Source organism: Zingiber officinale, chromosome 7B (assembly GCF_018446385.1).
Source record: "Zingiber officinale cultivar Zhangliang chromosome 7B, Zo_v1.1, whole genome shotgun sequence".
Classification (NCBI taxonomy): Eukaryota; Viridiplantae; Streptophyta; class Magnoliopsida; order Zingiberales; family Zingiberaceae; genus Zingiber; species Zingiber officinale.
In genome coordinates this window covers 105,749,274-105,820,850 of record NC_055999.1, presented here as the reverse complement: position 1 = coordinate 105,820,850, position 71,577 = coordinate 105,749,274, and the positions used below count along the sequence as shown (strand labels likewise).

General features: G+C 37.9%; 5 protein-coding genes and 1 pseudogene across 8 annotated transcripts; 1 reads left to right on the top strand and 5 right to left on the bottom strand.

Annotated features, from left to right (window-relative positions):
• Positions 1 to 2,641: 2,641 nt before the first annotated feature.
• On the bottom strand, positions 2,642 to 4,012 carry LOC122004023 (transcription factor MYB36-like). Its single transcript, XM_042558974.1, has 3 exons — positions 3,720 to 4,012; positions 3,497 to 3,626; positions 2,642 to 3,207 (listed from the first exon to the last, which is right to left on the bottom strand). The coding sequence occupies exons 1-3, from the start codon at positions 3,853 to 3,855 to the stop codon at positions 2,718 to 2,720; spliced, it is 756 nt and encodes a 251-aa protein (XP_042414908.1). The 5' UTR covers positions 3,856 to 4,012; the 3' UTR covers positions 2,642 to 2,717.
• A 12,850-nt stretch (positions 4,013 to 16,862) lies between these two features.
• LOC122006727 (nuclear matrix constituent protein 1b-like) lies at positions 16,863 to 23,990 on the bottom strand. Its single transcript, XM_042562326.1, has 8 exons — positions 23,662 to 23,990; positions 22,465 to 22,674; positions 21,288 to 21,541; positions 20,650 to 20,920; positions 20,490 to 20,573; positions 18,426 to 20,359; positions 18,036 to 18,303; positions 16,863 to 17,249 (listed from the first exon to the last, which is right to left on the bottom strand). The coding sequence occupies exons 1-8, from the start codon at positions 23,839 to 23,841 to the stop codon at positions 17,097 to 17,099; spliced, it is 3,354 nt and encodes a 1,117-aa protein (XP_042418260.1). The 5' UTR covers positions 23,842 to 23,990; the 3' UTR covers positions 16,863 to 17,096.
• A 1,176-nt stretch (positions 23,991 to 25,166) lies between these two features.
• On the bottom strand, positions 25,167 to 29,884 carry LOC122006726 (lysosomal Pro-X carboxypeptidase-like). Its single transcript, XM_042562325.1, has 10 exons — positions 29,427 to 29,884; positions 28,705 to 28,891; positions 28,490 to 28,623; positions 28,285 to 28,397; positions 28,048 to 28,171; positions 26,591 to 26,740; positions 26,347 to 26,502; positions 25,733 to 25,812; positions 25,595 to 25,644; positions 25,167 to 25,519 (listed from the first exon to the last, which is right to left on the bottom strand). Exons 1-10 carry the CDS (start codon positions 29,805 to 29,807, stop codon positions 25,380 to 25,382), a joined length of 1,515 nt encoding a protein of 504 aa, XP_042418259.1. The 5' UTR covers positions 29,808 to 29,884; the 3' UTR covers positions 25,167 to 25,379.
• Positions 29,885 to 54,397: 24,513 nt separating this feature from the next.
• On the top strand, positions 54,398 to 56,271 carry LOC122006723 (probable BOI-related E3 ubiquitin-protein ligase 3). 4 transcript variants are annotated; one of them, XM_042562322.1, is made up of 3 exons: positions 54,398 to 55,055; positions 55,123 to 55,399; positions 55,483 to 56,271. In XM_042562322.1, the coding sequence occupies exons 1-3, from the start codon at positions 54,913 to 54,915 to the stop codon at positions 55,975 to 55,977; spliced, it is 915 nt and encodes a 304-aa protein (XP_042418256.1). In that variant the 5' UTR covers positions 54,398 to 54,912; the 3' UTR covers positions 55,978 to 56,271. The 4 variants fall into 4 exon arrangements, with proteins under 4 accessions (XP_042418256.1, XP_042418255.1, XP_042418254.1 ...); XM_042562321.1 differs by having other exon boundaries at positions 55,480 to 56,271; XM_042562320.1 differs by having other exon boundaries at positions 54,399 to 55,058.
• A 963-nt stretch (positions 56,272 to 57,234) lies between these two features.
• On the bottom strand, positions 57,235 to 58,329 carry LOC122006725 (deoxyuridine 5'-triphosphate nucleotidohydrolase-like). Its single transcript, XM_042562323.1, has 3 exons — positions 57,999 to 58,329; positions 57,821 to 57,912; positions 57,235 to 57,726 (listed from the first exon to the last, which is right to left on the bottom strand). The coding sequence occupies exons 1-3, from the start codon at positions 58,250 to 58,252 to the stop codon at positions 57,482 to 57,484; spliced, it is 591 nt and encodes a 196-aa protein (XP_042418257.1). The 5' UTR covers positions 58,253 to 58,329; the 3' UTR covers positions 57,235 to 57,481.
• A 1,836-nt stretch (positions 58,330 to 60,165) lies between these two features.
• LOC122006722 lies at positions 60,166 to 63,598 on the bottom strand (annotated as a pseudogene).
• Positions 63,599 to 71,577: the final 7,979 nt, after the last annotated feature.

Here is a 71,577-nt window from a genome sequence, read left to right as displayed (position 1 = left end):
TTTGATTTGATTTTGTACCTTTGATTGATAATTAATTCGAGTGGATTATACCATAAATGCAATTTAGTTTGATCCATATACACAAGTTGATATATAATAAACAAGTAGGAAAATTGGATCAACTCATCCAATTTTCATTTTTGAAGAAAAAGAGCTTTTGCCAAGGAAATTTGCACTTATAAAAAGAAATTATTCGCAAATCTTTCTTATATGGCTTGATGAAAACAATCGGAAAACGTCATATAGGTAATAATACCAATGACTAAAAAATGAACATTTTCTTACAAAATTTATCAATCTTGTTGGACCGCAAGCAATATACAAATGGATGTCTTTTGAAAAAACATGACTTGCACTCGACCTTTCCTACCAACTTCATTGCCTCACATTGTTCAAATTGTCATGAAACCTAGTCAAGTATAGATAAATTGGTTACGTGCCAATATATCATAATTTTTTAACCCAATGTAAATTATCGTATATTTGTTAAGCTTTGATTATCGAGTACTATTGCCATCTCTATAAAGAAGAATCACAGTGTTCTATTATTGATGTGTTTTCCTTCTCCCTTAAGTAAAAAAAATGCAAATTAAACTTAGATAATTAATTATTATAAACATATCTAGAATTTAACCAAATGTCAAATCAATTAAGTTAAATGTTCTCTTAAGTCCACAAAGCTAGCTAGAATTAAGAAATATTAATAATTCTAGAATTTATAAAATGGATGAAAGTGGTAATCATGTAATTGGACCCAACACTTGATGATTCAACTCAATGCAATTATAACCATGAGAATTTCTAATATTATTAGTTCTTGCATGTGATTTGTAATATCAAGTCAATCAAACTAAGTAGATTAATCATTAATTTTACCTACTGACAATCTTATCTAGTTGGTTAGATAGTTTATAAGAGTAGTGTTGACAGCAATAATAGGAGTTTGTTTTGATATAGAGAAGATGTTGATTAAAAATTAGATAATTTTTTAAATCATATGTCCTGGTTTAAATCGCTGACGCGCGCGTAAGTCAAGAGCAACTTTGATGGGGTGACTTCTTAGTGAGTCGGTGCCGAATAAAGCTCCCGAGATCTCGACATGCTCAACAAAAGGTAGAATGGAGGTCGAGGTTGAGCTCGACATGACCATTCCGATACTAAGTTAGAAGAGGGTTGGTTGGAAGAAACATTTGACAGTAGTAGAGAGTTTTGTGACTTATGTGTGTGTACCTAAGACGGCCCAAGCGGCTTTTCTTTTATACCTTAATTCTCCCAAGGGGCATAAATTCCACATTCAAATCATGGGGCTACCATGTGGGTTCTCGTACTTTCATCTGTATCCTCAACTGCTTCACGTCTTCTGTTTATCTTGGTGCCCATCTACCTCACTATTGGGAGGGGGAGTACACGCCTGAATCCGAAGGTAGGGTAAAGAGCTGAGCTGCAGAGCTGAGGGAATCAGGTATGACTAAGCTAAGGGTGTTGAGCATGACCCAGCTAAGAGAGTCGAGTGGGACTGAGTTTGGGCGAGTTGAGTGTGAAGAGTCTCTTTCATTGATAGCTTAGCTTGACTTTTAACTGACCAATTTAACTTTCAACTTACCCAAGGCGCCTCGTGTGATCTACCTATTTCCCCACAACATCATCATCATCACACACACAGAGACACACACTAGTGATCGTGCGCAGACATTGCATAAGTTATGCCCCTTATACTAGATGGGGCAATGCAAGGAGAGATCCGAGAGAAGAGGAATTAACCTATAGAAAATAATTTTAATTTTTTAGTATTGCCCTACTTTTATTCATTTTTAGTGGGGTACTTACAAAAAATTGAGGTGGGGTGCCCTACCAAAGTTATACGTAACTCCGTCCCTAATTGCGTGTGTTAATATAATACATGAATGCATACGGGTAACAGACTCTCCTTCATGAAAAAATAATTTAATTATTTATATCAGATATTAATCTGATAAGAACAAATTAGGTAAGGGTGTGTCAGACGCATGTAATAGTGCAATGCTAAGGTGATGTCCGAGAATCCCAACAGCAAACTACTGTAACGGACTCCAAGCTTCAGAATCTCAACCGCAAGCTACTATAACAGACTTCCCTTATAAAAAATTAATTTAATATCATACTTGATCTTAGTCAAAAAAAAAAGTTAAGAAAAATATACTTTTTAATATCACTGACCCAAAATATTTATAGAAGTTTGGTGTTTCCAAGTCTAAGATATGTGAGACTAAAGAAAACTCTAGATTTCTAATTAATTAATGAGAAAAATTCTCAATGATACACTGCAGCTAGATTTCCAACTCTAGATATCTGATTGATTAATAAATTTTTTTTTTAATAATATGTCGTAGCTGAGTCTTAATCGAACTCTAGATCACTAATTGATTAATGAGAAAATTTTTTAATAATACACTGCTGCTGAATGTTAAACTCTAGATCCCTGATTGATGTCGTTTATAAAAATTATTAATAAATCTTAAAATTATTTTCGAAGTAAAAAAAATATTATTAACTTAATTTTATTTTAAGCTTTATCAAAATAGTAATGGGACATATTTTTAATAATATATATATATATATAAAGAAAAAAAAGAAATGTGAAATAAATATAAAATATCACAAATTACAAACCGGATAATATTTCTCATTGTCCGAGTTCCTCCGAGAAAATCAACAGCGGTCATTATTTACACACACAATTAAATGTAAAAACCTCCATTAATTACATTATCACACGGCCACGCACTTGCGCTGGTCCCGCCAGTGTCAACCGGACCACGCTCGCCGCAGCTCACCGGCGCCATCACCGCCGATGAACTCTCGCCCACGGCTGCCGCTGCCGCTCCGAAAAGCCAGTCCATCTCCTCCAACTTGATCGTGCTGAACTGGAAGAGCTCGTCCAGCTCCCCCGTGAGTCCGTATGTGGAAGAGGATCCTGATGAATAATTAGTACTGACAGTGGTGTCTTCGCCGGCAGCCGGAGCCATCACCGGAGCTCGGACTTCTTGGCTTTCTGACCGAGATTGGCAGCCGTCGAGTGTGGCACCGACAAGAGTGGAAAGTTTCTTCTTCTTCGGCTGATCAGAATTAATGTTCTTTCCGAAGAGCTTCTTCTTCAACTTCGTGTTCCAGTAGTTCTTGATCTCGTTGTCTGTTCTTCCCGGTAATTGCGTTGCAATAATTGACCATCTATTAAAAAATATATATCTTTTAAAAAATGAAATTCTAAACATTTTTCATGAAAAAAATTGTATTAGGAGGATTAATTAAGATGCATAGCATACTAACAAAATGTTAATCTAAATCGAATAAAAAAAACAAGGAGTTAATATATATGAACTTTTTAACTAGAAGTCATGTGTCTAACATATGTTAATTTTGTCATAATCCTTCGACTAATTACTAAGTTAATTGCCATAATTCGACTAATCCACTAAGTTAATTAATCTTAACTAAAGCTTAATTAATCATTGATCACCTGCTGCCGATGCTGATGAAGAGGGTGGAGATGATGTTGTCTTCCTCCTCGGAGAAGTGGCCGTGCTTCAAGTTCGGCCGGAGATAGTTCAGCCACCGGAGCCGGCAGCTCTTGCCGCACCTTTTCAGGCCTAATCACATCATTGTAGCAACAAATTGGTTAACCAACTATTTAAACACACCATTATGGATTGATTAACAACAGGAATTAACTAATCACTTACCAATCTTTTTGGGGAGGGCGATCCAGTTATCCCCAGTGCCGTGCTGGTCGATGTAGGACTTGAGCTTCTCATCCTCCTCCGGCGACCAAGGGCCTCTCTTCACGGTGGCCTTGTCGCAACACGGGGCGCGGCCCATCGTATGGTAAGCCAAGCCGTGTGAGTTCCAACAATTTAAGCTCGATGGATGCCGCTCGACTGGCCACCTAGTCGAAAAGTGTTGGTGATGGAGAAGGAGATTGAGATGGTTGATAAGGAGGAAGAGGTGAGGATGGTGGATGGAGTTGATGGGGGATGGAGAGGATGAAAGGGATGTTGCTTGTCTTATTTGGAGTCAGAATCTTAAGATAATAAATTTTTAATTAGTGTGATAATCTTGATTGATTACTTTGTCCATGATGCATGCATCACCAACGTGGTCCACCATATGCATGTGCAATTAAATTGCATTCAATATTTATTTTTCTATTTCGTTTTTTTTAATGGAGCATGCAAATAGCATGTAAAATTCCTTTTGCAGCGGTAGGAGCCTAGTTCGATATCAAATAATCTAGTATGGGAATACAAAGAAAATCAAAAATGATTTTACAATAATAAAATCTTTTGTAACTTCCTATCTTTTTACTTGAAAATGCTAATCGATTAGAATACAGCAACATTTCTTTTCAAACTTCCCAAAAATTGGCTCCGAAGAAACTCCATGAAATCCTCTTTTCTAGGATATCTTTCGAGTTGAAAAACATCTCCTAATCAATTGACCTCATCTCAATTAATTATCACGTTAGCTCAACCATTCAGAATTTACAGAACAACTTTTTTTTGTCATACCAATCAATTGGTGAATCATATCAATCGATTAGTTAGCCTCTAATTGATTGTCTCAATCGATTCTGAGGCTTTTTGTTCTCTCGTGAAAATACCTCCAATCGATCGGTGAAGCATTGTTTCAATTGATTCCAAGATTTTTTTTATTCTCTCGCAAAAAGCCTTCAATTGATTAGTCAATTGATTGGTGAAATCTGAATCGATTGTCTCAAACGATTTCAAGAGTTTCTATTCTCTCATGAAAAAGCTCTCAATCAGTTTAAGCTTGATTGCTTTAAGTCAATTAATGGATTCTTCTCACCAATCCGTGACCTGTTGGAACTTCTTATTGTCTAGCATCTGATCAATCTTGATATGCCAAGACTTATTTATCAAATGTTTGGTCAACATTTGACCTACTTGAACTTTCCATCTCGTGCCAAATATCAGGTCCTTTATGATCCACTTGGACTTTCACTTGTGTCAAGTATTCGGTCTTCCATGACCCACTTGGACTTACAGTCTCGTGCTAAGTGTTCGGTTCTCCATGACTTATTTGAATTTACGGTCTCATGCCAAGTGTCCAGTCCTCCGTGACCCACTGCCTAGTCCCACTAGGACTTTCATTGTCTAGTTCCCAACTAAGTTTTCCACTGTCTAGTCCTGCTAGGACTTTCATTGCCTAGTTCTCAACTAGGTCTTCCACTACTTAGCCCCATTAAAACTTCCATTACCTTACCTAATCTCTAATTAAAACTTTTCGTTGTCTTACCTCTAATCAGGGATTTTCTGTTGTCTAATATTCAGTTAGAACTTTTTCAATTAAGTATTCAGTTCTCCCTTGACCTACTTAACTTTTCTCTCACACATTATCAAACATCAATACTCAAGCTCAAACCAACCCAAACTTAGTCAAATTGATCAACTTTAACTCGAACATGATTACACTAATTCTAAGAACACTGGGTTGATGGATCGTCCGCTACAAGTGCTTCCCGATTTACCTTAGTGACCTGTGGAAAATTTTTATAGGGTAAGACCGGTTACCCCAGGATTAGTCGACGTAAGTTGGATATCTGGTGTCAACTTAAAAATAATAATAATTGATTTAGCCCACCGAGCTATGGTGTAGTAGCAGGGAATCCATGTAGTCTCTAGAACATCCACAATTTGATTTCCAGCGATGACACACTATAAGGTATTTTCCTCTAGTGAGATGAAAAACTTGGGATGTTGGTTGTTGGGTCGCTCGCTATAAACACTTTCGAATTTACCCTAATGGTCAATGGGAAACTTTATTGGGCCAGACAGGTCATCTCTAGAATTAGTCGGTCTGAAAGACCAGATACGTAGTGCTAGCTAAAAGAATAATAATATTTGATTGGTTGAGGTTGGAGATGGGCTGATTCATCTGAGTGTGGAAGCAGAGTACCTCCAGTATGTTAGATGTGAGTCAAGTCGGTTCCTATCAAGTCAATTTTTATCGAGTCAACCCTTATCAAATTGGCTTCTATCGAGTCGTTTGGAAGGTTGAGTAATGATAGGACTTGGGGACGTTCACTAAAAACACGTCTGACTCCGGTGAAGATCTCGGGTGAACACACTAGGAAAATTAAAAATACCTAAAAGAGCACTACAAAAACAACAACGAATAATGAATGAATTTTTTTGTCGCAATTCCATCGGTAATTGGGATTACCGATGGAATTTATGATATCAGAAGTAATTATGTCGAAAATGTAATTTACCGACGGAAATTATATTTAATCGATATTCACTGATGAAAATTTATATTCCATCGATTAAATTTAACGACAGAATAACTGTCCGTCGACGTAGAGCAAACGGTGGGTAATAGAATTTACTGTCTGAATCAAATTCAGCCGGTAAAATTACTGACAGAATCGTTAATTCAGTCGGTGAAATTACCGATGGAATCGTTAATTCAATCGGTAATTATCGATGGAATTAACGATTACGTCAGTAATTACCGACTGAATTAAAGATTCCGTTGGTAATTACTAACAGAATTAACTATTCCGTCGATAATTACCAACTGAATCGTTAATTCAGTCAGTATTATATCAAAAATTTACTGTGCAATTCGATATTTTACCGACGGAATGGTGATTTCCATCAGTAAAATTTAATAAAAAAAATTTAAATATCCTATATACAATTTTCGTATAAACAAAAATCACACAAACGATGACAAAACAAACACAATCCACACATAAATCACAATCCATACAACATACTCACAAATACAATATGCTCACAACATACAAACAATAAAACTATCCAAAATTCAATACCAAACACAATCATAACTGCCCAAATCTTCAAAAGTCAGTACAAAATACAAGCATAACTATCTAAATACAAAATATTCACAATAATAACTATCCAAAAGTGAATGACAATTAAAAGGTAAATATAAAATATCCAAAATATTTACCATGATACATCTCCTACATATATCTCCAAATATAATCCTGTAAAAGTCAAATACAAGAGATTATGATTTGAATGAATCGATGCAAATGTAATATATAACTCAAAAATTATAATATATAACTAATTTTATATGTAAAAAAAGTACCTGGATTATATTTTGGATATCCAATGATGGTGATAATGGTGAATATATCAATACAGATTCCTGAAAAAATGTAATATAATTTAAGATAAATATCTAATAATATCCAAATAGAATAAATATATTTTACTTAATTAATGTATGATAAATTAAAAAAAAATCAAATTGTAGTTGAACATATCTCAGAAAAATTTAATCATCAACAGGGTCTGATGGGTCTCGAATCTCCTGTGACTCAATACTATGTTGTGGCTGGGGTTGTTGTGACTGGTCCCATCTAGCAATGATTGCTCGCATCTGGGCTAATGTCTGCTCCTGAGCAGCCCACCTTTCCTCCCACCTCTGATCCATCGTAGTCATTTGAGTCTTCAATTCTTGATTTTCTTTTCTTAATGACTCTACCTCAAAAAAAGAAGAAGAAGAAGAACTAGCACGACCCCTAGGAGTCCTCAAGCGATCAAATACCACATTGGCCTGGGAGACAAGGCTATAGAGGGAGGAGTTCTTTGTCTTTCCACCCGTAACATCATAATAAATATCATTTATTTGCTGAGTAGATAGATCCTGTGACTCCCCTCCCTCTACTGGTGGCTGATATTCCTGAGCCACCCTACTTGTCATTTCCTCCTATGTAGAAAAAAATATATGAATTTATATCTTATACATAATTACTAAAGCTAATGAATCATTATTAACAATTAAATATAATAAAGTTAATAATTCAAGTCCCAATGTTCTTAGATCAAAGATCAACATATGTATCATCCTTTCTCTAGTGAGTTTTGAGAAAGATCTCTAGGTAAGTGGATTGTCTTTCTAAAGAATATTCCTGTATACATAAATAAGTTAGCCCAAAATTATACAAGTTTGTTAATAAATATAAATTTAATTTATATAACTTTAAATTAAGCTCACCATATCCATAGCGTGCTCAACAATGGATCGGGATCCTGATGTATGCCGAGTGGATCCGGTACTCGAGCCACCTAGCCCTGTATTCCTATTTTCTCGAATTTTTAGAGCCTTTGCATGTCATCTCTCTGCAGACCAAGTGGTCGTCCATGCACCCCAGATCTCGTCGGATACGTAAGTTGGCCTTGTGTCATTCCTTCTCATATAATATAAGGGGTCTTTGTACAATTTGGCACAATAAATATTCCAAGCCGCTGTAAATTCTGGCTCATGTCCATCCTCCCACGTATATTTTGTCTATAATTAAAAATTTAGTATATTAAAAGATAAATATATTATACATATTCAATTTACTTACCACAAATTTATTATAATAAAAATATTTGGTCTCTTGGTCTACATGTCTCCATATAGTACCAAAAATGCAGACTCTTTCTTTAAATTTCTTGCTAATATATGTCGCTACTCGATAACCATCAGGAGTAAACCTGCATATAAAAAATATTGAGACACTAGATGTATGTTATAAAAAAAAAACTTGAATTACTAATAATAAAAAATATTTATGACTCTCCAACAACCCTAAGCACTGTAGATCCACGGAGTGGTACTAGATGGTATGCCATAATATCTAATATCTACAAAACAATATTTTAGCACATCATAATAAATTTTACTAATATGATAATTAAGAAACAAAACATGATTGAAGCATAACTTACTTGATGAACAATAATACTAAAATTTAATCAATGCTAGACTCTGGAAGCATTTCTACTCAACATTAACAATTTCTAAGTTGTCGTTATTAGACTATGTTAGTTTAACAAGATCCTCACTACTAGATATCTCTCCATCATCTATCTCCTCATAAGTGACATTAACATCTACAAGTAATTGTGATGTAGAATGGAGTTGTGAATCAACTAAATGTCTCTCTACTTCGTCATTCTGAAATGCATCATGGTTTTGAGCAGTGATGGTATTCGCCATTTCTATGGTTGAATGAGGCTTCATTCAACAATAGACAACAATTCACTAGATCTTCTTCTCTTCATAGGATATTCAAGATAAAAAATATGACCCGTTTGTATCCCAAAAATGAAAGGTTTAAACTTATTGAACCTTCTGTTTGCATTAACCTCAACTAAATTATAATTTGAATATATTCTAATACATGTTCTTGGGGTCGGATTATACCATGAGCATTTGAACAACATACACCTTTTTATAGGTAATACAGGATATTCAACCTCTATGATTTCCTCAAGTCTACCATAGTAATTAAATTTAGTGTTATTATTGTCGATAGATCCTTTAACGTAAACATCAGAATTATAAGTTAATCTCCATGAATCTCATTGTGTCACGTGGAATTTGATACCATTAACATAGTAACCATAGTAGACCATTATTTGATGGAGGGGTTCTGATATAAGATTTAATATTCTATCATTTTGCACATTTGATATTCTACGGTCTTTCACCTATCAAAATAGTTATGATATAAATTAGGACCGAACTTAATTTAATGAAGAATTATGAAAAATTTTCTAACTTACATATATTGAAATCATAATACAAATTTGGTCACTAATTTTTTAGCTACTTCACTTGTACTCATTGACAGATTTTGTAGATATAATTGTTGTTCATACAAGTTGTGAAAGAAGGTAATTTTAAGATAATTAGGATATCAAGCAAATAAATACGACGAGATAAATATTTGATTAGAGAAGTTAACTTACTTTATATATGGTTTGACCTCATCATAGTTTAAGAGTATGTATGTTCTTGAAACATGATATTCTTGTTGAGTTAACCATCTAGAAACAGATGCACCCATTGGTTTACTAGAAAATTTAAAAATAGAAAGTGTCGATGGATTTATATTCTAAGTATCATCAAAATTTCTAGGACACTTGTGATGTCTGATTTTAATATTATCAGTAAAATAATAGAAGCAAAAGGAAGATGCTTCCTTAAATAGATAAGCATTACATATTGATCCCTCAACTCTTACTTTATTACAAACATTATTCTTTAATTTTTTTAAAAATTGTTCCAATAGATACATCCATTTGTACTGCAAAGGACCAGCTATTTGTACCTCATATGGTAAATGTACTGGTAGTTATTCTATTGAATCAAAAAAATAGGTGGAAATATGCACTCCAACTTACAAAGTATGAGAGGAATGTCTGTTTCTAGTCAAAGCATATCGACCGTCATAATACACCTCACCGTCAAACCTTTGAAAAATGGACTCAACTCCATAAATGTTTACCAAACATTATTAGGAAGTAAATTATGAAAAACTATTGGAATAAGTCTTTGTATGAACATGTGGCAGTCATGACTCTTCATTCCAAACATCTTTAACTTGTTCATATCAACGCATCGAGACATATTCGAAGCATATCCATATAGGAATTTGATTTCTTTCAACCAACTATATAAAGCTTGTTTACCATCTTTGACCAATATATAATAAGCTTTTAGAAACTTATGGGTTGTTTCATTCTGATGCAACTCTGGTCTGTTGACTAGGTCTTTTAATTTCTCACCTGATTTTGCAGTGTCATTAGTTCTTCCAGGTACATTCATCACAATGTTGAAGATATTATCAAAGAAATTTTTCTCAATATGTATCACATCTATATTATATCGAATGAGTAGATACTTCTAATAAGGCAGCTCCTAAAAAATGCTCCTTTTCTTTCAACCACACTTGCACATCCTAACAAGATATTTATTTATCTCATCAGAATTAGATTGAGATACTAGGAGAAATTCATAACTATCTATTTGTTTAATGATTTGTTCACCTAAAGCATAGACTATTGGGGGAGGTTTTCTGACTATAACATCTTTTAGAAAATTTTTCTTATTTCGCCTAAAAGGATGATCAACTGGTAAAAACTTACGATGATTATCAAACCAAGATAGCTTCCCACTGCAAGGTAATGAAAATGCATCGGACTCTGTCATGCAATGTAGGCATGCTAATTTACCAGTCGTGCTCCATTCTGACAATATTAAATATGCTAAAAAATCACTAATCATCCATAATAAGGCAACATGCAATGTAAAATTAGTTTTACTTGCAACATCATAAGTCACCGATCCTACATTTTATAATTCATTCAACTCGGCAATCAGAGGTTACAAGAAAATATCTATCTTATCTTTGGGATTGGTTGGACCAGGAATAAGCACGGTAAGGAACATAAATTCATCTTTCATGCACATCCATAGCAGTAAATTGTACGGTATTAATATGACTGGCCAAGATAAATATTGCTGTCTTGATTGACCAAATGGTTGAAATCCATCTGTAGAAAGTCTCAATCTCATATTACGTGGTTCCATTACAAAGGAGGGAAATACAGTATCAAGATGTTTCCATGCAGGAGAATCACAAGGATGATGTATTATAACTCCTTCATGCTCATGCTCATGATGTCACATCATGTTGCAAGTTGTAGCGACAAATGCATACAAGCGTTGAAGTCTAGCAGTTAACGGGAAATAATACATCACTTTCCAAGCAATATTTTTCTTCTTCTTCCTTGGTATGCAAGGACGATGCTTAAAACGAGGGTGAGTACAGATTTTGCATTCATTCAGATTGTTGTCTTCATTCCAAAATAGTATAGAGTTGTTTATACAATAATTAATATTCTCTACAGGCAAATCTAAACCTCTAATCAATTTCTTTATTTCATAGAAGCTATCAGTCATTATATTATTAGTAGGGAGCAACTCTGACATCAATTGACAGATATCATCATAACATCTTTCAGAAAAATGATATTCTGCTTTCATATTCAATAATATTGCAGTAGCTGATAGTTGAGAATAACCAGAAGGAATGTCTTCCCACACTTCTCTTTCACTAGCCTTTAACATTTAATATAGTTGTTGATATTTAAGTGTTGGTATTTCATCTATATTGGAATAATTAACTGCATTCATCACATCGTGAACCATTGATTACATTGCAATATCAATATTAGTTTATGTTTCAGGAGTTGATCCTGTCCGCGCACTGAGTCGAAGGAAACTGGGGACGTGGCACTCTCTGCTGCTCCCCGGTGATCTTTGCAGCGACGTAGGCCTCCGATGAACCTGCAACAAAGTCGGCCCGAGAAGGGGTTCCCGGCGACGACCCTCCGACGTTCAAGTCAGGCGCTGTCAAGAAGAGACAGAGGCAGAATAGACACTGTGGTTACAGTAGATAAGGAGAAAAATCATACCTCCGTCGAAGTCCGGGGGTCTTTATATACGACCCCGAAGAGGCGCGTACACGATTCCCAAGGCATGCACGTTCCTCAAAGCATACCTTGGAATGGTTGTGTCAGAAAAGCATGTCTGATGTCATACCGCAATTGTCAGAACATATCTCTGTCATGGCAGCGGAAACTTCCTCCATACGATCCTTGGTACGGTCCGGCCGCTGACCATGCTGCTTGTCGGCAACAGACGTCTCGAGAATGATATCACTAGCTGCCCCTTTTGTCATCTTCTAAGCCCCTTGTCTCTAATTGGGCCGGTCGATCGGGTTGATCGCTCGGCTTCCCGGGCGCCCGGGTATACACGCACCTCGGACCGGGCGAGACGGTCGCTCGGTCACATACTCGGATGGGGCATCGACTAGTTGTTCTATAGTTCGACCGAGCAGCTTAGCTACTCGGCATAGCGGTTTCTCTATAAAGGAGCTTGCGAGCGTCGGAAGCTCAACCCGAGGTTGAGCTGTCTTCGTGCCGGCCCGGGGTCTACTCAGGCAGGTCGGCCAGGAGACTCCCTCCCTGCTCGGCCGGACCAATGACTCTCCCGTGTCATTGACCCCTTCCTCTGTGGGCCCCCGATTCTTACCACCGGATCAGGAGCAATAACAGTTGTCCGAGATGATGAACCACCAGAAGGCCCAATTGGTTCATATAAATAAGATTCTCCATGACAGTATCAATTGTAGTAATTTAGCATAAAACAATTTCTACATATATACATTTTGACAGTATCATCATCACGGAAAGCTCTATTTTGATTATTTTTATGATTGCACGGACACCGTAACTTGACATCATTCATACATTTATGATGACTTTTAGCAAAGTTCACAAACTGTTCAATTTCAGCAATAAAATCATCTCTGATAAATTCATTTTCTAATCGATTGTACATTCAAGTTTTATTCATATACATTGTCAAGTTTTATTCATATACATTGTTACCTAATAAGAATATAACTTGAAACATTATTAAACTTGTATCATTTGAAATAAGCTTAAATAGCATTATGAGCTCAATTTCATCTCATGATCTTCGTATCATATTCTTGAAAATCCCCTCTACACTAAAGCAAATGAATGATAAACTTAGAATATAATGGTATTGCTTAAGGAATCATTATAAACTTAGAATTTCTAATAAACTCATGTTGTTGCTTAGAGTATCATTAAATGAAATAGCAATACATATAATGAAACTAACTCTAATAAACAAAAGATAATGCAAGTAAAACAAATATAATCTATAGAACAATAAACTTGCAAATTATTAAATCTACATGAACATCACATCTAAGTTTTATTTGTCTCAAATATTTGAGATCTCTACATGAGTTTAAAGAGGTTCAAACAAATAGATATTAGCCACAAATATGCAATGAAACAATTAAGGACCTCTACGGCTGAGCAAGCGCCTACGACCGGCTGCGAGCAGGCCCCTTTGGCAGTCGGTCGTGGTCGCGAGCTGGCTCGTGCGGTAGCTGGTAGAGGCCATGAGCAGGCCCTTGCGGCCGGCCACGAGCAGGCCCCTGCCGCGGCTGGCTGACCTCAAGCAGACACTACGATGGTCGGCCAGCCACGAGCAAACACTGCTATGACTGGCCAACCGCGAGCAGACCATTGCAACAGCTAGTGGGCTATGAACAAGCTTGCAGCGACCGACCGTAAGGGCCTGAGACCTGCTCGCATGCGCGTGATACTTTACAGGAAGAGACAAGGGAGGAGGAGAGGAGCATACTCTGAGTCATCGGTTGTCAATCGCCAAGAACGGGGGAGGAGAGGGTTGTTGATCGCCGAGAACGCGAGAGAGGTTCGCAGGAAGAGGAGAGGAGTTCGCGTGCCCTAATTTCTATTTGGGCTTTTTGACAGAATTTAAATTCCGTCGGAAAACCCCGAACCCTAAACCAGTAAGCCTGAAACCATGCCCGCGTTTAAGATTTGCCGACTGAATTAAGTTGAGTCGGTATTTATCGACTAAATATTAATTTCAATATGTGATTACCAACTGAATAGTTATTTCAGTTGATATTTACCGACTGAATTAAATTCAGTCGGGGATTCCGTCATTATTTATATGATTTTTTGTAATGGAGTGCAGGGTGACCAAAGCGGACCTTGACGAAACCCCTCCAACACTCAAGCCTCGAGAAAAAAGAAAAACGAAGCCAAAAAAGAAGTTAATTAGTTAGAATCGTATTGTGTATGTACTTGTGCCCGCCTATATAGGCACGCTTTTATACAAACTTTGGAGAGTGGGGGAGTTTTGCATTGCTCACTTCTCGCATGTCAGCTCATATCCTCGTAATGTGTTCATACCATGTCTAGTGCGTCCACTCAGATCCTCATATACCAACGCTACTCCTCTCGCTTTCTTATCCACCTATCCGAGTCTCCCATCGAGCTCGATTCAAGTTGAACCATCATTGTCTGACTCCGCTTTTAGGTCTACCGGTTGGGAACTTGGTCTTGAGTTGGGTTCATCTGATTTTGAGTTGACTAAGTCTTGACTTACCGTGTAGCTTTTATCATCTCTGTCGCATTAATATTTTTTAAATTAAAAGACAAAATTCAGAAGATACTTTTTTAAAAAATCTATTCATATTACTTTTGACTAGATTTGATGATGATGATGATGATGATGATGATGATGATGTATTTATCAAGACATGTAAAAGTGCATAGCGAATTTAATAAACTTAATAATTAATCCTTAATTTTTTATTAATTTGGCATATTAAAAGAGGACAGTTCTTGTCCAATCTACTTGGTTATATACTCTTGCAACATCAAATGGAGAACATTAATTATATTTAATTGTATTTGACATAGAGAATAAACATCTCATGGCGGCTAAGTATAAGCACCCAACTTGGTAAGTCCAAAAATACACCTACCAATGGCACGTGAAATCCATGTGACTCGCCATCGGCTCTGTGATGACTATAAATAAAGCCTAAGGTTAAGGCTCATCAATCATGTACCAAAATAGAATGTATGTCGAACTTGAGAGATATATCATTATTTAAGTAAAAAGTGTTCAAGTAAAGCAAAGTTGTCTAACTTGTACTTAAATGTCAAGAGCTTGAAGCTAATCGACTATCCACGATAAAGAATTTAGGTTATGACTTAATTGGGAATATTTTAAGACAATTTAACTAGGACACTTCAATGTCCCTTAGCCCTTTGAGGTGTTAATGCCGACAAATACACCTATAAACTTTGATAATAGTTATTTTTAAAGCATTTTTAACATTCCCTTACAGAACACATTCGTCCTACTTCGAGATGTTGTCCCACCTAAGGACAGATTAAAAGACAAATATCTTTGTTTTTTTCAGTTAAACTAAATTCATGCAATTAACAAGATGTAGCGCAAAGCATTAATTTGACTAGGTATCATCAATAATCACCATCATTTATATAATTGAGAATAATTGTCCTAATTAATGTCAAACTCAAAGCAATTTTACACTTAAATACCGAATTGTGGTAAAAATTATACAGTAATATATGCATACGCAACCTATAAATATCTTGTAATTTCTATTAAACATGTGGAGTGCTTGGAAAAGTTATCGCCCACATTTTATGGAAAGTCACAATACAAGGAACACAAGGACTTTGTGCAGTTTTTTTGTAAAATTTTTGGGATTGAAAACGTGATAAATAATGTACTTTTTTAAAGAAAAATTATAATTTTCATGTACTAACTAACAACGACGACATGGTTTTCAAAGAACAGTCCAAATTTTCCTGTTTCTATTCTCTATTTTTTTTTTGCCAATATTTTTGTAAAATGGGACAAAAATAAATTATACAAAATTATATGAAGTCATTAAAAAGAGAAAACAAAAACGTGAGTATTCAAGAACAATTAAATATATTGGAGCAAAAAAAAAAAAAATTCTACCGCATAACAGATACAAGAAAGACAACAAAAGTAATTATTGAAGTTTACTATTACTAACAGCAACGATCATGTAGATTTCAATCAAAGAATAAAATTAGAGTGACGGAAACTTGAATTTCATGCGTCTTTTGGTGTGATTAAACATTTTTTTTAATCAAGAACCAGCCAAGTGTGTCTTTAACCTATGAACTTTGACAAACAGTCAAAGCCTCAGACTTCCACGAGCAGGAAAGTTGATTGAGGAACAAATTTTTTTTTTGTACAATGTGTTATCTAAACACGAGACTCGTAAGCTACATAAACACCTACAAACCGTGGTCCCAAGCCCACAGAAGCTATTCATGGAACATTGCACCTGGCCCTGCAATGATAGTTTAGCTGAATCCTAAGAACGAAGTCTTGTCAGCTTTTGTTGATTTGATTAAGTTGTAGACTTGATCCGAATCCAAAGAGGAAGAGGAAAAAGAAAAGATGTCTACTTCGACAATAGTACAGCAAATAAATGTACAATGATGAAGAAATGTCAAGGTAAAGAAACTTACAGTGAACAAGATTCAGCCTTCGAACGGTGGAGAAAGTAGCAAAAAACAGAAACCTTGTGAAAGTCATTAAAAAGATTCTGAAACAAATGAAGGATTGCCAAATACTATCTAAAACAACTAGATTGTGATGCTAAAATGTTACTTACAATCCACAAGGCAAGTAGAAGAGAGGCTAGGCATGCAAGAAAGCAGAGCATTTACAAATTTGGAAAGGTAAAAGAAAAAGGTCCATGTTGGCAAACCAAACAGCCACATGTATGTTAGTATGATAGTTTGGCAAAAGCAAACAATATCTAACCTCTACCAAATCATATAAGGTTTTCAGGTGACAAGGAAGTTCCATAATTTTTGCTTCACAGATGATGGTGTTTCATTGTCATCTTCGTCTTCATCTTCTGATTCATCAGCATCCTGGTTGAGTTTCTCTTGCATTTTAAGCTTGCCATTATCCTTAACGACATGATCACTGGGAGGCTGAAATAAAAAATGTCACTAAACATCAAGTCATAGAACATAACCTTCTGTTGATGCAATAGAGAAGGTACAATGTCATCTTTATCTGCAGATATAGTTTGGGTGAGAAAAACAATTACAAAAAACTCTAAGCGAAATTAAACACAATTTTGGTATGTAGTATATAAAAAAAATGATGTATAGAAAACAAAAAATCAATGCATTAATTAAATCCCTTTAAGCAAACTTGTCAATAGTGAACAATGATGTTTATTACAGCAGCAAAGGATATTGTCCAAAAGCCATTGTTTCAAAATCCAAAATTTACACAGTAATCCTAGCAAAATTATCAAAAATAAGTCTAATTAGGTTAGACCCAAGTTTATATACGGCAGCCTTAAGCAAATGGAATTATTATGTTGTGTATTCATCAGGAAGCTGAATTCATGCAACATATATTTTATCTGCTAGTACATACCCTAGTATAAATACTCTAGTTTAGCCTCGTGTGAGACATTTTTCAGTTAGATCTGGCCTATATGATTTGCCAAAAACTTTTATTGAAAAATATTGCTCTATTATTCTCAATTTGCTACCAGAATGAATGAACGTGGTATTTTTTGGGTTTCCAGTTTGAAAGGAAAGTGGTCTGAAGGAACCGCAGCCTCACATCCCTTGCTCATCGACACGCTTTTTCTTACTTTAATCTTTTTGCTTTCCTTAACCCAGTAATTGCATCTTCTATCAGTCAGGAATATCATAAATCATGTAAAGACAACTCAACAAACAATAAAAAGGAAAAATTACCACAATAACTTCTTCAGAATGTTCCTCAGATGAATCCTTCTTGTATGCATTAGTTTTATTAGCATCTTGGCTGGGCAAAACTGTTACATCTCCAGCAAGTGAAGAGTGCTCAAATTTGCAAGATGCCCCATTTTTTACAATGCCAAACTTTGACTCCATTTTAGTTTGTGGCTCTCTATCCTTGAAAACTGCATGCAAAGTTTCTTCCAAACCTGATTTATGCTTGTGCAACACTGATACAGATTCCTCTCCTGGATGTGGTTCAACACTTCCAGTCAAGCACGCCAAATTAGTATGATGAATGATTTATAACAAAAACAAATAAACAAATCTTTTTTCGTATGTGTATATGCATAATCAACCAAAGTGGTAGGCAATTAGAAGATATACCAGTTAGAAGAATTCCCGTCAGTGCCAGAATTTCCATTTTGCCTAGCTCTTTTCTGTGACTTCAGAATTTCTTCCGAAGGAATATCTGCATGATTATCAGAGAGCATGCTGTTCGGTCTCTTTTGTCCTAACAGCCATGAATTGACCCTGTTAAGAATTCTAGATTTCTGTACAGAATTCTCAAAGTGTCCAGGAGATCTACGGCTACTTGTTCCAACTACAGATGGGCTATGAGCATCAAAAACTGGTTTCGCATCACGCATCTGATTCTGTCCATCCAAACTATATCTCACTTGCTCAATCTCTGCTCCATATAGTTTGTCATGCTCATTAGAGCTGGTCTTCTTGGGAATAACAGATAAATCCTGAAGATTGCCTACTTTTGGAGCATTAGTTTGTTTATCAGCAATGGCATTCTTATTCAGATGAAGACCAACCTCTGTTGATCCAAAATCCCTAAATTTCTCTTTCAGTTCATTCTCCACCTTCTCAGTATCAGAATCTTTATCAAATGAATACTTGAAAATTACCTCAGTGCATCTCCTGATCCATGATTTAGTGTCAGGAGAGATAGAAGTAGTTAAGGTACTCTGAGAACCCAACTTCTTTGTACAATAATCATTAGTAATAATCTCTCCAAGGGAAGCATCATTGGATTGGTGTTTCTTTAGGACAGGAGTCTTGCATTTATCAATCTGCACAACATCAGATAATGCTCTATTTTCAGATTCAATATGCAAATTCTCCAAATATTTAAGGTGTTGAATTTTTTGATCAATTTCTTCTCGATCAGCATGAAGTAATTGTCTCTGTTTTTGCAGCTTTTGACATTGACCGTCTAGTGCCTCTGTAAACTTCTTCATTTCAGCCCAGTCATTTTCTCTCTGTTCACGATCCTGAGCAATCTCCGCTCTCTCAGTGTTAAGTTTTTGCATCTCCAATGCAACGTGTTCCAGCTGCTTTGCAATAAGTTCCTTTTGAGAACTTATATATTGAAGCTCTTTGGTCTTCTCTTGTTCAAATGCCTCTTCCCTTTCTCTCAAGTGTGCTTCAATTTCTTCCTTCTTTTTCTTGATACTATTTTCTAATTCCTTCCTCTGAAAATTGATATCCCTGACAAGCTCATCCCTTTCATGCTGAACCTTAGTAAACCAATCTGAATGTTGTCGATCCATTTCTTGGATAAATTCCTCCCTCTCACTAGACAAATGCTCACTATCTCTCTTGAACTTATTGTGAAGGTTGTCCTTCTCCAGCTTAATGTTTTCCTTTTCTTTCTTGAGGTAGCGGGCAACTGCTTTACTCTCTTCCTCAAGCCTTGCTGCTTCTTTTTTTAGGTCTTGTGTTTTCTCTTCCATAAGCTCCCAATCAGATTCAAATTTCTCCTTTTCAGCCTTCAGTGTTTCAGTTTCAATAAGAAGCACCAGTTTCTGGGCTCTGAGACTGTCAATTTCTCCTTTGAGTTCATATTCTAGAACATGCAATTTATTTCTCTCTATTGAGGTGATTTCTAACCTTTCTTCCAAAAGAAGAATCTCTTTCTTTTTGTCTTCTAAACTAGATTTAGTTTTCTCAAGACCTAGCTTCAACTCAAGAATACTTTCTCTTTCCTTCTGCTGCTTTTGAATTGCAACCTCTGCTTCTCTTTGTGAAAAAATTAAACTTTTTTCTTTCTCCTCAAGTAATCTCAGTTTGTTAGCCACATCCTCTTGCTTCTCAGCAAACTCAGAAAGCTGCAAAACAATAGCATGTTCTTTTTCACCAATAGCAATTTCTCTAATAGAGAGATCAGCCCCCTTAGCCTCTAGTGCAGATTGTCTAGCCTCAAGTTCGTTCTTCAACTTTAGGTGTCGCTGTTCAATTTCATTTTCCAATTCAATTTTTCTCTTCTCTAAAAGAGCTTCGTGTTCCATCTGAATTCTTTTAATTTCATCCTACAAGCATTTTAAAAAAAATAACAACTAATATTGAAAGAAACTAGTTTATAATCTTGAATGTTTTCAGTACAATGCAATAAAATTTGTTTAAAAAAATTATTAAACACCAGAACAAAGAATACATCACCTGTTCTTTGCACAAAATCTTTTCCTGTAAAACAATTAAATCGCGCTCTTTTTTATCGAGCATTGTTTCACGTTTAACAATGGCCTGCAAAAATGAACCAATGTCACAATAAAGAGGTAAAGAAAAAGAACATTTTATTTTTATAAAGAAAGTAGCAGACCTCTTCTCTAGTTGCAAAAGCAGCAACTTCTAGATCAAAGTTGGATTTTTCTACTTTGAGAGATCGAGCTTCTTCCTCATGATTAGCCTTGGCTTCCTCAAGTTCTTTCTCAAGGCAATTTAACTCTTTCGTCCTTTCAAAGATGAATTCCTCCCTCTGATTTAATAATTTCTGACTATCCAGTAATCTTTCTTGTTGTTCATACAGAGCTTTTTGGCTCTCATATAAGGCTTCTCTTTGAAGGTTCATCTCATTTTCCTTAGCATCACACCTAGGAGGATATAATTGAATTGAGAATCTGTGAGACAAACTGGATCTGCTAAATTGTAAACTGTAAAATTAACAGGACAGTTTTGGAATTGACATAACAATACATGCTGTTGATTCAACTTTAGAACTAACAAAATATGTCGCAAATAGCGAAACCATAATAAAACCACCAAAATGAAAACATCTTTGCACATGATGTTAGTTTCCAGACATATTGGATAAGCAAATGTTAGTATGGGAAAACAAAATGCTATTTTGAACTCGTTTACAATGACAAATTGTGAAGCAAATGCTATAAAATTGCCATAATGCAAAGAAGCTCCTTCATAAAAGATCATTGCTGCAGAACAAACCAAAGAACAACTTACTCAGACTTGAAAGTAGAATGGCGCCTCCTGAGATCATCTTCCCGAGCTTCAATATCATCTAATGTCCTTAATGTGGAATTACGTGCTCTGGTTGCTTCTGCTTGCAAAGATTCTGCTGCAAGTAGCTTTCTTTTAGCCTCATCAAATTTCAGTTCTGCTTCTTCCATCTTTGTCTGAGTTTCTGCAATTTTGTGTTCATATTCAACCTTTCTTTCAGCAGATTCCACTAGATTCTCATGCAAAGCCCTCTCAATCTATGTAAGAAGATCACGTGCATAAATATTCCAACTCTTTTACAACATAAAACAGCATGTATATGACAGTACAATGTGAAAGAATTAAGGTGTCAAATTACAAATCAAAATGAAAAATAAATCAAACAAACTGATACAAAATTTAACACCTATACCTTTTATTATAATTAGTTATTGGCTACATTCTGAATGGTTAGAGCAGTGAACCTTCCATTTCAGATTTTAAAAAAAAAAACAATCAAGGTTGAACTATTGAAAGTTAAACAAAAAATAAGATTTAAGCAAGTAGTGCACCTTCCTCATGTTCAAATTGATAACCATATTTAACATCTTCAGCAAATGTATAGCATGAAAGAAACATTAGCATATAAAAAATTTTAAACAAATTGTGGAAACATCTAATAATCTGAAAATTGACATAAAGAACAATATAATTTAAGTTTGACTCAGTAAGGATTTTTCATGTAGATTGCTAAGGTTAGTAACTATCAGGAAACCTGTTCGTGATTTAGATTAAGGATATCAAAGCTTTGGGTTTTGTGAATAAAAACTATAGAAACATGACCTTCTATGGTACAAGAAGCAAACTCAAAATTTTGGAACCATCATAAGTTTGCATTTTTGTCAAAAAAAAAAAAACATTTAGTGAAGTGTTTACATGCTACAATATAAATTATTTATCAAAGTAACATCCATCTAGTAGATGACTCCTTCAAAAATTTACTCATTTTTTAGAAGTCAAATGAGGAAAGTGATGGCAATAAGGAATTAATCCAAACCTTATATATATAGCAGAATGTCACATAAGCGGTACAGGTTGGACTGACAAGAGGTTGCATAAGCATTGCAAGACAATTGCAAAGAAAATTCTTTTGTATAATAGTAAAATTTCAGATAATATTTTTCACTGAACATGCACTCACATTTGAAACACACTCTTTCTGTATTCCCAAAAGCTTTTCAAGACTTTTTTCCCGTTTACGGGCTTCAGCTAAAGCAGATAGCCGCTTAGCTTCTTCTCGTTTATATATAATGTCGGTTGAGTCTGAGGATGCTTTAATTTGCTCATGCTTAGAAAGCAATTCCTTTCTCTCCAAAATAAGAAGTCCCATGTGGTGTTGATAGTCATAGATCTACCATAATGAAACAAATAAAAAAGGCATATAAATAAAACATAATGACATAGAAAGAAATTAAAGTTCCAATACAAAATGCAGCATCAGGACTTAGAAATTCATGCCATTGGAATTAATATGAAGCATGGAGAAAATGACAACATAAAGTTTGATATTGAACCAAGAAATTGCTAACCAATTAGAGCCGCAATGAATCCTTTTATTGACTAACCCATTCAGACACATACCAAATATGTCAGCAAAGTTGCTGCATTATAAATGCTTATGTCAGTTATCTTGTATAGAAAATTAGAAAAGAACTGAATCTCTTAAAAGAATCATTCATCTAACAGTGACTACCATCCCGATCAAATAGCAACGTTTACAAACATGCAGTAAAAAATCAAGGAAAGAGTCTGGCGGTGACAATAAAACAAAAAGAAAATCAGACTTCAAGCAATGGAAAAAAGGTTAACATTACAGTTATGTAGTATTTATTTCTACTATAACTTGAGGAGATTACCCTATAGGGATAGCTGAAAGAAGTTGAGAAAAGTAAACTACCTTTCAGTACAAACTTAAGCCTATGATGGTAGATGGGATTTTCCAGATGATACTACAAAGTGTTATCACTGAGATGTCGAAACTAAATTGTTGACAAAAAATCTATTGGAACAACTCTAAAACCTCATACATACAAGGACAACCCTATTTGAATACAAACAATGAATGAGATATTTTTTAAAAAAACAAATGAATGCCAAGGTACAAGGGGTAATAAATCACGATTTTCCTGCCACGCTTAACCAGAACAAGCGTCCCGATCAAATTTCTCTGCAACATCGCTCGCAAAATTGAAGGAAAAAATTCAATATCGCTTAAGAATCTTGCTCAAAACTACGTAGGTCTAAAACTTGCTCCAAAAAACATCTAAACAACTCGGTAGCCTTAGCATAACTGAAACCTAGTCAACAACTCATGAACGAACAAAGGGAGGGAAATCACCTCCGTTTCCAGCTTCGTGATATAAGCTATCAGTGCGGCCTTATCCCTCCTCTTCACAGACTCCTCGTCCAGACCGGCCTCCCTTAGCCTCTTCCAGATCGCGTCGTCCCCGAGCGGAGTCCTGAGGGCATCGATGGTGAGAGACGCCGGCGTCATCGCTGCCGGCCGAGGGCTCGCCATATCGACGTCCGGTCACCGCAGGAGTTAAAACCCTAGATCGGAGTACCGGCGGAGCAAGACTCGCCGCCGAGATAAAGGGAAAAAGCGAAAGAGATCGAGCGAGTGGACTCGGCCAGTCTCCACTTTCGGTTTGGCTTTTTGTAGGAAGGTGAGTCTTGTAGAGGACGATTGCCCGATCCGGCTCATCCGAATCGGATCCCGAATTCCGCCGGTACGATTACCGCAACAGCTCCGGCTTTACGGCAGCCCAACAACACTTTCGGACGTAGAGCTGAGGAATTTAACAATCCAGCTGCCTGCCAACGTTGAGTTTACCCACAGACTTACCTTCATTGCAACTGGCGTGAAAAGGAACCCAAGCGTGACCCTCTGTCCTCCGCAATCATATCCGAGGGGTGGGACACGTAACCAATCGATCTGTGGCCTGTGGGCGCGTTTAAAATTTGAATGATTTTGAAAGGGCCTATACAGTCGAATCCCATGCCTTGAGATTCGTGCAAACTGCGATCAAGAAAACTTTTAAATTTTAAAATTTTGTTTTCAGTTTCTAAATAATAATTAACAATAAAAATATAGAATTAAAACATTTTAAAAAAAGTATCAGAATCGTATATAGTTATTCAAAATAAAATTCATTTTAATTTCTTTTTATAACTCATGATTTGACACCTTAATTGACCAAATATTATTACAATTTTCCTTTTAAAACTATTTAGAAATAAACAGTTTAACGAAAATCTTCTGCCTCATTTTTCGTTCAACAATTTGGAAACTGATATTTATGTATATTATAGTTGGAAATAATCTCAAAACGGAAAAAATTGGATAATTAAATAAAATTATCTACTTTAAATAAACCAGAAAAATATCTTGTAATATAAAATAAACTCTATCTTAAGGTTTAAAATTTTGTAATTCTAATTTTTTATATTGTCCTTTTACCATACAATTTGATCTTTTAAAAATATATTTTAAAAAATAATGTTTAAATGCAAATTTCATTTAACCAAATAAATCAAAACTATTTCTTGCTCACAGCAAGAGTAACTACTATTTCAATTATGTGGTTATAGGCATTCAAACTCGCGTTGGGACAAACAAAATCACATCATTGATTCAAATTTTATCGACCGACAAAATCACACCTTGATTATAAGATTATTTCTCGTGTCGGGCGGGCATGACCCAAACCGAGCTAGGTCAGGCAACAAGTCATGATCAATTTGGAAGGTAGAGTGTGACATCATAAATAAAGTTAGCAATCTTTCACTACATGGCCCACAGATACACTTTTCTATCTTTTATTCTCATGTTTACTTCAATGCTTTGCCTGAAGCCTAGTCTAGCTTTTACTTGAATGCCAAAGTCAAAGTAGAACTACTTTGCAACCATAGAACATCTAAAGAAGTTCCTACTTGCACAAAGGCATCAATACCACATGGTTATCAGTTTCCTAGCAAATCTGACAAAGACTTAATGTGAACGAGTTTATGATCTTATCAGTTTCAGCTAGTTCAAGACAGATTAAGACTTTGAAACTACTTGATGAAACAGGATGCCTTTTGTTTATAATATTCAGATAGCCAACCTTTGATGAGTTCGATCTCTGAATATCTCTGCTCTACCAGCCACTCAGGGTCTTCATCGGTAGCAGCGCGCAGGTCTATGTGATGTGCCCCTGAAAACAAGTTTTACAAGTAAACAGAACTTTCGATGGAGAAAAACTAATGGATTGAACTCAGAAGCGATGTACCTAGTTCAGTTACTAGCGCGATGATACTATCTGATATGTTTTGCAAAACACTGGTAAGAAGATAGAAAAAATCATTAAGTTCATCTGAACTGAATCTGAAAGGATTTGCAAGAAACATAAATGGGTGAAGTGGTTTACCTGCCGCCGCTCCAAGGATCCAACAATCCATTTGAGAATATGATATTACTGCCAAATTTCATCAATGTGATCTTGATATCCTTTAGAATCCAATGATTGATGATATTTTCAGTTTTTTGACCATTTAATAGGAACGAAATATTAATTGTGAAAACAAACTTTTATCAGCTTATAGAGAACTAAATAAGAAAAAAGGTAATAATCAACTAATAAAAGCAAACAACCTAGCACCATGCCTTATTTAGCTAATCAAACTGAACCTGCTGTAGACCATTGAACAAAATGGAAAAATGAAAAAAAGCATCTGATCTAGAAGGTTAGAACAACTGGAATTATAGTTAGCATCTCCTACCATTTGCCACGAACTATGCCTTCTTGATGGAAGGCAACACCATTCTATCACTGTATAATATTTTTAAAGGCAGAATCAATTGTTGCAACTAAACTATACTAATGTGGCAAAAAGTGATTCGCTCACCTCCAGCATCCCCGCCAACCCGTGCCAGGGCCAACACGTAGGAGGCAACTAAACTATACTAGAACAGATTGCAAGGAAGACATTGCAAAATTTGAATGGATTGTGTTTTCTCACCAAGCAGAACAATAGAACTTACATGACCTCCAAACTCAGTTGTAATCCACCGAGGCCTAGGCCTGACACCATAATCCCGAACACACTCATCTCGGTATGCAGCATAATCAAAATCAAATTCTGGAAACATACTATTGTCTTTGTTGCTCGACATCGGCATAACCATCTCTGTACAAGCCTGGTGGTAATGGAAACAGAAATTAGTTACTCAAGTATCATGGATTTTCAGTTAGAACAAGCAAAAAGCAATAAAATGGAGTATGAACCTGCCAATCCCATCCGCTCATTCCATGTGGGTCATCCTCCAAATCAAAGCAGTCAACATTTCCAGTATAATTGTAGTAGATGCTTACTCCGGCAAATATGCGCTCTAGGATACCAGTCTCATTAGGATAATTGTCGACTTTTCTGCATAACTAGAGAATGGGGAGGGTGACATATAATGAACAATTGATTGCTATACAAACAAATTAGTCTGCCTAATTACATTAATACCATGAGAAGAAATATGCACATCTAGAGATGCCAATGTCTAGAACATGAAAAATTAGCTCTGATGACAGGGACTTTGGAAGAAAGAGCATCGTCCCCACTCCCAACTCGTGGACAGAATTGATTAAACTAGTGTCCCATCTAACACAATCAACTTAGTATGGAACTTTCGATGCACTGAGTGCAGAATTCCACAGCAGGACAACCTAAAATCAACAACCTGAGCAATTGTAAATTATGTAAGGTGGTGTTTACTTGGGGAGGAAATGTTGAGGAAGAAAGGAGGAGGAAGGAATAATAACAATAAAATCATTTTCCTTTTCCACTTGGTAAGAAAAATGAGAGGGAAAGGAAAAGAAGGAATTCTTGGTATATGAGAGGAAAAAAAGAAGGGAAGCCTGTTTTCAGAGTTGGGTGCACGAAGCTTAGGCCAATGCGGGGTCTGGGGAAGGATTTATTGTATGCAGCCTTACCCTACTTTGCAAGAGGTTATTTCCAAGACTCAAATTCATGGCCTCTAGGTCACAAGTAGCAACTTTACCTTTGCGCCAAAGCTCCCGTTTAAGGGAAGCTTGTTTTAGTTGCTAGAAAATATTTCACTCTTGGTAGTGGATGCAAGTGATTTGAATATTTAGAAAATCCATTATGCAGTTGATATTATTTAAATAAGCCTACTAATAGATTATTTGAAGGAGACTGATTTACCTATCAAATAGTCAAATCAGTCGTTCAACTAGTAAATTACATTAATATACGGTACCAAAACACTGAAACATTGCAACACTTAGATAAGAGCATGCATAGTTTCGATATCAAAGTCTTTGAACAATGGCAAGTTAGTTGCCTTGGCCAACATATCTGCCACCATGATTATCTGGGAGGCATGGTGATTGCAATAACAAGAACGGGTCTTATTATATCCCTCCACATAAATAACCTCTATTAAAGTCACCTGAAGCACTCCACATTGCATTGTTATATCAAAGGAGTTGTGTGTGTTCTCTCCAAATTGCTCCACTTCTCATCTAGCGATAAATAGAAACAAAGTTCTTCCTTAGTTAACCAGGGTTTGCATTCCTGTATTCCCATTTTACATATTTATGTGCAATATGGCTTAGAAGTACAAAGAGTGTGAGAGCTACTTTAGCAATTAGTAGAATCTGGACCAGAAATTTCAGGAAGAAACATAGATCTAATAGTTCTATATCAATGTACAGTAGTGTGAGCTAACCTCCTTTATTGGATTTGCGGGTAATGGCATCAAAAAGTCAGACGGATATGGGTAATCCACCATAGCAAGATAGCTGTAGGCAGAATTCAACCAGTCTGAAAGTTCATCCGTGTTGTTAAGATTCCTGTAGCGACATCGACACTTGAAAAGCAAGCAAGCAACAAGGAAAATGGTAATCTAGAGGAAAAAACAGACAATTAAACTCTCCTTACTGATAACATCAGTGATACATCGCACCTGCACAAGTGAAAGTCTTTACTGAGTTTGAGAAGGCCATCATTATCTGTTCCTTGAGCTTCCAGTACATCCCAGGACTCCTTTATGGTTTTAAAGCAGCTTAAACTTTCTCGCTGAAACCAGTTGTAGGCCAAGCTCATTAAAATAAACAAAGTGTGCAATTGTGTATGCAGATATCCAAGCAAAAGGAAATGGATATACTGACTTTAAAGTCTTTGGAGACAATGTTATAGAATGTATCGGGTGGAACAATGTCTTCAAATTGAAGAATAGGGGCAGAGGAAGCAAGTGCACCTATGGCGACATGGGGATACTTAAGCCTCATCCAAGCAGCCAGCACTGCACCAGAAACATTAATGTGGAAATGTGAGTTAAACTACCATATCTCACTAAAATAAAAATGGAAAGAGAATAACTTACTTCCCCCATAGGAACCCCCAAATAGCACAACTGGGCTATCTTCTGATGAAAAATTACGCTTTAGGTCAGTAAGCAACACAGAAAAGTCAGCAAGCGCTTGCTCAGCTGTGAGATATGATAAAAAATCAGCATTCTTATATGCCTCCTCTTTGCTTCCATAGGGCATAGATTTGCCATAGTAACGGTGCTGTCGTACACAAATAAACAAACAAAATTAGGTCTCTAACAATTGAAGGTTAGCTACCACGAACTCAAGCATTGTTTAAAAGCAACACAAACTGTATATACACAATACTAAATCCACTTATAGTTTTATAAAGCACTTTTCTGCACTAACAAAGCCATAAAAGAAAAGAAACTGGGAGAAGCTGCCTTGCTCTTGAATACTATATTTTAGCTCATGGAACATATTGTAGTAAAATAATCATATATGGAACCCTAAAAAAGAGATTTTTTAATTAAAAATTGATCATACGATAAATTCTGTTACAATTAATACTTCAGTTTGTCTTTAAGGATCTTAAGCTATAATCGATATCTGTCTATTGCTTTGTCCGTGCATGATCAACCTCGATTAACATCTCAGACCATATCGCCAGAACAATAATTATACCACCGCATCATCAATAGCACTGGTGAAGTTTCTTCAAATGACCAGAGGAACAACTTTTAACAAGAAACACTAATGCAAAAATATTCAATAGCGACCCGATCACACCGACCTCGGCGAAGACGATGAGGGCGGAGAAGCGAGGGGCAATGTCCCAGACGAAGCCGGTGTTGGCAGCGAACCACTCGATGTCGCCCTCGTTTCCGCAATAAAAGAAGATGGGGCCGGAGGGGAGGGCCCAGGCGTCGACGCCGGCGATGAGGTAGCGTTGTTGGAAGGAAGGAAGGTCGGCGAAGCTGAAGTGATCGAGCGGCTGCCGGAAGTACCGCTCCTCGTATTGATACGTCGCCCGATTGGAGACACCGAGCCGCGCAAATCGCCCCAGAAACCGCGGCGGCCGCCACCTCCGAGGTAACGCGGAAGAAGTGAAGAAGAGGGAGGAGGATATCAAGAGGAGGAGAGAGGCGGAGGCGAGGGTTTGCGATCTCTCCATTCTTCTCGATCGATCGAGCGGCGTTCCAGCAGAGTTGAGTGGTTACCTCGCCTGGGCAGTGTGATAGGGTTAATTTCTATTTTCACCCTGGATGTTTTAAGATTCTGTTCATTTTGGCAGCTCTTTATTTCAAATTTAATAATTTTTTCCAAAGCCCCTCAAAGTTGCATTAATATCACATTAATTTGGAAGCTCATTTTTAAATTTTTTTTTACTATCAAAATGTTATCTTTTTTGAAAAATGAGCAATTTGAATGTAATTTTTTTAAAAAATGATAAATGCATATTCAGTCCATTTTGATAATAAAAAACAACTAAAAAAAATATAATCATTCAAATTTCTCATCAAACAAGGAACTAAGGATCAACCATAGAAAAGAAAGGAAAAAAATCTTACTTTTCACCCAAGTTCATGTAAATAAGTTGAACAAAATTAACATTTTTCATACAAAATCAACGACTAGAACATGGAATTCTGCATCCTCGTTCGGTATGGAGCCCAATGTTAATTATAAGTGGATATATTACTTTTTCAATTTCATATAAATTTTTCTCTTGTTTCTCTATCCCTCTCCTAATTAGATATTAAGTACTCCATTAAAATTAAATAAATTAATCGAACCGAACTTTTTTTTTAAAAAAATAAAAATCTAATTGACTGAATTTTTAAAAATAATGAACAAACCAAATCAAAATATTAGTTAATTCGGTAAAAACTAAATTAATAAAATTAACCGATTTTTTTAATAGAGTCTAAAAATTAAATTTTATTTAATAAAATTTAATTTCGATTTATAAAATATAATCTAAAAATTCAATTTGTTCAAAAATTGGATTTATTCAATTTATTTAATTTAACTGAATAAAAAAATTTAAATCGAATACAAACTAAATTAACTGATTTTTTAAAAAAAAAAAATCAAAATTCTCGATAAATCAAACTAAATTTTAAAATTCAATCCATTTAATCAAAATTTTAGTCACCCCAACTCACAATTCGACGGTCTTCGTCAATTCTACTGGATTCAATGCCTCTTTCTGCACCATATGTTGGTCATCTTAAAACAACACTCCTGCTGTTTACTTTTTTATATATTATATATAAAGAGGTTTTGCATGATCTGATGCAATATAAACGAGGAACTATGATAAGAATGTTCATTATCCAGTGATTCAACTAGGTCCCGGGTCGGCATCAAAATTAAGAAAGTCGACATAGTATTTAAAATTAAGAAAGTGTCAACCCTTAAATTTGCAAGGTCATTTGATTCGATCAATTAATCCGGCCGATCAAATCATTAGTCCGGCCAATCAAATTATTAGTTCGATCGGATCCCAAGTTATATCAGTGTCACTTAAAGATAAGTTAAGTATCCCCACCAAGTGATCTGGTCAATCAGATCGGAGGTGAGATCGGACATGTTAGACACATTGTCTATCGGATCAGATTCTTTATCCAAATGTAGAGGTCGAGTGCAAGCTAAGTCCTTAAGTGTGACGTCCATCCTTTATCCGATCCAATCGCGCCTACAACAAGAGTTGATCGGGCTATCAAGAGGACTCGGTCGGTCTGCCAGCAAAGCATATTAGGGGATTCATCAACCCAATGACTTAATATTCTCTTTTGACATTTTGTGTGACAATTGTCAAAAAAATAAAGGAATATTCCTTGTGTAGTCTTTATGAGAAAAGCTTCTATTTTGTAAATCACAAAGATGATAGTGTTGGTGCAGTTAGCACCAATGGTCAAACTCAGATTTTGATGAATGACAAATGGATTAAAGTTAGGTGTTATATTTATCTAACTTCTTTACCGAGTGTGTAGAAATTGACAGGTCTAGAGAACCTGACATCAGGCTGAAGTCTAGTTAGATCTAAGGACTTGATAACTAGCACAAAGTCTAGATAGGTCAAGATGTGACATGATATTTACTAAGAAATTCAGCTAGGTCTGAGAGACCTGACAACTGGCTGAAATCTAGTTAGATCTATGGACTTGACAATTGACAGGAATACCTAGTAGATCAAAAGGCAAGTCAAGTGACAAAAAATGGTAAGTTAGGTAAGGCAGTAGCTAAAATCCAGTTGAATTTGCAGATCTCACAACTGACAAGAAGACTTGGTGGGTCAAAAGGAAAATCAAGCGGCTAAAAATGGCAAGTTAGGTAAAGCACATGAGGAGAGTGATCCAGTGAGAACGAGTCCCGGTGGGACTATAGGCGCGGTCCAGCTTAGAGTCATTTTATATATCTAAGCTGAGACCATGACTAAATCCTAGTCTTGGGAATACAAGATATAATTAATAATCACTTCATTTTATTATGCTAACTCTATTTTACATGATGTATTTATTATTTGGACTAACGTATATTGAAAGAGTGAAGTGCAAAAGTTAAGTCTCAGATGAACAATGCTCGAGGTGTCTCGGAACTGACTGGAGGCACCTCGGAGCTGCGTGGGAGGCACCCTAGATAGGGTGGAGGCACTATCTTAGAGATAAAGTTTACGGATAAAGTTTTGCTGTAAGAAGGCACCTTAGAGTGCGTTGCAGGTGCCTCAGAGGTGTATTGAAGGCGCTTCAGAGAGCTTAGAGGTGCCCTCGTATGGATAAAAATCGTAAGCGTCAGAGTTGATCGAAGTCAAAGTTTTCGAGATAAATCTTGAGGTTGGAAGCGACTCAGATGAGGTTGGAGGCTCCTTCAACAGCCTTTAAAAGCACTATTCAGCCATCATAAAGAGATATCTGATACACAACTTTCCTACGAGCTTCCACGATCATCCTACTGCGCCATCTTCCTGATACAGCTATGCTACAACTCCTCTACGCCCAACTATTACAGATGAACCAACATCGATACCCAGCACAACCAAACTTTTGTCTTCATGTTGGGTAACATTATTTTTCAGTTAATTTAATTATTGCATAAAGAAGTGTTGGGTTATTACACTTCCTTCGTTCTTGTATTCAATTACTACTAGGAGTTTATCGATAGATAATTTAGTGGATTGTCTATCGATAGGCCCGAGAGACCTGTGTCTTGGAGTATAAGTCACCGAATGCTCGAAACCAAAGTAACCGAATGTGTGCTCTTATTTTCTTACTTCATTTAATTTTAATTCCATTGCGCACTTGATTTCAAAACCATAAAGATTAAATTTTTAAAATGATGTGATTCACCTCAATCCCCCTCCTTGTCCCTCTCACTTGAGTCCTACATGTAGGTCCATTTTTGGAAAGAATATTAGAACATTAGAAGGGTAGGTTCTATTGGTACAAGTTGTACTGATAATCAAGTTTTGATGAATAACAAATAGGTTAAAGCTATATGTGTTGTTTGTCTAACTTTTCTACCGAGTGTGTAGGAGTTGGCTGGTCTGAAGGACTTGATACTAGGCTGAAATCCAATTAGGTCCGAGTAACCCAATAGCTGGTGGAAGTCCAGATAGGTCCGCGGGGCCTGATATCTGGCGAGAAGTACGGTTAGGTCCGCGAGACCTGACAACTAGCCGAAGTCCAATTTGGTCTATGGACCTAACAACTAGCGGGAAGACCTGGTGGGTTAAAGGCAAGTCAAGCGACTGCAGTTGGCAAGTGGAGGTAAGCAACTGGAGGAGAGATCCAATGAGGACACGTTCCCCATTGAGGGAACTGTAGATGTCGGTCCATCTTAGGTTTATTTAGGAAACCTAAGCGAAGACATTGACTAGATCCTGGTCTCGGGGAGACAGGATCTAATTACTACTCTTATCTTATTAATATTGTGTTAACTCTGTTTTGCAGGATAAATATATTTTTCTATTGCCTGGACTAACTGTTTGTTGTAGGGAAGAAAAGAGACAAAAAGTTGTCCAAGCGCTCGGACCAGTCTCGCTCGGGTGGGTGCCACAAGCACCTGGGCAGTCCAAGCGCCCGGAATTGGTCCAAGCGCCCGAACTATAAAAGTTATCCCGAAGTTGAGTTAGAGTACGACGACTGGCCGAACCCACGTCAGCGGTCCAAGCTCCCAGAAGGGGTCTAGGCGCCCGGAAGTAGATAAACTTCGTGAATAAAGTTTCAATGAGAGATCGTCATGTCAACAACGATCCAGGCGCCCGAAGGGATTACGTTCCAAACACCCAAAATGGGCCTATATAAGGGTCTTCGACTAGTAGCTTTAGAACAATATTTTTTTATGACTTTCATTCCTATGTGCTGCTCCAGAAAAAGCTCCTACGACACTGTAAATCTCCTCCGACAACCGACGATCAAGATCTTCTTATTTTCTCTATTGTCGATAACATTGTTTTTAGTTTTTGTACTTAACTTTTGTAATCATTCGATTTATTAGTGGATTGCCCAACAAAAATACTCGATGAGTGCGGGCCTTGGAGTAGGAGTCATCGAAGGCTCCAAACCAAGTAAAAACTATTTGTGTTAACGTGTGATTGTCTTTTTCCTTCTAGTCTTTTTCTTTTATTATTCTGTTACGTAATTCGCTCTCGATTTTCAAAAATCTCTATTCACCCCCTAGCATATTTACAACCCTACAAGTCCTTTTTTGGCAATGCTTCGAAATTTATACACAAAGTAAAATTGACACTATAAAAGAGGAGTCTTCATCTACAGACGTAGGTACGTAATGTTGGGTTGCAATGATTGCAAACAAAATCTCACATTGAAACATGGAAATGATCATGAACTTATAAGGGAAGGATATCTCCATTGGCATAAAGACTTTTGGGTAGAGCCTAAAAATAAAACCATAAGAGTTTAGGCTCAAAGTAGACAATATCATACTATTGTGAAGATACGTGAATTTCTTTTGGACCTAACAATTGGTATCAAAACATAAACTGTCAGAAGGACAAACCATCATTTTGCTTGAATCTGAAACACAAAAATGGAAGAGACTGGACAACCCACTACAGTTACTTTATCACAAGAAGACTTGAAGCTGCTAATAGCTTCCCGAGAGCAGAGATTGGTACAATAACAATAAGCATAAGTCAGGTACCCTTTGCAGAACAACCCCGTCGTATCAATGACGGGCCCTCACATCCAGCAAGGGACCCGAGTGGAAGGGTTAGCTAGGTTCCAACCAATTCCTCCTTCTCCAGTCGGCTTCATGCAAGCACCTGCACAACTGATCAATTTGTCGCCCTCCCTCGTCGCTTGTCACAGGGCACTGTTCAACAAATCATTCGATGATATGGGTCGAGTAGACAAGCCCCAAGTATCATTATCAGGAGACGTGCCCGCTCAGGATATTCGAAAGGGGAAAGCCTCGATAGCCAGTAGCTCCCCTGATCGAATAAGTATGTCATTCTCCCAAGAAATTTTGGAGGATAAATTGTCGAGCCACTTCCGACCCTTAACTGTCGGAGACTACGAAGGAACGACCAACCCAAAGGATCATCTACTCAAATTTAAAAATGCAGTCATCCTTCATCAATACACAGATGACGTTAAGTGCCGAGTGCTCCTTATCACACTCTCTGACTCAGCACAAAGATGGTTCAACCTGCTACCTCCAAATCCATTTGTTGTTTCAAAGATTTTCGCAAAGCATTCCTTCATCACTTCGTAGTGTGGTGGACCGTACAAGGTGGTGCAAAGGCTCACCTCAGGCTCCTATTATCTTCAAGATGCTGAAGGAAAAAACTTAAAGCGATCGTGGAGCGACAACTACTTGCAACCTTATTGAACCTAAAAGTATGCCTGTAACATGCTTCTGCATTCTATTGAATATTCATACTTAATGAAATTACAAGCGAACTTAGCTCATGAACTATTAATTCTAGACTTTTGAGCCTTTGACCGAGTTATAAACGAGCTTGCTCTCACGACTAAGTCCCAGACTCTCGAGCCACTCAATCGAGTTATAAGCAAAAGTGCTCTCGCGCCCATATTCCAAACTCTCGTGCCGCTCGGATGAGTTATAAGTGAGTTCGCTCTTGCGCCCATATTCAGACTCTCAAGTCGTTCAGCTGAGTTATAAGCGAGTCTGATCTTGCATCCAAGTCCCAGACTCTCGTGTTGTTCAGTCGAATTATAAGCAAACTTGCTCTCACGCCTAAGTCCCAGACTCTCATGTCATTCGACCGATTTATAAGTGAACTTAATCTCATGCCTAAGCCCTAAACTCTCATGTTATTCTACTAAATTATAAGCAAGCTTGCTCTCGCGCCTAAGTCCCACTCTCGAGCAGGTTGGCCGAGTTATAAGTGAGCTTGCTCTGCACCTAAGTCCCATACTCTCGAACCGCTCAATCAACTTATAAGCGAGCTTACTCTCGCACCCATATTTCAGACTCTCGTGTCGCTCAGCCGAGTTATAAGCAAGCTTACTCTCGTGCCCAAGTCTCAGACTCTCGATACTCTTGGCCAAGTTATAGAAATCTTATTCTCGCGTCCAAGTCTCTGACTCTCGTGTCGCTCAGCTGAGTCATAAGCGAGCTATTGGATCAAAAGCACTAGAGGAGAGGTGAATAGCGCTCGTGACTTTTTCACAATTTCATAAAAACTTAAATTAAAGAGAAAGCGCATCAGAGATAAGAATAACAAATAAAGCAACCAAGTTTTCGTTAGTACCCCAAGGTAGTTTTGATGTGATCAACCAAGTTAGATTAGGTCCTATTGGTTTTTAATCTCTGTGTCTAAGTGTGCAGGAACTTAGGAGCACAAGAAGTCGAGTGAAAGATGCAACTAGCGAGAAGGACGACACGGGAGAGAGTCGACGGGTACAGTGCATCCGAGGGACCAGATGCTGCAGAAGAGTATGCGACCAGAAGAGAATGAGGCACACGACGTTTTCTAGGGACGATAAGTCAGAGCGGAAGATTGCTCGAAGGCCGGAAGTTGGGTTTGGGTGAGCCCTATTCCGGATGGCCGAGATAACCCAAGCAAGCGGAGCCAGAGCAGAAGACTCGGACCAAAAAGTCAACTAGAAGTTGACTTTCTAGTCCGGGCGCCTGGAACCTAAATTTATCTAAAACGCAATGTGTCGTGTTGCGTTGCGACGGGGATAAAATTTTATCCCCTTGGAGGCACCTGGAACCCTTCCAGACGCCCCAACCAGGGCTATAAATATAGCTCTGGTCCTGATGGTTCAAAACAACACTTGTAAACGTTTCAAGTTTATTCTACTACTTGTTTGTGAGCCATCAACGTTGTAAGAGGCTTCTCCGCCTGAAGGAGACTTTAATAGTGAGCTTCAACCTCCTTAGATTAACAACCTCTCCAGTTGTAACCAAGTAAACCTCGTTGTTTCTCTTCTTTCTAGTTTCTTATTTATTTTATACAAGTGTTAGTTTAATTAAGCTATAACGTTTAAGGAAAGTTCATGTTATTTTTACAGGGTTATTCACCCCCCTCTAGTCGGCCACCAAGGGTCCAACAATTGGTATCAGAGCGGGTTCACTTCAGGAGGACTAACCTGTAATACCCACTAAGCTTGTAAGATAAATATATGAATGTGGGATTTTGCCTTAGAAAAATAATAGGAAGTGAGTTGAAGCAAAAAGAAAATAAAATGAAATAAAAAGAATTGAAGGTCAAGGATTGAACCTTGAACCTCTTATATTATTCATAGAATTAATTAGTAGAAACCAATTGGGATAGAGAGAATATGTTGATAGCAAAGGAGGGAAATTCATGATAAGGGTGAGAGTAAAAGCTAGCCAAAAGAAGACAAGAAAAGAGCAAGAGAAAAACAACTTGCCTTCCTTCTTTTCTCTCCCTCTTCCTCTTTGTTTTTGCCGAAAATTTAAAGAGGGAATTAAGAGGATTCAATCCCCCTTATTTCATCATGAATGGTAAGAATAAATGAATAAATAAAATAAATAGGAAATAGAAAAAAAGGCTAAGGGAGAAGGAAAACAAAAAATTAATTTTGCTACCTCTTCCCCCTTAACATAAAAGGGAGCAAGAAAAGAGAAGTTTATTTTTCTCTCATTTTCTCTCATTCTTCCTCTCCCTCACCGAAACCATCAGTCCCCTCTCCTCCATCTTCGGCCCCAAAGCCAAGGTTTTTCCCCTAAGAAAGCCTAAGATACAAGGAGGACTTAGCAAGGGAATCAAGGGAAAGGAATTAGAAGAAGAGACTACTTCTTCCATCACCATACCTTAGATCCACAAGCGAAAAGGATGTAAGCTTCCCCTCACCTGTGGTACAAGGCTTTTTATGTGATTTTCGGATTTTATGAGGATTAGAAAACCTAGGAAAGAATTCTAGAAAATTCGGCTAAAGAAAGGGTTTTAAAATCTAGGAAGGTTTAAACAAGTCCTTATTTCATGATATTTTTCTATGCTATGTAGGAAGGATTTTCTTCATGTTTTTATACCTAAATGATGCTTGATCAGAGGAGTACCTAACCCTAGAATTTCGGCCAAAAATATTTTAAAGAGGTTAGGGAAAATATTGTGTAACCAAACTAATGCAAGATTCTCTCCATGAACTATTAAGGATCTTTTATTGGTTTTCTTGCTTAAAAGGTACTTGGAACCAAAAGAAATCCATTTATATGTTTCGGCCAAGAAAAGGACTTAGGGTTAGGAAGACCTTTAAATTTTAAGTAACCATGTTTGTATGATAGAATATAGAGTTTTCTTAAAGAATTGCATGTTGAACATTGCTAGAAATTCATGAACTCTTATTTTAGATTTTCGGCCATGATAAGATGGATAGTTAGAAAAGCTTAAACAAAATTCTAATATGCTCAAGACCTCTGTGATATTATGATATGAAAGTTGTTTAATGTTCTTATGTTTAAATTGAGTATAGGAAAATTAGTTACATGATATATGACATGTAGGATCACAAGGGTCCTAGCTTGTTTATGAACCAACTTTGTATATGATGTTCTTAGTAATTTTTGCCATGAAACTTACTTAGGTTTTCCATGCTTTAGGTCACTTAAAACCTAGTTTAAAGAATGGTAGGTTTCGGCCATGAGGAAAAATAAAAGAAAATGGGAAAGAAACCTAGGAAGCCTAAGACACAATTCACATGTATGTTATTATGCTTGTCTTTATACATGCTATGAAACTTGTATGATTTCTTATGCTCTTAGGCTATTTGAAGCAAGTTTATATTGTTGGTTGCTACTCGGAAAACCTAGAGGTTCCACTGTATAAAAATTTTGTACAAAGGTCTGAACCTTTTCTTAGCTACCATGTGTTCTTTTAAATTAAATTTTGGATCGCCTGCGGAACTTAACACGTTTGATCCAAAACTTAATCTATTCGTTCTTTTAGGTTTTGACTTGGGTCTCCTGCGGAACTTAACACGTTCGACCCAAATCAACTTAAGTTATTAATTCCATTAAATATTAATTTCCATAATTGGTTCCCAGTACTGACGTGGCGAGGCACATGGCCTTCTTGGATATGGGAGCAACCACCACCGACTAGACAAAACCTTTTATGGAAAGCTAATATTTAATTTCCTAAAATAACTTTAGGTTAACCGAAAAGAACAATCAAATCACAAGGGAAAGAAAAACAAAAGAACACTATATCGAAAACAAATTCGAAACTCTAGAATCGTATGCCTCTTGTATTTAGTATTATTTCCAAAAATAACTAGTATGATGCGGAAACAAAAATTACTAGTTATACCTTTTAGAAAGACCTCTTGATCTTCTACCGTATTCCTCTTCTAACCTCGGACGTTGTGTGGGCAACGATCTTCCGAGATGAGAACCACCAAGCACCTTCTTCTTCCTTACAAGTTTCGGCCATCAAAACTTCTCCTAGGATGAAGAGGTTCGGCCACCACCACCATGCTCCAAGGGATGCTAGAAAAGAGGCTTCTTTTCTCTCCTTCTTCTCCTTCTTAGATCCGGCCACCAAAGCTATCTCCACCATGAGAAGGTTTCGGCCACACAAAGGAGAGGAGAGGAAAGAAAGGGCCGGCCACACCCAAGGAGAAAAGAGAGGAAAAATAGAATAGAGTCGTTAGCCTTGAAGCCTCCTCTACCCCCTCTTTTATAATCCTTGGTCTTGGCAAATAAGGAAAATTTAATAAAAACTTCCTTAATTCTTTTGCCATTGAAAAGGAAAATTTATTTAATTAAAATAATTTTCTCTTTTCAAATTATAATGGCCGGCCACTCTTCTCCCCAAAACAAGGAGAGTTTTAATTAAAACAAAAATTAAAACTTCCTAATTTGTTTCTAGAAATTTATAAAAATTTCTCCAATAATTTTAATCCCTTCATGATTGGTTAATAAAAAGAAATTTTATAAATTAAAATCTTTCTTTTAAACATGTGGATAATTTCCAAAAAGGAAAGTTATCTCTAAAAATTAAAATCTCCTTTCAATCTACAAATAAGGAAAGATATTAAATCTTTTCTTAATCTTTTGTAGAAACTAATAAAAGAGAATTTTTAATTTTTAAACTTTCTTTAAATCATGAATATAATTAAAAGGAAAGTTTTACCAAAATTAAAATCAACCTTTTAATCTACAAATAAGGAAAGAGATTTTAACTCTTCTCTTAATCTTTTGTAGAATCTTATAAAAGGAAGGATTTAAATTTTTAACTCTCTTTTAAATTATATTATCCACATAAGAAAAATTTTAAAATTAAAATTCCTTTTTATTTTAATAGGGCCGGCCACATGAATTCACCCATGAACATACCCGGCCGGCCATAGCTTGGTCTCCAAGCTAACTTGGGCCCCCTATAGGATGGGTAAGAAGGTGGGTATAGGTGGGTATAGTACTCTATAATTAAGAGGCTACGATAGGGACCGAGAGGAGGAATTGGTTTTGGTCTCCGATAAAATTAAGCATCCTGTCGCCCCGAACACACAACTTAATTTTATCAATAATAATTCATTCCACTAGAGAACTATTATTGAACTACCGCATCAATCCCAAATTACATTTTGGGCTCCTTCTTATTATGAGTGTGTTAGTCTCCCTGTATTTAAGATAACAAATGTCCACTAATTAAGTAAGTTACTGACAACTCACTTAATTAATATCTAGCTCCAAGAGTAGTACCACTCAACTTCATCGTCATGTCGGACTAAGTCCACCTGCAGGGTTTAACATGACAATCCTTATGAGCTCCTCTTAGGGACATTCTCAACCTAGATTACTAGGACACAGTTTCCTTCTATAATCAACAACACACACTATAAGTGATATCATTTCCCAACTTATCGAGCTTATTGATTCATCGAACTAAATCTCACCCATTGATAAATTAAAGAAATAAATATCAAATATATGTGCTTGTTATTATATTAGGATTAAGAGCACACACTTCCATAATAACCGAGGTCTTTGTTTCTTTATAAAGTCAGTATAAAAGAAACGACCTCAAATGGTCCTACTCAATACACTCTAAGTGTACTAGTGTAATTATATAGTTAAGATAAACTAACACCTAATTACACTACGACCTTCCAATGGTTTGTTCCTTTCCATCATGGTCGTGAGCCACTATTTATAATTTATAAGGAACCGATAACATGATCTTCTGTGTGTGACACCACACACCATGTTATCTACAATATAAATTAATTGAGCAACTACATTTATCATAAATGTAGACATTTGACCAATGTGATTCTTATTTCTAGATAAATGTTCATACCAAAAGCTAGGCTTTTAGTATACACTCTAGCATATATACTGTTGAGTTTCGGCCAAGTAGGGTTTAAAAGACCTAGAGGCCTTAGAAATGAAACCAAATGTGTTAAAAGTGCTTCTTATGAAAATAGGATAATGTGTTGATTATGTCACATGCTTGTATAATTTTTCCATGACCTAAATGAACTATTGTATGTTTCGGCCATGAAGGAATAGATGCCCTAGAAACCCTAGAACAAGAATTAAATATGCTTATGTCACTTGACATGGAATATGATAAGTAGAAAGACAAAGTTCCCATGCTATATGTTGTTTAATGACCTAATTGAGGCTAGGGTAAGTTTCGGCCATACATGTTGTATAATGTTTTGTTATGGATTTATACATGATGTTAGTTCAAGTTCACATGCTTGTATGTTTGTTTCTAGCCCTCATGAACACTTGTTAAAAGTTTGACTATGACATATGTTAAGGGCTTGAAGGACTTAGGAACTAGCTCAATATGCTTACTATGTTACTTGAAAAAAATGCTATAAATATGGTTTAAGGTTTCCATGCTTTCATGACATTTGGGACCTTGTTTATATACTGATAGGGTTCGGCCACATGAGTTTAAGGACTTGGAGAACTTAGAAACCAAGTAAATCATACTTATAATGCTTCCTATGAAATTCATGTAATGATAATTTATGTTTCACATGCTTGGAGGTTGTTTTTGTTAAGATCCTTCGTACGGAGGCTAGAGAGGGGGGTGTGAATAGCCGACCCCAAATCGTCGCGTTTCTACAAACTAGGGTTAGCGCAGCGGAAAATAACACGTAGAAACGAAGGAAAAGAAAATAAACCTCAAACAAACCGATGTAATGAGGTTCGGAGATGATACTCCTACTCCTCGGCGTGTCCGTAAGGTGGACGAAGCCTATCAATCTGTCGGTGGATGAAACCCCGGAAAACCGGCTAATACGAACACTCCTTCTGGGTGGAGAAACCTCGCCACAATACTCTTGCAACAGCAAGATGAATGTACAAGAAATACAAGAAAGCAGAAGACAATACGAATGTAAAAACAATCTTGCCTTCTCGTCGACTAGAAGAAGCAACAGCTCCAAGCGCCTACAACAGCAGGTGATCCAGTCGGAAGCTTACGCGAAGCTTTTGGAGGAGCTCAACAAAGCTCAAGCACAGCAGCACTTAGGGACAGGAAGAAGTAGAGTCGAGGCTCGCAGCAGCAGCACTCCTTTTATAACCTGCGAAGAAAGCGAAGAAACACAGAAGAAATCTAGCCGTTGCGTCGCAGCGGCCTGAATCGATGCGTGGACCGATCAGTCCATGTGGATCGGTCCACCGATCCATTCCATTCCGTCCCTGTTCGGTCGATCGGTCCATGGACCGATCGGGAACCTCTGATCGGTCCACGATCGATCAGGAACTTCGATCGGCGGGGACCGATCAGCTTTGATCGGTCCCGGACCGATCAGCCCCTCTTGCGCCTCGCTCTGTTTGGCTTCGATCGCCCGATCGGTCACTAGACCGATCCAGGTTATCTGATGGCTTCGATGTATTCTGATCGGTCACCGGACCGATCGAGAAATTCGATGGATCGATCACCGGATCGATCTAGTTCATGGTTTTCGCCAAACCAAGTCCAAACCAACATCCGGTCAATCTTGACTGTTGATACATTGCGCCTAGCATCCGGTCACTCCTTGACCTGCTAGGACTTCCCGCTAAGTGTCCGGTCAATCCTTTGACCCACTTAGACTTTTCTCTCCGTGCAAGTATCCGGTCACTCCTATGACCTACTTGGACTTCCCATCACCGGATGTCCGATCACCCTTGATCCATCTGGATTTTCCTTGCCCGACTTCACTCACCGGGACTTTCACCTAGTTTCACTCACTAGGGTTTTCACCGCTTCACTCACCGAGATTTCCACTTCCGCTGGCTTCACTCACCGGGACTTCCGAACCGCCTAGCTTCACTCACTAGGACTTTCCTTGCCTGGCTCACTCACCGGGACTTTCACGAATGCCTGGCTTCACTCACCAGACTTCCACTTGCCTAACATCCCGTTAGGACTTTCTCCTGCTTCACTCACCGGGACTTTCCAACCGCCTAACATCCAGTTAGGACTTTCCCACTGCTTCACTCACTGGACTTTCCACACCGCCTAACATCCCCGTTAGAACTTTCCCTCGGCCTCACCAGGACTTTCCACCCGCCTAACATCCAGTTAGGACTTTCCTCGTGCCAAGCTCCCTGCTTGGACTCTCCGTGCCAAATCTCCATACTTGGACTTTTCCAGTGCCAAGTCTCCATACTTGGACTTTTCCCGTGCCAAGTCTCCACACTTGGACTTTTCGCGTGCCAAGCTCCCTGCTTGGACTTTTCCAGTGCCAAGTTCCCTGCTTGGACTTTTTCCGTTGCCAAGTCTCCATACTTGGACTCTTTCCCGAATCAGGTCAACCAGGTCAACCTTGACCTACGGTTGCACCAATAATCTCCCAAACATCTATTCTTGTCCCATATCAAGAATACAACTCTTCCACGAGTGTCAAACATCAAAATACAACTCAACTAGGTCAACCTTGACCTAAGGTTGCACCAACAATCTTCCTAAGTCAAACATCAAAATACAACTCGAGTCAGGTCAACTCGAGTCAGGTCAACCAGGTCAACCTTGACCTATAGTTGCACCAACAGTTTTTACCTAAATTGAGACCTAAGGGGGTTCGGCCATGATAGGAACCCAAGGGTTTAGGAAGCTTAGAACCCAAGTCAACTATGTTACCATGTTTCTTATGATAGTATAATCACATGATACACCCTTATGCTTAACCATGTATGCTTGTGATTTATACCTTTTTATGATATGATATGTGGATAGAGATATGCATGTTTTAATGATATGTTATGTGTTTAGAATATGCATGCTTGATGATATGCTATATGCTTAGAATATGCATGTTTTTATGATATGATATGTGTTTAGAAATATGCATGCTTTGATGATATGTTATGTGCTTAGAATATGCATGCTTGATGATATGCTATATGCTTAGAATATGCATGCTTTTTATGATATGCTATGTGGAAGGAAATATGCATACTTTGATGATATGCTATGTGCTTAAAATATGTATGCTTTTATGATATGCATGTTAATATGGTGTATGCCTAAGTGATGCATATTTTTATATGATGTATGCATAAGTGATGCATACCTTTATGACATGATGTATGCCTAAGTGATGCATACTTTTATATGATGTATGCCTAAGTGATGCATGCTTGTATGATGTATGATATGTATAAGTATGACATGTATTTTACTTTGAATGGCTTGTACCAAAAGGGGGGGCGCCCCTAGGTCGAATTACGGGCCTAGTAAAGGGTGGGCTCCTTACGTGCCCCTAGGTCGAGCTACGGGCCTAGTTTCCTAGTAGGATCAAGACTAGCTACCTTGGATCTACTTAGGATGCGCGCATTATGTATGTATGTGGTACTAAGCCGGGATCCCCAATATGTTGATATTATGTTCAAGTATATATGTAAGAAGAAGAAATGGTTTTAAAAGATCATGAGACATACACATGTTTTTTCGGATACATTTTTCAAAATCATATTACATATAATTTATGATCACGTTGTGATGATGCTATGATTTATGATATGCCATGATTAGATATGATTATGTTATGTTTCATGCTATGCCTTAAGAACTTGATATGTCATGTCACCTTATGATGATACTATGATATGCCATGATTAGATATGTTTAGGTTATGTTTCATGCTATGTTGTAAGAGATAATATGCCATGACTAGTTATGATGTTGCTATGTTGCATGATATGCTTAAAAAGTATGATATGTTATGCCATGACTAGTTGAGATCATGTTATGTTGATATATTCTTTGATTATGTAATGATTTTTTGTTTTAGTGAGTAGGAAAGGAACTTACTGAGCCATGAGTGCTCACAGCTTACTTTCCTTGTACCGCAGATAAAGGAAAAAGCTGGATGTGCTAAAGGAGCAGCAGGAGAGGCAAGGAGATGTGTGTGGCTGTGGCTAGGCAACCAAATAAGAACCTGCTTTAAGAACTTTTAAGAATTACACTTTGGTTTCATAAATTGTAGTACTAAATGGGTGACTTGATGTTATGTTTCTATTTATCTTGTTATCATGTTATGGAAACCATATTAGTGTAGTTCGGATATGCAAACAAAAGAAAAGTTTTATTAATCTAAGAAAAATTATTTTAAGTCTTCCGCTGTAATATGTACGTAGAGTATCGTAGCCCCGTCCCTTAGGGTTAGCAGGGAGGGCGGGCGTTACATAACCGTCGAACGAAGCACGTGAGATGGTCAGATCGAGTATCAACCCACCGAAGTTCGAGAGAAAATTCGCGAGCTGAAAGAAAAAGATGGCGGTATTTTTAAAACAGATTTTGAATTATTAATAATTATAAAATATGATTTTGTAGTCCCAAAAGATAAAGAAGAATATCAGTGGACGAAAAAAGATCAAGCCAACTTCGTGACAAATGGCAAGCCAAAGTTTCATCTGCTTAGCATTTTACCACTTTAAGAAGTCAACTGTATCGGAGCCTACGAATAAGTCAAGTAGGTCTGGGAGAAATTCCTGTAACTACACAAAGGGACCTCAGAGGCAAAACTGGCAAGACATGACTTGCTCCGGAACTAGATCAGCAACCTTCGGTTAAAAGAAGACCAAGCTGTTGCACACCTCCACTCAAGAATCAAGGAACTCATCACCGGACTCACGAATCTCAGAGAAAAGGTAAGCAACCAAGGTTCATTAAGGTATGTGCTTAACGTATTTCATAGAACTACTGAATGGGTGTCGTTAGTAGATGCTTATTATATATCTATGGATCTAGAATCAAGTACTTTAGAAGAAATATTTTTAACTTTTGAAGTCCATGAAATGAGATGTGCAAATCTGAAGAAAGAGTCAAAACACAATATTGCCTTAAAAGCAAAGATGGACGAACGAGATTCAGAATATTCTCTCAAGGATGATGAAATGGCATTCATGGTAAGTAGATTTAAAAAATTATTTAAATTTAATCAAGTACAGGGTACAAAAAGGAAAAGAAAGGTAAAGTGCTACCACTGCAATGAAGAAGGGCACGTGAAAGATAACTGTCCAAAATTGAAGAACAATGATAAGGACAAGGAAAAGAATAAGAAGGCAGCCCGGAACAAGTATAAAACTCTAAAGGCGACATGGGACGAAACTTCGTCCGAATCAGAGACCGAAGCAATCGCCAGACTTGCGCTAGTGGCAAGTCACCAAGAAGACGAAGATGAAGCAAGCTTGTCCGAAATGAGTATCGATGAAGGGGAAGCGACATCGGAAGAAAGCAGCACTTCAGGGGGAGCTTCAGATTATAAGATCAATAAGGTAAGTCAGGTACGATCTTTTCCTTCTAACAAGTCATTTCAGTTTATAAAACTATTATCGAATAATTACTGTAAGTTAGATAAAGAAAATAAAGAGTTAAAATCAACCTTAGCTATATTTTGTCGATTAGAAGATCTCGACAAGATTAAAACTAAAAATGAAAAATTAAAAATAGAAATAGAGGATATTGAAAAATTAAAAATTGAGAATGCAAATTTAAAGGATCAAATAGAAAATTTAAAAAATTCTATATGTTTAAATTTGTCTGCTTCAAATTTCAAGAACTATAAAGGGTTAAATTGATAATTTAAATATTACAAGGGGAAAATTAGAAAATTACTTAGAAAATATATTCCTCAAAAAATTTTAATTAACCTAGTAGAAAGAAATCTATATTGAGTTCCAAAAACATGCTTAAGTTAATTATTTTTTTGGGGACTTTCAGAGAGATAGTTAAATATTTAATTTCTTTAAAAGGCTTTATCTAGAAAGTGATTGTTGTTCCAATATCCAAGAAAACCTAGTACCTTGCCACACCTTGAAAGTCAATTACTGAAATAAAATGTTTAATTGACTAATTATGAAGTATTTAATCAATTTAACTTATGCTTTAAATAGTTTGTCAAAATTTCTGTTAGAAAAATTCTAATCGTTAAAATTTATTTAACAAAAATTATATTTGTTAGAGTTATTTTAGCAAATTTATTTTTTTTATGAGACTTTATCTAAACAATCTGTTAGAAAATTTTCTATAAATTAGTTATCCAAATATAAACTTTTAAAAATCTATTTAAATTTTAACTTTTTGTGAAAAAATTTCTGATTTTTCCTTAGACTTTAATTTTAGATTTTCTAAAGTCATTTTAAAAGTACCTTATTTAATGTGATCAAAGGGGGATAAGGAAAGATTAAGTTTAGGGGGAAGGTAAATTTAATTTATAAATTTATTACCTTGTTATTATTTCTTTATATTTATTTACCTTAACTTAACTTGGGTTGTTCACATCAAAAAGCGAGAGATTGTTAGTACCCCAAGGTAGTTTTGATATGATCAACCAAGTCATGTTAGATCCTCTTGGTTTATAACCCCCTATGTCTAAGTGTGTAGAACTTAGGAGTACAGGAAGTCGAGCGAAAGACGCAATTAGCAAGAAGGACGACACGGGAGAGAGCTGACGGGCTTGGTGCATCCGAGGGATGAGATGCTGCGGAAGAGTATGCGGGCAGACGAGAAGGAGGCGGACGACGTTTCCGAGGGATGAGAACCCGGAACAGAAGATTGCTCGAAGGTCAAAAGTTGGGTTCGAGTGAGCCCTATTCTGGATGGCCGAGATCACCCAAGCAAGCAAAGCTAGAGTGGAAGACCCGGGACCAATGTGAGCAGAGCCAGAGCAGAAGACCCGGGACCAATGTGAGCGGAACCAGAACGGAAGACCCAGACCTAAAAGTCAACTAGAAGTTGACATTCTGGTTTGGGCGCTCGGAACTTAAATTTATCCAAAACACAATGTGTCGCATTGCGTTGCGACAAGGATAAAGTTCTATCCCCCTAGAAGCGTCTGGAACCCTTTCAGATTCCCCGACCAGGGCTATAAATACAGCCCTGGTCCCGATGGTTCAAAACAACACTTGTAAATACTTCTAGTTTATTCTACTACTTGTTTGTGAGCCATCAACGTTGTAAGAGGCTTCTCCGCCTGAAGGAGACTTTGATAGTGAGCTTCAACTTTCTTGGATTAACAACCTCTCCAATTATAACCAAGTATACCTCGTTGTGCCTCTTCTTTCTAGTTTCTTATTTATTTTATGCAAGTGTTAGTTTAATTAAACTGTAACATTCGAGGAAGGTTCATGTTATTTTTACAGGGATATTCACCCCCTCTAGCTAGTCGCCAAGGGTCCAACAGTTTTTTACTTGGTTCGGAGCCTGTGACGACTTCTACTCTAAGATCCATACTTGAGAGTGTTTTCATTAGGCAATTCACTAATAATTCGAAGTATTACAAGAGAGATCTCAATTACATTGTAAATGTAAATATGTAAAAATTACCTACAACTACAGATTTGAAGATTCATGTTTTCAATCGTCAGAGTAGCATTTTGGCGTCGTAGAAATGTTTCCGGAGCAGCGCATAAGAGAGAAATTCGTTCGAATTAATGTCTTAAAGTTGCTACTTGAAGGCCTTTATATAAGACCTCTCCAGGAACCTGGTGTTGGTGCAATTTGCACTAACGATCTAACTCGGATTTTGATGAATAACAAGTAAGTTAAGTTAGGTTCTATTGTGATCTAACCACATGATTAAGTGTGCAGTACAAAGTCCAGATAGGTCGATAGATCGATCGGATATCTGGCAAGAAATCTAGTTAGGTCAACAGGCCGATCGGATAGTTGGTACGAAGTCCAGATAGGTTGACGGACTGACCGGATATCTGACGAGAAGACTAGCTAGGTCAACAGGCCGACCAGATAGCTGGCATGAAGTCTAGATAGGTCGATGGGCTGACCGAAAGTCTGATAAGTTGGTAAGTTAAAGTATGTCACTGGAGGATAGTGACATTGTGATGACACGTCCCTATTAAGGGAACAGTAGGTGTCAGTCCAGGTCCATTTCAGATCCCTAATCTGAGACCTTAACTAGTTTCTGGTCCTGGGAGGACAGAAACTAATTAATACTGCTCATTATTGTACTAACATTTGTCTTGCAGGTTATCATTTTTTGGTTTTTTGAACTAACATTGTTTTGTAAGAAAAAGGAGAAAATTTGCCTTCGGATTAAAAGTGTCCGAAGACGCCTTCCATGGCTATAGAAGACGCCTTCCCCAAGGTAAAATTTGACCCGTTCGACGATAAGCTCCAAAGAAGTTCGGGATAGATTTTGACTCATTAAAGGTGCCTTCTACGCCTATGGAAGGCGCCTTCCACAGCCTATATAAGGCAGGTTCGACCAAGCAACTTTCAACAACTTCCATACGAGCTACTACGCTCCTGTTTGAGGTTTCGACTGCTCTGGGCCCCTACTACGACTCTGCTGCGAAGCTGCTGCACTCAACAATTGCTCCAAAGAGTTCTGATCGAGGTCGGCGGACCGACATCTACACAAGCACTCCAACTTTCAATCCCCAAAGTGTCAGTAAAATTTAATGTGTAATTAATTACTGCAAAAGGACAAGTGCAAGGTGTTGCACTTGTTTGAACTTTCCTTTGCATTTCAATCCCCTCTTCTGGAGAGACTGGAAGAGGTTTATAGTGAATTATCCATCAATAGGACCACGAGACCTAGGTCTTTGAGTAGGAGTCGCCGAAGACTCTGAACCAAGTAAAACCTCCTGTGTTTTTTTTTGTATTCTCATTCCGCTTTAATTTTCTGCTGCGTACTTAATTTTTGAAAAGTCTTTAAGACACGTGATTCACCCCCCCTCTCACGTGCATCTCGATCCAACACTTGGAACCACCCCAAGGCACCTGGAGAATACTGACGTGGCAGCACCTTGTCGAAAGTTTATCCCGCAAACTTTATGTTGGAGCAATCCCAATGGTCCGTGCGACCATGTGTTTTAATATTTGGGCAAGGGGTTTAAGTTAGATTCACCCTTATATTTGATATATGTATTTGAGTTATACATGTTTGCAGGATACACATATGACTCAGGTTGATCGCTTCGGGTCCGGTGAAGGATGAAGCATCCGAGGGACCATGGACAAGGCAGCAATGATAAGGGCTGAGGGAAGTGACTTTGAGGCATAAGCGAAGGATGACATTGGGGACAAGCCGCGGGCTTGAATGCATCCAATGGATGATAGCCAAAGGAAGTAGGCTTGAAGACAAAAGGTCAAGGCTGCAACAAAGAGTCAAGTGAGTCGTAAGGGTGAGGGTCCAAATGCTGAGAGACTATACTTGGGGTACTAGTCGGCTGATGGAAATGGTAGTCGACTGGTATAATCGACTGGGTAGTCGACTGGGAGCGAACAGAATGCTTCTGTTCGCTCGACCAGTGTGGAACAATCAACTGGTACTTTCACTAGTCGATTGATATCTAGCCGTTGGATTGTAACGATCGAATCTCCACAGAAAGCAGTCGACTGACACTTTCACTAGTCGACTGGTAGGTGGAGTTTTCCAACCCGTGGCCTATATAATCAATGCTTGGAAGCTTGGTTAAGATTGATAAAATTAGTAGTCAGCAAGTGCTCAAGGGTTTTTTGTAATCCAAGAGGTCTTGGTGAGTGTTATGGTGAGGTTTCTCCACCCACAAAGAGGCTTGAGCTAGCCGGAATTTGTCGGAGACTAATCCACTGACGGATTGAGGGATCATCCATTTTACGGATAACCGTGGAGTAAAAGAAAGTTATCTTCGAACCACGTTACATCGGCGTGTCAGTTTGTTTGCTTGTTCTTTCTTGTTCTTTAGCTTTCGTATTCATATTAGTATTGTATTTCCGCTTGCACACTAACGAATATGTAGGAAGCAATCAATTTGGGGGTGTCATTTATTCAACCCCCTTTTAGCTGGCCACGAAATTCCCTACAAGTGATATCAGAGCCAATGTCGCACTTCACCGGACTAACCGTCAAGAAGGGCAACGCTTAAAAATATGACCGACTTGATAGAATTGTTTGATCGAGATCGCGCTAGAGGAGGGGTGAATAGCGCTAGTGGCTTTCACGCATTTCGGATTCGTAAAACTATCGAGTTAAAGCAGTGGAAATAAAAGACAACAAACGTAAACACAAGTATTTAATTGGTTCGGAGTCGTCCGATTGCAAAGGTGAAAGAGAAAGGATTAATCTAAATCATTGAATTTGAACCAGCAAAGATTATATCAAAACTCAATAGTCAATTGTCATTTCAAATATTCCTTTTCACAAACGGATGACACATAGTGGAAAGATATAGACCACATTATTAGGGATGGGAGATAGTAAGCATACTTATAATAAAAAGACATGTTCATTATGCTAAGCATTAATGATAATTGGCATCTCCAATTTTCAAGGCACCAGTGTGACATCATCTCAATACCAAGTGGCAAAACCCAAACCAAGTGTCCAAGCAATAAACAAAAGACACAAGAAACACAAGTATATAGTTAGTCGGGCTTGCAACTTCCTTCAATTAGACTAAAAGAGGAGACTTCTAATACGACGAATAAGGTAGGGCTTCCGCGTCAGGATCAAAGTCAAGAAGATCGATTGATGTGACAATTAAAATGAAAAAGAATCAACACTCGAGGTTAGCAGAGTCATTTGGCTTAGCTGATTAGTCTGGTCAATCAGACCATTGATCTTATCAGATCCCGAGTCCCTCAAATCGATGAATATCGAATTATATCAGCATCATTCAGAGATGAGTTAAGTGTCCCCACTGAGTGCTCTAACTAATTAAACCGAAGGTTCGATCAAACATGCTAGACACATCACATGATCAGACCAGACTCTTGATCCAAATGTAGAGGCCGAGTGTAGACTGAGTCCTTAAGCGTGACATCCATCCTTTATCCAACCCTATTGCGCCTACAACAAAAGTCAATTGAGCTATCAAGGGGACTCGACCAGCCTGCCAACAAAGTATATTAGGGGATCATCAACACAACGACTTAATATTCCCTTTTAGCATTTTATATGACAATTGTCAAAGAATTAAAAGAATATTCCCTATGCAATCTTTAAAAAAAACTTCTACTCTACAAATCACAAAATGGTAAATCCATTTTAAAAAAATACCAAAATGTCACAAGGTCAATCCTTTTTTGGTAATATTTCAAGATTAGTACAAAAAGTAAATTAACACTATAAAAGATGATTTTCATTTATAGGCACAGATACGCAAATGCTACGCTACACAACCTAAGTCATTTAGATTCTACTGTTCATTATATTTTCTCTCATCCATTTGTTTAACTTGAGCGTCAAAATACTTGTGCTAGAACTTCTCCCTGATTCAGTTGTTGACGTTTTTTCCCTTTACTTTTTTTTTTTTGACACACAAGATCACTTGGCATGCCTTCTACCTCCAACTCACAATTTCACATGGTCAATACCAAAGTCACCTACCCAATACACTCTTCTCCGATTTAAAACCGGATCATTTAATAAAAGCTCACATGAAGCATTTGGTGCTCGCACAGAATCAGTGTTCATGATTAGAAAAGGAGAGAGATCATGAACAATCTCGCACATTGATCATCGAATGGTGCTGCTCCTCCCACTGAATTTATGGCCTATCAAAGTGGCCAGATGTCTAGCGTTTCAGATTCTTCGAGTGACCTGCTGAGCTTAAACCCTATGAAATTCTCATGCTCGAGTTAAAAGTCATATGGTAGCTGAAGTTAAATGGCTAAATGATATTCTGATTTAGTATCCAAGTTGGAACGCACTCTTGTTCTGCCATGTTCCAATATCTTCACAGGAAACAAACTTGCTTTCTTTCAATTTCTGCCCGTCACTGTCAACTGTTGTGAGTAATCTGCATTTTGATCCTTTAGTCATCTCAAATGTCACCCTTCTGCTTCCAAAACATCAGCAAAAGCATGCCGAGCTGTGTCTTAACTCTTAACAGCTCCCATTGCAGTTGGGGCGGCCACATCTAATTGCACAGTTTGCGAACCGAAGCTTACCACTGTTGATGGAAGCTTGTGATGGATATTGGGGAACGATCGCCATTCTTTATCCTCTGGACTTTGCTTGTCGTTAGGCCATTGTGGGATAGTTGCCATGCATGACATGTGAACCCCACACAAGTTTCTTCTCGACAATGATGCATCTTTTTCTCTTCCTCTTTTCTTTTCTTTATACAAGAGGGAATGGTTTCCAAGCAAAGCTCATGAACACAAGTGCGCAAGCAAAGCATGTTCCCATCTCACGAAATAATTATGGGGCTGGCTGGGAGACCAAGGCTTGCAGGTCAGTGGTGGCACGGCACCTGCCCTACCCTGGCCAACAACGAGCTTGCTTTGGCCTTTTGCATGTTGAGAACTTGACTCCCTCTTTTGATGCGCCTTTTGTTCAGAGCATGGTACCACCTTGGCTTTCAACATACGGAACCTGCCAAAAGCTAGCCAACGTGAAAGTAAGCACACATGAGAAAAGTGAATCAAGGGAGAGAGGAGAGGAGAGAAGGGTGGGACACATTTGCTTGGGCACTCATCTTTAAGTCGGATGGGTTGAGCTGAAGGAAAAGGGCCAGGCATCAGCTCACTTTCCACGAGGTTCTTTGGATGGTCAAGAGTTGGATGGATGTGGACAATAAAGTAGACCACCAAATCTTAGTTAAGCATTATGAAGTCGGATGAGTAATCATTAACTAAAATTTCATCTCTAAGGTCTGTTTACTCGTGCTCCACCTCCCAGTTCCACTCCTTGCTTTCCCTCCCTTGTTAGTTGGGTCGATGGAGGCAATAATGGAGGCATGGAATGGTGCAACACAGGGATGGAATCACATCCATCCCTATCTATCCATTATTATGCTATCTATCCATCCTTGATGCCCATTTCTTTCTTTTCCCTTGGCTCGCTGACTTGCATGAATGCGAAAGCGATTCTATAGACGAGAGTGGAGGGCACTGTAGGTGGCCAAACTCCAAAATGCTTCTTAATGGCCTTTAATTGCTTTGAATCATGAGGCGGTGAGGGTGGCTGATCCATAGTGCATTTCTTAGTGTGAAAGGCTAAAAAAGTGCAGGATAATCTACATGCTAAGCATGACTGGTTGGCCCCAATTCCTGATGCCTTGTATTTAAATCTAAGGACCACTGAGTTGGAGTTTGACATTGATGTCCGACTCAGTTTGTATTCTCCCCATGATGCTGCTGTATAAGCTGCTCTGACACCCATCAGTAGCTATTTCTTGAAGGGCAGGAAGCCTCTCTTAATCCATCGATAGCTATCTTATAGCTTTCCTAAAGGCCACCACTGGTAGGGCAATGACCACTGCAGCATCTGATTCTTGGGAAACCTTGGGACACATCCAAGATGAAGCTCAAGTGATCAAGGATTATTTAGCCCTTGAGCTTTCTTAACCCTCCTTAACCCTAAACCAAACCCTGAATAAACCCCCCATGCCTTCCCCCACCCACCCATCTCAATTGCATGCACCACCTCATTCCTCGCCCTGCCTCTTTTCTCTCCTTTCTACCCTTCCAACAGACAGCGTCACAACTTATAACCCCGCCTCTCATGTCTGTCGAAGCGCATCGTCTTGATCTCTTCCCTTCCCAGCTCATCAGAAACGGGTGGTTAGATCTCCATACCTGATCTCTCTGTTGCCGTCTCTTCTCCAACTGATTCAAGCTTTTGCAGGGAGTTTGTCGGCGGCAGTCGTCAGGATCGATCCGCCGTCCACGACATGCAATTGGGATCCGCCGGTGGAACTTTGCTTCCCTTTGCTGCTCCAATGGCGAAGACGGCCGCCGCAGCCTCCACCTCCGAGAGCGGCCTCACTTTCAACAACCTCCCCGAGGCTTCCAGGAAGCGGCCGCGAGAGTTGTCTGATAACACGCTCTCCTTCCTCGGCGAGGACTTGTCCTCCCTCGTCCAGCAGCAGATGTTCCACGTCGATCGCCTCATCCTCCAACATGTAATTGCTTGTTGAAATTGGAAATTTAATGTTTTGGAATCAGGAGAGGGGGGGAAACGATATTTTTATTGGTTGTGTAGCAGGTGGAGAAGGTGAGGATGGAACTGGTCGAGAAGCTGAAGCGGTTCCTGCGGCGGATCCTGGCGGCGGTGGAGGAAGGCGTGTCGAAGCGGCTGAAGGCGAAGGAAGAGGAGATGGAGAGGGTGAGGTACCTGAACTTGGCACTGGAGGAGCGCGTGCGGAGTCTCTGCGTGGAGAACCAGATGTGGCGGGAGCTGGCCCGGAGCAGCGAAGCAACAGCCCACGCGCTGCGGGCCAACCTCGAGCAGGCGCTGGCGGCGGCCGCGGAGGCCCAACCCGAGGCGGCCGCCGACGACGCCGAGTCCTGCTGCGAAGGCGGCAACCCCGCGGAGGGGAGGAGGCTAGTGTGCCGCTCGTGCGGCGAGAGGGAACCAGCTGTGCTGCTGCTGCCCTGCCGCCATCTCTGCGTCTGCGCCGCCTGCGGACCGGCGGCCGCGGCTTGCCCCGTCTGCCACTGCTGCAAAACTGGCAGCGTCCTCGTCAACATGTCGCCGTAATCGACTCGTCTTCCATTAAAAAAATTTACAAGAAAGAAAATAAAATCGAGACAGAAATTACCAGCCTCCTTCCCATTCAATCAAATCGGATGTCATGCAAAAGAATTAACAACCTGTTTTAAGTAATCTCGTACGCATGCGCCGCTGTATCGACAGAAGTGACGTGGCAAGCTGTCCCTTGTATTGTTCTGGACATTCCACAAGCCTTCCCACTTCTTTTTTTTTCTTTTTTGCCCAATAAAATTACTAATTCGATCGTTTACGATTATAAATACAAAAAATATGGTCTCTCTATGTACATTTAGATAAATGAAGCATATTCATCTATATAATAATATTAGTAGGAGAAATTAAAATATAAATTTATATTTTATTTTAGAAAGAAATAATTCCAGAACTAGAATAATGGACACGAACTAAATTGCCATATCTATGAATAATCAATCCCTCGAGCCTTCTGAAACTACTCTTTATTATATATCAAATCAAATAATAAAGTGTTTCTCCTTTGAACCCCAAGAAATATGGAGCTCCTTGAAATTCATCTTTCCTTCCGAATGGACCAAATTAGATCCGTGTCAGAGTTAAATGATACATGGCCGGAAAAAAAAAATCAAATTTAGGTTAGAACCCTAGCTAGTAGCAAACCCCACCACTCTAGTGCCCCAACCAAATCCCTGCCAATGTCTGTGGACTTTCAATGAGCTTGGCATGTTCTCACTTCTGATGCATGCATGAAATCAGTGAGGACTGAAAGTTAGATGTTTACTTGGATTTGATGAAACATAAAAGTGGTCATTCATGTGCTAATTGGACAGAACAATTAAGTGACATCATAACCTCCACCAGTCACAAAGTGCTGCCATATTTCACTAACTGAATGCAGATAAAAAAAATGGAATTAAACAAATCAATTCTTACTGATGGAAGTCACTCACTTGCTGTTGCTAATGTGGGTCACAGGTTGGTTGCGTTCATGCCATTTTCTTCTTGCTATGGACTGCCCATAATAGTTGTTTGAATATTAAGTATACTAACCTAAACTTTGTGTTGTTTGGCAGCCACTTTGGCCAACATAATGGCTTCTCGATCAGATTAATAAAAAATGTTTAGCTCTAAGCCAACTGGTCTTATCCAACTTTAATTCAACAAATGAGATTTAACAATGATCGAAGTGATGATAAAGCACCAAGAGAGCTGTGTCAATATCAACTATGTACCTATTTACTATATTGTAAATTGATATCAACTGATTGCAACCCAAGTAGACATTTTTTTTAAACTAAGATTTGCATATTGTCGTAGATATAAGTATGTAATTGGTCGATAATTATATCTATCTAGGAACAACACATGAGAACACATCAGTCATTAGACATGAACAGATGCTACATTTAATGGAATTAAAAGACCAAGGATTTCACAAACAAAGCAGAGAATTTAACTTGCAAAGACGATGTTCCTCAGCATGATGAACAGAGAAGGCGAGCCGAGTTTAATCACATCACGCACCTGTTGATCCGAATCCGCCGTCGCCCCTGGCAGTGGAGTCCAAGTCGACAGCCTCGATCACCTCTGGCGTCATGATCCTCTCGAGTATCAGCTGAGCAATCCGATCCCCGGGCTTCACCTCGAAGTCCGCGTCAGAGTGGTTGAACAGAATGACACCCACGGGTCCGCGGTAGTCCGCATCGACCACGCCGGCACCTACGTCAATCGAGTACTTCCACGCCAGGCCCGATCTCGGAGCTACAACATTAGCATTTCCAAATTGCTATTGGTAAGTAAACTTCCACATGGGCATTCCATCGAACAGGTGGGGGCCGTGGGGCAGTGATGTTACCGATGCGGGCGTAGGCGCCATCGGGAATGGCGATGCTGAGATCGGTGGGGACTAGGGCTTTGCCACGGGCGGGCACGACCACTGCCGCAGCACTGTATCGAGAATGAAAAGCAATATGATGCTCGATCGGCTTCGCCCAAGAGGTGCGAACGAATCGGAGATGAAAACTTTTCTGTACCTGGAGAGGTCGTAGCCGGCGGAGAGCGGGGAAGCTCGCGAAGGCAAGACGGCATTTTGGGACAGCTTCTTGACGCGGAAGAGAGGGCGCCGGATCGCATCGGCACCCGAGCTGCCGCTGTCAATGGATTCAGAGGAGACCATTGTCGAGAGAAAGAGCGGAGGAGGAAGTCTAGCATTGGGGCTGCGATTGGTGAGATGTAGACGCCGGAAACTAGGGCTGAGGATTGGTGGTAACGCTTCCATTCCCGCCATGGCGTTTTTTTTTGGGTGTGTGCGCGCGCGCGAAGTTCAGGAATATCCCGTGGGCATTTTGGATTTTCCCTTCTACCCTTCTTATTATTTCCATTCGAATTTGTGTAGCAATCGATTGATTATCGATCGGTAACAGTAGCTAATTAAAAAATATTACTCTTAAGATAATATAAATTAATATTTAAATACATAAATATTAAAGAGATTTAGAAGAATATAAAAGTTTTAGTTTGGAGTGATTTGAAATTTTTTAGGCCGTTGATTTCATTTAAAAATAATTGATAGATCTAAAAAATTTTGAATCACTTTGAATCAAGATTTTTATGTTTGTCTAAATCTCCTTAATATATTTATACTATCAAATATCAATTTGACATATAAAATTCATAGTAGTAATTTTTTTAACTTATTTTCAATCAAGTTAGTATTATCAACCAATTAATTCGGATGAGTTCTATAGTCGTGAATACATTCCACCAATTGATTGTTATGTTATATTGTAGCAATCGATTGGTAATACTAACTCGATTAGAAACGAGTTAAAAAGAAAAAATCAATACCCTCAATATAGTGTATCATATCGATACTAAGAGAAGAGTCGTAGGAAGTTATTTATTATATCAATTAATGAGTATCATCAACGTAACACTTATAATAAATAATGAACATTTGATATAATTTTTCAAATCGAGAATGAGTTGAAAATATCAAAAAAATTTATAATCCAAGTATTCAGCTCTTCGAACCGATTAATCCTAAAGATGATTGACTCAACACTACAAAAGTTTTCCACCGATCACCCCACTAAAATAAATCGAGAAACATTTATAGAAATACATCCAAATAGCTAGTATTCTTAAAATTATCGTCCCACTTAGAGAAATAGAAATGGGAATCACTTCAAACCAAAAACTTGGAACTTGTCTACATCTCCATAATAAATGTATATCCTTAAACAAAAATTTAACTTAGTGTATTTAGAACAGTAATTTTTTCAACTTATGTCCAATAGTAATCAATTGGTAAAATATTTTATCATAATAAAATCATCCGCAATCAATTGACAAATTTATTAACCGATTGAGAACAACAATTAGAAAATGGTCGTGATTTAAATATTCTAAAATTTTATGGACGTGATTTTATAAATTACCATTCCTTCTTTTAAAATCGAGATTGAGTTTTTTTATATATTATTTATTTTTTATTATTATTATCATAATATAGTATAGATATATCCTTTAGGCAGAGTCTATTAATTTAGATTGGGTTCATTAAGTTGACTCACTCTACCAGACACTTTAAACTGATTGGGTTGATATTTTATCAATCTAAATCCATCACAGGTTGACCCGACTAGACCCGTGACCCGTATGAATTGGCCCATCACATACTAATTGGCCCATCACAGACTTGAGTTGGCTCAAAGATTGAGAAATACATATTAACAAAATTTTATATAAATTTATTTTTTTTATATAATTTTAAAATAAAAATAACACCTTTTATTTATTTACATATCTTATTTGTTTGTTTGTGTCTATTTACATTTAAAATATAAATATACTTTATTGATAAAACCTTTTCGAGTAAAAAGTTGAATATATAAAATTATTTTTTATTTAAAAAAATTGATGACCCACCGATTGGTCTGCCTAATTTACAATATCTTGGATTGAATTAAAAAATTTTCAATCCGTAAAAATAATTGAGTTTGGATTAGAGATTTTCCAATCCGCTAAGATGACAAATCAAGTAGTTCCACCCGCTAAATGATTAATCCGTCATAAACTGACCTGTCCCGTCACATATTAATCCACTCTACTTTTAGGATAAATTGGGTGGAGTTTAAAATCATAGGCTTCGATTGGACCTTGAAAACCTTTGATTATGTATAACAAAATCTTTCTGAGTTAGCACCCAAAAAACTATATCAAGCTATTTCCTCAAATAACTTAAAACATAACCTATCCAGGAAATGAATCGCGACTCTAGTAGTTGGGATAAACCGGAGTTCAAGATACACTGGAAATGAATAATTACAGAAGGTTACACAAAGCCTAAGTGCCTGAGATGAGAAGAGGCAATATGTAATGGCTAAGGAGTCCTCTTCAATCAGGTTTGTAGCATCCATTTGATTTCTCTTCAATTAGGTTACACCAGATTGATTTCTCATCAATGTCAATGGTAAGGTTCAGCTAACCCTCCTGTCTCCACCAAATGCCCAAATCTGCAAGAACAAGAATCCTCATCAAACTTGATTCACCTTGGCATCGGAAACCAAAAGTAGTAGGAAAAACAGAGTTGCAGCTTCTTGCATTCTGCATTAGTATTCAACGTGGTGGCTGTTGTGGTAAAATTACTATTAGATTGCATGAATCTACAAGTTATGGATATCTAGCTATGATGTCGGCGAAGAAGGACAAGGCTAGAGGAATTAAATTTGGATGAATTCAGCCAGTTGCAATCAGGTGAAACTAACTTCGTCTGAACTGGTTTCCGTGGGGCCGAGGTGAATGTGGCGAGAAAAGGCATGCTTAACTCGTTCAAATTGCAGATAATTCAAGTGAAACCAGAATGGGCAAATGTTGTGAAAAAGGAAGAAGTTAGGTGAGAGGTCATCCAAATTGGAGAATACTTTGTCATCAGCAATCACTATATGTAATTGATTGTGTTCAAGTATTTTAAACAAGCAAACTGTGAATAAAATCGGCTGCGGAAGATTCACCTTGAGGTTCTTGTCCCAACTCCCTGTGCATAAAGCACTACCATCAGAAGACAAGCCTAAGCAGCTTATGCGTGACTCGTGAGAATTTTGAAGCGTCCCCAAGTTCAAAACCACCTACGAGAAATGAACGTGCACAAACACAAATCATATTGCGGTTAATAAGTTACTGAAAACTATGCATTTTAGGATGGTAGGAAAGTGCATTTACCTCGCCAACTAGTGTATCCCATACATAACAATCACCGCTGGAATAACCAGTCTTCCGGATAAAGAAAAGGCAATGGACGTGACAATTGGGACCTCATTATCGTCAGTATCATGCTGTTGACTGTAAACTTGAACCTGATGTCTTGTTCGCATGTCATATAACCGGCATGTGCTATCATTGGAGCCAGTCCCAAATCTCTGCCCATCAGGGAAGAACTTGACAGTGTTGACATCTCCTTGGTGACCATGATAAGTCTGAACGGCACGGCTAGCAATTCGAGCATCCCATAACCGTGCAGTTGCATCGCAGGAGCCAGAGACAAACATGTTTGAATTTGAACTGTTGATTGAGACACTGCAGAAATAAACAAAGAAATTGCATGTCAAAGTATATTTTTAAACAAAGAAGTTGGTATGCTAAAAATTTAAACTTGATCTTTTAATCTTTACACTTATAGATCCTGTATGATAGTAATTCGTATAATGAATCCTAGTTTGATCAGTGCTTTTATACATAATAATCCTCGGGAACAATTTTTTACAATTTATAGTTTGTCTAATGTCTCTGATGATTCATCGTTCCATATGCTAGCTTCAATTTTTTATAATGAGAATGAATCACCTGATTTACCTTGATTTGACAAGGTATAGCAAAGTAGCTTGTTAATTGCCAGATGTTATATGTTTCTCACTAATTTCTTAAGATATGAAGCATTAAACTGCTAGAAAGAGTGTATGTTAAGCCTCTTATATCATGTTTAATCAATTCAAAAGTGCAGAGGAACTGATAATACTACATTTAGGTAATTCAACCCCCTATCTGTTATCTTGAAATTCAACCTCATATCTCCAATCTGGCGATAGCAAGTCTTGTATGGTGGGGGTATGTAATGGAACTTTCACATCTAGATTATTTTTTTTACTATGATAAGTATGAAATGAAAAGCAATAAGTTTATCATACATTTTCAATGATATGCTAGAGTAAAGAAAAGAACTATCTCAAGTACCAAAGAAGGCAGCAAAAAATTTAAACTGAGTAGCCCTCGGGATCTTACAATCATCTTCAGGAAGAAAGGACTATGCCAAATGTCATGGACTTGTGGTTACACTAAATAGTTCAATTGTAAGTTTTTAAAATGTACCTGAATAAAATAATATTACCTCAATACAGAAGCTGTATGTCCTGAAGGAAACTCTCCACCAAAAACAGAAATCCTTTGGCCAGTTGTGACATCCCATAGAACACATGTTTGATCACCAGAGCTAGTAATCAACCGAGTCTCTTGATCAGGAACATACTGACAAGAATACACATAACCTTTGTGCCCAGTAAGTACCCTGGAGACAGGAATGCTATCTCTTTCAACATGAGAATTGAGATTGAAAATAGAGCAAGCACTGTCAAAACCTCCACAGGCAACAGACAGTCCATTTGGTGCAAATGCACAGGTCACGACCCAGGGGCATTGAAGCTTTATAGCATGTGTTTTCTGACTCGTTAAAGCATTCCATACAATCAGTCGTCCATCCTGAGAAGCGCTGACAATCCGGTTCCTTTCAGGTGTCCAGTCCAGTCCAATGAATAAACCTGGAACCTTAAAATAAAACTCATTGCTTTCCAATCTTGATAAAAAGCATGCTAAACAACTATGTATTGACAAATAAAGTTGTAGAATGAAAAGCAAACACTAGATGACTGGTTATGTTGAGCAACTCTCCACCTACCATACCTTTTCAATCTCCAGTAGTTCTTTACCTTATCATTACAACTTATACATAGTATAAAGAATTCCACAGATCTTAGATTATTATGCACGATAGCAAGGAAAGGTTCATCTAGGTAGAAGTGGCCAAAAATAGCCAGGAAAAAAAAAAAATCAACCAACCTTGCCGGTATGACCCTGCAAGATCCTGCAGCAAACGAGATCCGTGGGGCTGAAACTAATTGCCGATCTCCCTTGGCTTCTACCATACCCAGACACTGAAACATGAACACCACCATAAGCCTAGAGCGTATGTAAGAAAACGAGAAACCCCAAAAAGTGCGAGAAACAACTGCCTCCTCTGCTTCAATCTCTCCCTCAGAGAGTTGACCGTAGCCGTTGCGGCAGTGTGCCGCTCCTTCAACTCCGCGACCGACATCCACGAAACCCAACCCTAGCTCCAACTAAACCGAAGGGAAGAAACGGAAATCAAGGGTCACCGCTGATGATTACCCTCTCCTTGCGCCCGATAGGCGCCCTACTCGCCGTCTGCATGAGCCAAAATTGCGCCTTGGAGGAGCAGGCGAGTGCGGAGGTGGCGGACGAAGCCGAGGAGACAAAGAAGGCGGACTCAAAGTAGAACTGGAATTGAGCGTCGCTGACGTCAGCAAAACATCTGGATGCCTGGAGCCAAAGTCGACGGGACTCGGTGCGGACGTTTTATGTGTCCCACGCGTCACGGGCCGCAGCTAATCATCATCCCATGCGAGATAAATAGACGATCAGATATGGAACGTCTGAACGAATCTTAACGCATTCGAACGAATATGGAAGAAGCAAGGGTTTTTCTCGAATTCACGCTCCTACATTGCAGTTCGGATCCTCTGCATCAAACATCCCTGCACCATTCCTGCACCACAAATCTCATATAAAATGTTATCACGTGTAAAGCACGTGCACACTGGACCACCAACTCACACGAAACGCAAGAGCCAGCGATCCCTAGCCTCTCCATCGTCCCCGCGTTCGCGACGGTCACCGATTTACCAGCTAAAACGAAGAGGAGGAGGAGCCCTAACCTCATGCCGGCGACGGAAGCCTCTCTCTACCACAGCGTCCCCGACGGCGGAAAACCCTCACGCCCACATATTTCCCAACCCTAACCCCTCGCGTCCTCGATGGCGCGCGGCGTCCGCGACGACCTCCAACAACCCCGACTCACGCAGAAATCCAACTCCGACGACCTATTACAGTTCCCTGACTCCTCTGAGGTCCAGCCCTGCCCGGCGACCAGCGACACCCAAGCTCTGCCGTCCTGATTTTGGTATATGTTTTGAGCTTTCCTCAACGTTAGCTTTCCTTTAGGGAACTGTAATAGGTTAGATGTTGAGTTTGTTGAATACTGCACAGATGCAATATTCGACTGGACCAAAATGCTGCACAGATGCAGTATTCATCCAGACCAAAATGTAAACCATATGCATAAAAATACTGCACAGATGCAGTATTCAGTGCACAAAAATGCTGCACAGATACAGTATTCAGTGGACAAAAATTTTAACCAAGAGTATGGGCATTTGATACCTATTCTGGTTCTTGTTAATTACTATTCTTGGTAGGATCTGGAGCATTTGATAACTAAATAGAAGTTGGACATGCAGTAATTTGACATAAAATTATTGTTTTATATGCTTCTTTTGTGTTAATTTTTTTTCCATAATAGATTTTTTTTATAGGATCAAAGTAATTATCATAGAGGGTGAATCTACAAGTTGTCGTCGTTTGAATTTTGAAGGAAATGAGGATATTCAGGAAGGTGACTTTGATGTTATTGATGAAGGTAATAAGAATCATATTGGGAATGTATTGAGCTTCATTATATCAAATTTTCCTTTTTAGTCATTTTGCTTTGTTTGTTTGATTGTATAGGCTTGAACATTGAAACAGATTTGGATATACCACAAATGGGATTGGAATTTGAGACAGAAGAAGATGCATATCAATTTTATTTGGCATATGCTAAAAAGGTTGGATTTGGTGTAAGGAGAGGTAGAATCCACAAGGATGAATTGGGTAAATTACTTGATAGGGTTTTTTGTTGTTGTGCCCAAGGTAAAAGAGGAAAAGACAAACGAGATCTTTATGTCAAAGCAAGTCGTGATGAAACAATGTTTGGTTGTGAGGCTAAGATGAAGATTTGTAATCGGAAAAAAGCAAGTTTACTGTGGTACAGTTTGTTAAAGAGCATAATCATTATCTCTCAAGTCCAAACAAAACACACCTCTATAGAAGTCATAGGAATATATCTTCTTCTGCAGCGATACAGATTGAGATGACAAGTGATGTGGGAATCCCCCCAAAAGCATCTCATGATCTTATGGTGAGGCAAGTTGGTGGGAGGGAAAATTTAGGATTTATTCCTGTGGATTATAAAAACTACTTGCGATCCAAAAGAACAATAAATATGAGAGTTGGGGATACAGGGGGTGTATTGGAATATCTACAGAAAATGCAGTTCGATGAACCTAATTTTTTTTATGCTATCCAAGTTGATGAAGATGATTTGATTACTAATATTTTTTGGTTTGATGCTAAGATGAGAGCTGATTATGCTAATTTTGGAGATGTTGTTTGCTTTGACACAACCTACAGAAAGAACAATGAAGGTCGGCCAATTGCATTGTTTGTAAGTGTTAATCATCATAAGCAATCCATACTTTTTGACGCCGCTTTATTATATGATGAAACCAGTTTGACTTTTGAGTGGTTATTTGATACATTAACTAGAGCTATGGGTGAGAAAAAGCCAACTACTATTCTTACAGATCAAGATGCAGCAATGGCAAAGGTGTTAGCTTCCAGATGACCTGAAACACATCATCATTTGTGCATTTGGCATATTTATCAAAATGCTGTCATACATTTGAGTGGAGTTTTTTCTATATTTAGAGACTTTGCTAAAGATTTTTCCTCATGTATATATGATTTTGATGAAGAGGAAGATTTTATTTTAGCATGGAACATGATGTTAGCCAAGTATGTACTTGAAGACAATGATTGGTTGAGGCGCATGTACAACATCAAGGAAAAATGGGCTTTAGTATATGGACGACAAATATTTTGTGCGGATATGACTACAACCCAAAGAAGTGACAGCATGAATAGTATTGTGAAAAAGTATGTCACTTATAAACACAAGTTTTTAGACTTCTTCAGTCACTTCCAAAGACTCCTTGATGATCATTGATATGAGGAATTAAAAGTTGATTTCAAATCAAATATAACTATTCCCTATTTAATGTTTCCAATTGAGATTTTAAAGCATGCTAGTGAAATTTATACTCCTGAGGTATACAAGTGTTTTCAACAGGAATGGTGCTTATCTCATGATTCTAATCTAGAAATTTGTGAGGATGTTGATACATTTACAAAATATAAAGTTACTCCTCACAAAAAGAAAAACCATCATATAGTTACACTTGATAAGAAGTGTGAAAAAATTGAGTGTAGCTGTAGAAAATATGAATTTGCTGAAATTTTGTGTTCTCATATTCTTAAAATATTTACGTGGAAAAATATCATGAAGATCCCAAGTGATTATGTATTGAAAAGGTGGACAAGAAAAGAAAAAATTGGATATTTTGGAGTTAATGATTCAATGACTAACAATGCTAGTTTGGATCCAAAAGTACGTCAAAACATACGTTACAAAGAGTTGTGTTGGTTGAATGTTCAATTGGTTACCAAGGCAGCAGAAAGGGATGACACTTACATGTTTGTTAAAGATGCTATGTTGAGTTTGTGTAAGATAGTGGATGATAAGTTACAAGGTAATGAATCAAATGTCCAACAATCAAATGTGAGCCAAGCATCCTAGGAATTTGATTATGGTGAAAGGAACTCTACTGGAGTGAAAGGGATTAAAATGAAGAAAAAAACAGTGTCAGGTAAGAGGTTGAAAGGTGGGTTAGAGAAGATTTCAAGGAAAAGAAAAGCAGCAAGGAAAACAAATCAAACTTCAACAATTGTAATGGTTTTTATTCCATAACTTTGCAAATTTTGTTTATTTGGTATTATTTGTTGTAACTTAAATCATTATATTTTTTTATAACACAAGGTGTAGATCAAAGTATTTCCACCGTGGCCAGCGTACAATGTGACCGGATCATTCATCAAGTTGGTATTTATTTTACTTATGTTAATCTAAGATAATTTATTTTTATAACTATCTAAGATTGTATTTTATTTTTTTGTTTTAGCCTATAAATTTTGTGTCAACAATTGGTAGCTCTGTTGGTAGTTTCAATATGACTGAGACTCAATTTCCACCATTATTGTCATCACAACTTTCTCAGGTATATATACATCTTACTTATCACAAGTTTTTTTAATTCTGATTGAAATTTATAATAGATACTGCTGCATTGGTGATATTGGTAAGCAACACTAACATGTTTAGACAAAAATCAAGAATATAATGATAAAACTATAGGTTGTAAAGTGAATAGACCACACCACCTAAGTAGTTATACAATGTGTTCAGTTCCAAAGGATAGTCTTTATTTCATACATTAGGCGGCATGCTCTAATGCATCACATGGATTTCTGTTTTCGTCAAATGTTGTTCTTTCCATTTTAGAGTTTCCAGGTAATCAACGTGTGTTTGCATATGGTACTTCTTCCATGGGCTCTTGTATGTGATATGCTAGTATTAGTTTGGAAAGTGACTTAAGAGACCTAAATCATGTTTAACACTTACAACATTGAAAATCAGAGAGACCTAAATCATGTTTAATCTCAGTCATGTAGAAGTTGAGGTCAGCACTGGAATAATACGAGATTAGTGACCCCATGAAAATCATCCCTATTGGAATTATTGTTTCGGCTTCCTAATAGTTTACAGTTGTTTATTGTTATAGGTGCAATTCCCATTTGTGCAGGTTTGCTGGACCACCTCCTGCGGCCTCCTCCCCTTAGACATCAACGATCTCATTTGGGTATGCAGAATGTTTTTTCCGTTCTGCTTTATAATATATAACTTGTGATTTGACTGACTGTATGCTGATTAGTGATATCTAATTGTGAATCTGTATTTTGTCATTACTAGCTTGCAATTGAATATGGAGTTTGTATTGCTGTTCTTGTACTATGTTTTGTCGATAAGAAGGGCACAGAGACCAATATTTAGGAAAAGCTTGGCAATGGATTCTCTCGTGCTCCTTTTGCCGTTGTTGTGGTAAGTTTCTTTGATCAAGCATGCCTTATTTGCAATTTCGTGAGTACTTGTCAATGCCCTGTATGCCTTATTTTTATTGCACATACCCTAAAAAAAAAAAAACAGGTTCTTATATCTAGCACCATTATCTGATCCCATTTCCATCCTGCTTCTGTAGGCCATTTCCATCCTGCTTCTGTAGGCCATGTTTGGAGTTTTGCTAGCGTGCGTACCTCTGGGAGAACTGTTCTTTTTCCACACCGAAAAAGGAAGACAATATTATAGACCATGTCTGGAGTTTTGTTGGCGTGTTATATTTTTTGTTATGTCTTGTTGGTTAACAAATATTAGAATATGAAGGTGTTATATTGTTCCCAAAACATTTAATATGGTTATTGTAAAAATTGTAGCATATACTTCTTTAACTGATAGTTTGCTGTTAGAATTTATTGATGCAGTTAGTTTTGATGTATTTTGGCTATTGTAGTTGTTTAAGAAGGAATACCACCTTAGAACATCTGTCAAAATTCATTTGCATGCTTTCTTACTGTAGCATCAAGTTCTGACCAGTCTAGAATTTTCTTTCATAATAGAAGAAGGTGCTAAAAGGCTCTTCGCTATAAACAACTAAATAGCCTGATTCAATCAAATGAGGCAAAACTCAGTTGCATATTAGGTTATGTTTGAACTTTTGTGCATATCAAGAATGTCCTAGTAAGTGCTAATTCACAACTCTAAAAAATTCTCTAGCTGTCTATGATCGATAAGGAAAAAAAATACTTGATATATTTTTTTTACAATAAATCATGATTCACAGTTAAAGTGAAAGCATGTTTAAGAACAAGAAAGGAGATGGGAGACAATGACAAACTCCAACCTCATAAGTTTTAAGAGCGGAGAGGAAGGAAGCCCATTGGCACTCCACAAAGAAAATTCCTCTCAAACCAATCAGATGCAATAAGAACAATATTTGAATGCCGATCAGATGCAATAAGATTCTGAAGAGCCACATCATCATGCACACGAAGGATCAGAGATGAGAACTAAGTCCCAAAAGAAGAACAACACAGAATAAATCATTACAACATTTTCAAACCATTATATAACATGTTCCACAACATCCATCTTAACAAAAAAAACAATTATCCTATGACATTACAACATTAGTCAACACTAATTAACCACCTGACCTAATAAACCACATTACAACCTTCAGCTGGTTTTTTCAAACAGTTAATCTGTCATATTACAACAACAACATTACTTAACATTAATTAACAAGACCGAACTAATAAAGTAATAAGGTAAAGAGCCAAAAGAGTCAGATTCACTATAACTAATATCCAGACCATTGATGGTACATTTGAATTTCCTAGATTATGTCCACGAGAAGCAATGAGTTCACTACCTAACCTTGACTCTATTTTTCCTAATCTTCCATGACATATTTCACTGCTGTCTTCATTAGACAAAGTATCGGCTACCGCCCACTTTTGCTAGTTATGTTGCCCACATCGATAATACCTCCTTCCGGGATTTTTGGTCGATCTAGAAACACATACCAATGTTCTTCGTCCGCAATCCCTACATGGTACATGTTCAAATTTTATATTTTCGATGGAGTTGTAACTTTCTGATGCCATGAAATACCAACCTATTAAGCAAATGAGAATTACTTAGAATCAAATATTTTTTAATGTTCATAGAGTGTATGCTGAATAAATTCAAAGAAAGGAAATAAGTTATTTTGCGTTACTGTATGTTAAGTTCATTTAGACTGACTCCATGAATAGGTCCTCATGTTGTTGTCCTATATTCTTATATGGCGAAACCTATACTTATATTTAAGAGTATAAGTATATAACAGTGAGGGAGAAATCTATCTCTCTAAGCATGCGGAGCAATCAATCCTACTTTCATGTGCATGCAACAAACACACAAACACAGAATATACACAGATACATATATAGCAGGCTGATCAATTTTCTTTGTGGAGTGCCATCTGATAATAGCACAATATAAAGATGTTAAATGTTTCAAACAAATGAGGGTTACATTTTTGTTTTTTTAAGAGTAATCTTTAGATTGTTGTATCATGTAAGAGTTTAATCAACAAAATTCAACATCAAATCTGGAACTCAACATTAAAGGAAGTGCACTGAACGCTGAGGAAAGCTCAAACTTTGTTTTTTGGTCCGGATGAATACTGCATCTGTGCAACATTTTGGTCCAGATGAATACTGCATCTGTGCAGTATTCAACAAACTCAACATCTAATCTGGAACTCAACATTAAAGGAAAGCTGGCGCTGAGGAAAACTCAAAACATGTACCAACAGTTGAAATCAGGGCGGCAGAGCTTGGGTGTCGCTGGTCGCCGGGCAGGGCTGGACCTCAGAGGAGTCAGGGAACTGTAATAGGTCGCCGGAGTTGGATTTCTACGTGAGTCGGGGCCGTTGGAGGTCGTCGCGGACGCCGCGCGTCGTCGGGGACGTGAGGGGTTAGGGTTGGGAAATATGTGGGCATGAGGGTTTTCCGCCATCAGGGACGCTGTGGTAGAGAGAGGCTTTCGTCGCCGGCGTGAGGTTAGGGCTTCTCCTCCTCTTCGTTTTAGTTGGTAAACCGGCGACCGTCGCGGACGCGGGGACGATGGAGAGGCTAGGGATCGTTGATCTTGCGTTTCGCGTGAGTTTGTGGTCCAGCGTGCACGTGCTTTGCACGTGATAACATTTTATATGGGATTTGTGATGCAGGGATGGAGCAAGGATGTATGGTGCAGAGGATCCAAACTCAGTTCCCTAACTTCTCCATCGTCCTGGCGTCCGCGACGGTCGCCGGTTTACTAGCTAAAACGAAGAGGAGGAGAAGCCCTAACCTCACGCCGGCGACGGAAGCCTCTCTCTACCACAGCTGGTAAACCGGCGACCGTCGCGGACGCGGGGACGATGGAGTGGCTAGGGATCGCTGGCTCTTGCGTTTCGCGTGAGTTGGTGGTCCAGCGTGCACGTGCTTTGCACGTGATAACATTTTATATGGGATTTGTGGTGCAAGGATGGAGCAGGGATGTTTGGTGTAGAGGATCCGAACTGCCTAAATTTCGGAATATGTTCTGCTTGTAGTTTTTTTTTACGGTGCACCTCCTTCGCCTCTTTCTCCTCCCTTCATCCGTTTACTTCGGCTGTTGCTGCTTCTCTTTGTTTCCTTTGTTTCACTCTCATCGGTGAATTGCTTGCTTCTCTATAAAATGTTTGGATGAGCCCTGCTACACAGAATCCATTAATCATGTATTCAGTCAAGTTTAATATAAAAGTCTTTATTCTTTTAATATGTTCTCATTATATTTTTAAATCTTGGTTAATAATTGTATCCATTAATTTAAACCATTGTCTGTTGATTGTACTTGATAATTTCTTCAGAATTAGTTCTAACAGGAATTTTTTTACTTGTTGCCGATAAAAAATATGAATACAT

Coding starts and splice junctions, on each gene's coding strand:
- LOC122004023 (XM_042558974.1), bottom strand. CDS start 3,855: ATGGGCCGCGCCCCGTGTTGCGACAAGGCCACCGTGAAGAGAGGCCCT. Junction 3,627..3,719: donor CGCCCTCCCCAAAAAGATTG/GTAAGTGATTAG, acceptor TGATGTGATTAG/GCCTGAAAAGGTGCGGCAAG. Junction 3,208..3,496: donor TTCATCAGCATCGGCAGCAG/GTGATCAATGAT, acceptor ATTTTTTAATAG/ATGGTCAATTATTGCAACGC.
- LOC122006727 (XM_042562326.1), bottom strand. CDS start 23,841: ATGGCGAGCCCTCGGCCGGCAGCGATGACGCCGGCGTCTCTCACCATC. Junction 20,574..20,649: donor CTTTTGCAACTAGAGAAGAG/GTCTGCTACTTT, acceptor TCATTTTTGCAG/GCCATTGTTAAACGTGAAAC. Junction 17,250..18,035: donor ATTCTGAAGAAGTTATTGTG/GTAATTTTTCCT, acceptor TTTTTATTTCAG/CCTCCCAGTGATCATGTCGT.
- LOC122006726 (XM_042562325.1), bottom strand. CDS start 29,807: ATGGAGAGATCGCAAACCCTCGCCTCCGCCTCTCTCCTCCTCTTGATA. Junction 28,172..28,284: donor AAAGACTTTCACTTGTGCAG/GTGCGATGTATC, acceptor ATGTCGCTACAG/GAATCTTAACAACACGGATG. Junction 25,813..26,346: donor CAACTGAGTTTGGAGGTCAT/GTAAGTTCTATT, acceptor TGGATTCTAAAG/GATATCAAGATCACATTGAT.
- LOC122006723 (XM_042562319.1), top strand. CDS start 54,913: ATGCACCACCTCATTCCTCGCCCTGCCTCTTTTCTCTCCTTTCTACCC. Junction 55,059..55,122: donor CAGCTCATCAGAAACGGGTG/GTTAGATCTCCA, acceptor AAGCTTTTGCAG/GGAGTTTGTCGGCGGCAGTC. Junction 55,400..55,479: donor ATCGCCTCATCCTCCAACAT/GTAATTGCTTGT, acceptor TTGGTTGTGTAG/CAGGTGGAGAAGGTGAGGAT.
- LOC122006725 (XM_042562323.1), bottom strand. CDS start 58,252: ATGGCGGGAATGGAAGCGTTACCACCAATCCTCAGCCCTAGTTTCCGG. Junction 57,913..57,998: donor GCCGGCTACGACCTCTCCAG/GTACAGAAAAGT, acceptor TTCTCGATACAG/TGCTGCGGCAGTGGTCGTGC. Junction 57,727..57,820: donor TGGCGCCTACGCCCGCATCG/GTAACATCACTG, acceptor CTAATGTTGTAG/CTCCGAGATCGGGCCTGGCG.